Source organism: Lampris incognitus, chromosome 6 (genome assembly GCF_029633865.1).
Source record: "Lampris incognitus isolate fLamInc1 chromosome 6, fLamInc1.hap2, whole genome shotgun sequence".
Lineage (NCBI taxonomy): Eukaryota > Metazoa > Chordata > Actinopteri > Lampriformes > Lampridae > Lampris > Lampris incognitus.
Window position 1 is genome coordinate 49,218,649 of NC_079216.1, and position 58,758 is coordinate 49,277,406.

The following is a 58,758-nucleotide window of genomic DNA, read 5'->3' on the forward strand; positions in this document are numbered from 1 at the left end:
GGGGAGCGATGTGGGCGCTTCGCAAAGCCCCCTCCGTTTCCATAGAAGCATGCACCAGCAATCAAAAATGTGGCTCAGTCATAAAGGGGAATAGCCAAGCAACCAGACTGGGCTATGACAGGAAATAGATTGACATTTTTGGTCAAACACACATTATTACAGTTCTTTCATAAAACCCAGTCCAGGCTATGCTGTGCTGACAAGAGACACGTTTGTAAAACAAAATTACAAACAGACATTTCCTCACACTAAACAGACAGCACCCCATGTTGATTTGTCAGACTGTGATCCAGAAACACTGTGCCACCGTGTCACATCACATAGCCTGCGCCATGTCCCAATAATGTCTTCACTGACCCCAAGCTGCTGAATCTGTGGTTACTGTGGTGTGTACTACTAAGAGAACACATGAGCTATGAACACAGAAATGACAATGCTCGGGGGATGTCAACTAACATCATGTTGACATTAAAACAATTTTGGGGGGGCGGCATTTTAGTCGATTTATTAGACGGGACATTTGAGATACACAGAAAAGACTGAGGCAAGTGAGACGGAGAAGACGCGCAGCAAAGGCACTGAGACTGGATTCACATTGGTCGAGCTATTGCAACTAACTATTGCAACATTGAAAAGCACGAGCATTTTCTTAACGTTTCCCTTACTTCATTCGTACACCGAACTGCATAGGTTAGCCTACATTTTACACAATACCGCTTAACCTTCAATCAAATTCCACTGTCCATCTGTCTCCTGCCACAGAGCGCACCTGTTCTCACTTGACAAATGATAAAGACCTAATCTCTGCTTTATACATCCAAAATGAAGCTTCTGTTTACTGAGCCTGTAATCCGTGATTGTGCATGGTGCACGTTTTGAGACCATTTCTGTTAACCTCGGTGCAGTCTGTGTACTGACTGACATCTCTGCATCTCTATTTGTGATCATGCTAAAAGACCGCTGATAACTAGATCATTTGGCATTTCTATTTATTATTCACAGTGAAGTCTTCTAACCGCATTGCTTGGTAAATTGAGTCCCCTCCTTCCTTGCCTTTCTTCCTGTAACTTCCTAACAATGAAGATTTAGAAAATTCCTGGAATGATACTGTTAACCAGCCCTCTGTATTGCACCACTCCACCTTGGTCGTATCCAAGGTGACTAAAAAAAACTCATCCATCGGGTGGACCTTACATGTATGAATATCCATCAGAAGATGGATATTTGGCTTTTTCCATGTAGATTTGCTGCAGTGTATATCGATATCTCGCAAGATGATCTCAGCCGGAAATTTGGCAATGCCCCCAACGCAAGAAACACCACGGAAAATTCAAACATTTTCTACTATTGCAATCTCCAAACTTTCACATTTCTCTTCACCCTAGGTTTATAAAAAGTGATGAGGTGCTTGGGATAAAAATCTTTGATTGCACCGTTTCTACAACTCACCACGAAAAACGTCCCTCGCTCACACAATCTGGGGGTACTTAGTAGCTCTCGGTGTATGTCAGACAGAAACTATCTGGTTTAGTCAGTCGTGTTTGAACTTTACCTGTGAATGCTGGAAGATGGATAGGAACTAAATGAATCGAACTCTCACACAAACACACACAAACACACACACACACACACACACACACACACACACACACACACACACACACACACATACACACACACACACACACACACACACACACACACACACACACACACACACACACACACACAAGAATCACTGACAGTAAACCATCAGATGGCAGACTGAAAGATCCTCTGCACACCTAACACACCTTGAAAGGGAACTCAGTTAGCGAGGATATGCTGCCCTTATTCCACTTGGTGCGATCGAGATTCATGAGCTGAGGGCCATTTGGTCAAGTTGAACAGCACTGAGAAATCAATGCAGTCTTGCGGCGCAGTGCATCTCAGCGAAGAGTTAACAGATTCACTCTTGCAAGAGGACATTAAAGCCTGGTTCCCAGTGCAGCATCTCGGCTCTAAAAATAGAAACATGCAGCAAAATGGACTGGTGCCATTCACGGTACTGCACACCAAGGCTCTGACATCCAATTACATACATGTTACATTCAGCGGAAAGGTCTGGCTGGATGTAAGGACTCGTCTCACCCGATGGGAGTGTGATTTTTACCTGCCGGATAAATGAATTCCTCAGTCATATTGCACTCCCTGAACATTTGGGTGGGCTACCGAGCATGACAGGATGGCCTAGTGTGTTCTGGTGAATAGGAATACAGAATTTAAATTGCAGATTTTTCCGACCCCCCCCTCCCCCTTTTTTAGACTACTAATCGTTCCCTAGCCTTATGAACATAACTTGCCCTTGCTGAACAGCTCCACTCTTCAAAGGACATTTTAGGGACATAGGCCTCTGTGTAGTCGGTTCAAATCAAATACACCCATATTGGAGGCAACCGGCGACAACTGACTCTTAACGAGCGTCGGTGATAAATCTTAAAAGGTTTCAATCGCGTGTCTACCGCGAATCGACTACATACAACACAAATAGAGCTTTATCAAACGATGCTTGGCGCTGGAGAGATATTCGTGGTGGATGGTCGTCTCGACATAGAAACAGGGCAGATATTGACTAATTTGTTTAAAAAAAATTAGCACCATCATTCATGCCAAAGATTCAAGATTGGGGGGGTGGGGGGGACACCATTTAAAACGCCGTATTGTTATGCTGTGGCTTTGGCGTACACATCCTTACCGTTCTGTGAGGAAACAGAATGCAGCATCAGTGCTCCAAATATCGCAATCGGGAAGGACATCGCTGCGGTCCTTCGCTTGCCAGGTATCATCTTGGAGGATGAAGGATGGAAGATGGAAGATACGCCGGCGGGCCAAGTGCTATAGTGAACGGAACAGCCCCGGACGGGACAATGATGTGGGTCACAACACGAGCCGCCGAGCTAGCACCGCTCCGCTAGGGCAAAACCGGTCGCTGGGTAAACTGGTGGGGTTTAGCTACCTGGGCAGTCTTGCTGTCATGCCGGTGTCCTGACAAATAGAGTTGCCGTTCAGAACGACCTACAAACACGATGTGCGCATGTGTGCGCATGTGCGGTGCGTTTAAAAAACGGGGAGAAAACTATTCGAGGACACGGGCATAATTTTAAACTACCCGGGACTTTCAGTGGGGAGAGTGGTCTTCTGCAGGTAAATTAAATTAAATTAGTTCAGATACAGTTAATATGCTGGGCAAAGGCATTGCTTGAATAGCATTTCAGCCAAAATCGCTTGCTAATCTGTTAAATACAGTGACTGTTTCAGGGTGGAGAGAGCGATCTTCTGCGGGTAAATTAAATTAGATTAAGATATTATCCGAAAATTACATTTTCTGATGGGAAAGTGGCGCAGTTCAGACACAGTTAATATGCCCGGCAAAGACAACGCTGGAATAGCGTTTCAGTCAAAATCGCTTGCTAACCTGCAAAGTACAGAGACGGTAGAAAAACGTCGCAGAATTATGCGCGTCACTTTGTTTATGCAGCAGGTTTACAAGCATGGCAACGAAAAAGTCATATGATAGTGCGCTGTCTGTGGAGATAGAGGAGCTAATATTGAATTATAGATAATGGTTATAGTTGGCTCAAGTTCATGGAAGTTATGCCCCCCCACCCCAAAAAAGAAAAAAAGCCAAATACCTGTCTGCTTGATCTTTTCTGGCACTGACCCGATTCCATTCACCGAACGTGTGTGAGAGACAGAGAGAGAATGCATCTAAGATCTGAATCGTATCAATATTGACATATGAACCCTCAGTTAGAACTTGGTGTCATATAATATGGTGGCTAATTTTCGTGTGCCTATCCATCTGTGTGTATGTCCATACAATTTATCTGACATCACTACTCCATTGTTTTAATCATACTCATATTCCAGTACAGGTGAACATGAGGGAGAGGTATGACCAAGTAAGAAATGTTCTTTCTTTTGGTCAGTATCCAGGGGGATACACCAAAACAGATAGGCAGACATTATTGTAATATGTAGCCAAGTTCAGCGTTTCTGGTCAGTAATACAATTTTTAAAAGTGTTGGAAATTACTTTGAATACATAAAAACAAAACCTAACATAGCTTTTTTTTTCTTGATGCAGATGGGGAACTTTTTAATGGATGGAGGAAGGCTGTGAGGACAAAGGCAGAGTGCAAAACCCTGTTTTGCCAATTCCATAGCAGTCCTATTGGAGGCCATGGATGCTATGTCCTGTTGATTTTACTGGCCAGGAATTTACGGACATTGAGAAATTGGTCAGTAATCAATGTCCAGTTCTCCTGATTAGCTGTTCATCCATTAGTTTTAATAATCAAATGTAACTATTACTACCTCAGTTTTCTTACTCTCATTCCATATCCATTTAGTTTTTCCCTTTAAATTTGTTCACTCTTCTTGTTGGTTACCCTCAACAAACCCACTAATTTTTTTTCTTCATTTTTCTAGGTCAGTGGATGTGATCAGTACCAAAGGGTTGGAAAACTTGTGATTGACATTAAACTGGAAAGTATTAAGGTAAATGAGCAATTTCATTGATGTTACTGTAGAATTTTTAAAATCATAAATCAGGGTTTATAAACATTTTACCCACTGACAAATTGGGCTAACATATAAAATATCTTTCGTCCCCAAATCCTACCAAATCACCACAAACAGGAGTTTATACTGTACATCCAGTTCTGTTTTTGTTAGGTTTCATTGGTGCGGAAATTGCTCGGTATTGACCTGACAGGCCCACTTCCGAAGACATCTGTTAGCCATATTTACATTTTGACAGCCACAGATTATTTTTCCAAGTGGGTGGAAGCATTCCTATTAAAAACTAAAACTGCTAAGGTAGTAGCTAGAAACCTTGTTTCTGTAATTTACAGGCACAGTTGCCCTGTCAGAATTCTGTCTGATCAAGGAAGAGAGTTGGTTAATGAGGTGAGTCTTTGAACAAATACATGCATCAATTCTTATTGTATATGAGGGCTAATATCCAAATTTTGCTCTCCAAACCAAAGCTCTACCTCTCTTAATCAGGGCTGGCAGCAATTTATGTCTAATAATTAATTTCTTCAGGCCTACTATGTATCCTGTGAAATCAGTTATGATGAATGTTGTGATATTAATTAATTCTGTATTGTGCAGCCCTACTTTCACCATTATGTTGTAGTTCTTAATTCTGGACTGTTGACTGGCTGTTTCATAATATAACATTTATTAATTCATTTCAGATTAACAGCTTTCTTTATGACCTGCTGTATATAAAACGGAGTGTGACAGCTGCTTATTCCACAACAAACCCCCCCATGTAATGTTTTATTTCTTCATACTGCAGCTTTCGAATGTGGTTCTTTTTCCCTGTGAATGATGGCCACAGGACATTTGTTGAACAAAGAGAAAAAGATTATGAAAGAAACTGCAAGTGAAAATGTGAACAAATTACAGAAAAAGAAACAACAGGCCTATGCAAAGCACATGCACACAAAAAAAACAAGAATGTAACTTTCCATGTAGGAAATTAAGTCTTGCTTTACAATGCCAGAAAAAGTGGAAGGAAGGAATGGAAGTAGACTTCTCTGGACCATACACTATTCATAATATATCAGCAAAGATGGTGTCACTGACAAACCAGGATGGTCATGTACTGAAAACTACATACAACATAGATAACATAAAACCACACAAGAGAAGCCGCTTAAAGGAAGACACCACAGAAACGACACAACTGCCAGCAGAAATTCTTTGTCAACGGATCATCTTTCAAAATCAAGAGACAAAACGTCAGACCATCAACTTCTAGACCATCATTCATCAAATGGACTCAATCTAAAGAAAGCCATAGAGTTTTGCTTGTTAAACATTTTGCTTGTTGGACATTTTGCAAAGGAAATACAGGCCATTCAGGAAAAGAAAACCGAGGAAGTTGAAAGGCAGAGTGTAATTTGGCATTATATAATGTAACATGGGTGGCACGGTGGCGCAGTGGTTAGCGCGGTTGCCTCACAGCAAGTAGGACCAGGGTTTGAGCCCTGGGGTAGTCTAACCTTGGGGGTCATCCCAGGTCGTCCTCTGTGTGGAGTTTGCATGTTCTCCCTGAGTTTGCGTGGGTTTCCTCCCACAGTCCAAAGACATGTAGGTCAGGTGAATCAGCTGTACTAAATTGTCCCTAGGTGTGTGTGTGTGTGTGTGTGTGTGTGTGTGTGTGTGTGTGTGTGTGGTGGGTGGGGGGGCTGTGATGGCCTGGCAGTCTTTCCAGGGTGTCCCCCTGCCAGCCACTCAATGACTGCTAGGATAGGCTCCAGCATCCCCACAACCCTGAGAGCAGGATAAGCGGTTTGGAAAATGGATGGATGGATAATGGAACATGCTAAAATATGCTCATAAGAACAGTAATTTTTTTGTTATGTTACAGACTAGATTGAGGTGCAAATCATACTTGGAATACTTTTAATACTTAAACCAGTGTTTAGTACAAGATGTAGATTTTTGGGGTTTTAATACGAAAGTCTTCTTTTTTTTCCCCCTAAGTTTTACAATTTTGGTCAGAAGAAGCAGTTACCAGAGTTAAAGCTGTGGTGGGACCATACAAATTATATGATTCATCGTTAAAAACACTCTAAGGGATGAATTGTCTTTCAGATGAGGTAGGACATACAAACATGCTTGGAAAACAAAAGTCATTGTTGAACATCCATCCATCCATCCATCCATTATCCAAAACGCTTATCCTGCTCTCAGGGTCGTGGGGATGCTGGAGCCTATCCCAGCTGTCATTGGGCGGCAGGCAGGGAGACGCGCTGGACAGGCTGCCAGTCCATCACAGGGCCTGAGTGAACGCAGAACAGACCAAAGTCAAGTTAAGTCAATTTTATTTGTATAGCCCAGTATTACAAATAAAATAAAAATTGTTGAACATTGGTTATAAAATTAAATATTAATGTTAAATTGATTCACTGTATTGGATGCAGGTAATTAATAGTTGTCTTCACATCCTTGCAAATGAACAGAAGGTATAAGTGTCAAGTATCATTTTTCTGTGTCTCCTCATTTGTGTACATGAAACTTACTTGCATTAATATCACAAGATCTGTGCAAGATATTTTAGCTTTTGCAAATTCATAGATTAAATAGGTTGACATTTTACTCTTCTACAGGACCACATGTTTGTGTTGTCTCAACATCTCTGTTTAATGGACAGTTTAGATGTGTGAGGAAGGTGAGCGTTTAAAATGAAATGTCATGAGCCACACTTATTTCATTCATAGAAGTAATATTCTGCTACAAACTGTGGCGTAAACCCTTTTCCTTTAAAAATGATCATCCCAAACGGATTTGTGGCTGTGTCCATACAACACCGGGAGGGCATTTGGATACTTGTGGCATGTAAATCTAACAATGGTCATATATTTAACAATATTCCACAGAAATGTGTGACTAAAACAGATAAACTGCAGTGTGTCACACATTGTGAAAATGTCAGAGAAGGCCCCACTTGTTATTAGCCCATTAAGGAATGAGCAGAGAATCTCGAGAAACTGGAGGTATTTATTTAGATGTTTTAGCGGAGTACACACAGGTTCTGTCAGGAAAGTCTTAGGGACTGTCTCTTTAATGTGAAACATTGAGTTATGAAATGCAAAAATATAAATGTTTACCTTGCCTTGCCTTGTACGGACTTAGCTAATGCTAAACCCCGTAAACATACTTACTCCTACAGTTAAACAAAAAACTAAGAACACTAATGTTCTATACTATATTACTAAATGGATATTTTAATTATGTCATCTAACTGTTTCATTTTGCTCACTTTTTTCTAACTAATGTAGGAACTTCTTAAGGATGGGACAGCACCAAGTAAGCAGCACAACATGAGAAACACTGGGGCATGAGCTGCAGGTGGATGGGAGTAGCTGTGGAGTCCTTATTTTAAGTAAGACTACCAATTTAGAAATAATATGTTAGGTTTATGATTATACTGTGTACGGTGTTTACTAAGTCTGGAGTGGTGCCTTTTTCCAGTTTGGGATGAATACCTTCAGTCTGGATCAATCCTTGACATGAAGACTAATCCTGCACCTGTGCAGGCTGCCAGAATACACATTGTCTGCAAGCTCATTGAAAATGGTGATAGGTCCTCAACCTTACAGGATATTTCAACATTATTTGTTTTTGTTTTTTATATATATATATTTTTCTCATACTGTAGATAAGGTTTAATGGGCTTACCAAATTTCATTTATTTTTCAAACAGGCAATGTTGAAGACTACTGCATAGCCTGCAGCATGATCAACCCCGACACAGACAGTGTCAGCATGATACAATATAAATTCTGAAAATTTATAGAAATAATATTTATTGGTGCTTCTAGTAATAGAGGCATAAGATAGGGATCCAGTACTTCATTATAAATGCATTTAAGTCCACTGTTGTATGTAATGTGTCTCACATAAAATTGACAGTATGATGGTAATTTCTGTACTTGTAAATGGTTGATTATATAAAATATTTTGAACTAGTACTCAGTCTTCTATCTTCTATTAAAAAATTTCCGACTACTATTATTCTCCTCAGGTGCAGTGCGACATTTGTCTCCTATGAGCACATCATGACTGTCTGAACTCTGTCCCTACAAATGAAAATGAAAATTACATTTGCTTAAAATGCAAAACAAAAATTGCATTTTATTGATGAAGAGTGTGCTTGTGGGATAAATGATAAAAAAAGAAAGATAAGTGATATGTGTGTGTGTGTGTACATGTGTTGGGTGCTCATTATGAGCTACTCTACTTTCAACCATATTTATAGAGGTTGTAGTCCTTTCTGATAGATATTTCTTACCTGGCAGAACGAGCTACTCTACTTTTAACCACATTTATAGAGGTAGTATTCTGATAGATAATTCCTACGTTTTTTGCTAGGATAGTCCAATGAGAGTGAGAGGCTTAGTTTATCAGACTAGTCTGACAGGATGAGCTACTGGTTGCTCATCCTGAGTGGGTAGCCCAAACTGTCAGAACACCGGCGTATTGGAGAGCCACTTTTATTTATTTATTTTTTTCATTCCAAACTCAAATCCCGCGAGATTTTACACGTCGTCCACACGACGATATAGCCAAATAATATGGATATCGTTCCTCTTTGGTAATCCGCCAGGTGCGGTCCTCACCGCGACTTACTTTAGTGTTCATCAACAACGCGTTCATGCTTAACCAAATGCGAGGCATCGCGTTACGTTTCAAGTCAAATGGTTTACACAAGTAGTAAGCTCTGACCTCGGCAGCCGCTTGGTCTTTAAACGGACTCTTAATCCTATTTCCCTTCGAACCATTAATACTAGCCTCGTCTCACACAAAGACTACAGATACTTTCAATAGGTAGCCTGTACTTTTGTTGCAGTCGTTTAGTTTTCAATATCTATGTTGCATGCTAATTGTTTAGTGGATTAAAAAGAAAAAGAAAAGTACAGGAAAGCTTCACCTACTTTTGACTGCCTACGTTTCATCTTTGGTTCTGGTGAATGTGACATTTTATCACAGCTCATCCTTTAATAAACTTGGGTAAAAACTTTATAATTTTTGTTAATATTTGAAATGGAGGCTGCAGTGGGAACTGATCTTCATGGTTCATATGATTAAAATATTTGACAGATCAGAATACCAAACTCTCATATTATCCTTCATTATTCACACAGTTTGCAGTGTGCTTTTGCTCCAGACTACAAATATTTATTTCTGCATTTTGCAGCACCAGCTGAGCGACACTAGCGTTGGTCTCGTACCATTGTCATGCAATTTATGTACTCTGTCTGGCGGAGCATTGTGCTGCCATCTACTGTACAAAGGTGTGAAGTCCGAGTGGAGAGATAAACCTGTGTTCCACGATTACAATAAATTATAACGTAGTCTCACCAGTGACTAGTGACTATTAAGAGCCCACAGACAGTAGAACAAAGGGGAAATAGATAAAGTCAATATCTGTTTGATAATATCAGTATCTCTTTGATAATGTTCCACCTAGTCTCACAACAGTAAATTTTTGTTTTCTTACAACATTATTCATGGGAGTTGTTTCCAGGATGACTTATTTTGTATAAACACCCTAAAATTTTGCGATCCCCCTTTTCCCTCCAACCTTAACTCCTTTCTCCGGATGCCATGGCTGTCATCCGTACCAAACCAATTGGTTGTGTATGTGCAGACACAAAGGGTACGCCTTCCTTTTATGTAAACCAATGAGAATAGAAATATGGTCCTGTGCCTGCAGGGCAAACCTTCCCACAAAAACTATTACTAATGCATCACTGAAGTCTGAATGTTTATGGAGGTGCACCTTCTCTCTGACTCTTCAGTCACACTTCTCTCTTTTTTGGAGCTTAATTTATTATGGAAAGGAGACAGCAATGGCTCTCAAGACTGAAGACTGAATTTGGAAATAGCCCACTTGTGTCAAACGTGGCTTTTGGCTTCATCCTCATGGGCTTGGAGAAATTAGTGGAGGTAGAATTTGAGTGTCCTTGCAATCCTAGCTGGAATGGTGTGTTTTCATCTGCATTCTTTGTCATTCCTGCCGTTATGGCTTTCATGCTGATGCTGATCATCCAAGGATGTAAATACGACAGAGGGTGTCCAAGAACTATATGTATCTCCAGTTTTGTCCCTCCAATTATGTGGTTGATCCTGCTGTTTTTAGATGGACAATATTTTGCTTGTGCAATGACAGACTGGTGGGGCAGATTTGTTATTGTAGACAAAGCGGCTCCACAGAAATGGTGCGAGCCAACTAATAAGGATTCATTACAAGAACTCATGATTCATTCCCAGGAATTATTTGTTGAGTCTCAGGTGAGGAAACCTGTTATCTTTAAACGAGATTCATTTTTGGCATATGTGTAGAACTGGTATGTGAAAAGAAAGCACTGATATCCTCCAAAACTTTTTTGATATCACAGTTTTGATGACCAGTTGGTTATACGCTATGTCGTGTGCCCAGCGTCACTGAATTCCATTTGTTTATGGTCTATGTCATAGGTTATTGGAATTGCTCTGCTTATATTCATCTGCGTGGGGCTTATGGTGTATGTGATCAAAGAAAGTTGCCAAGAGGAAGAGCAGCTCCCTCAACTCAATAACACTTATGAGATGACGTGAGTGTGCTTGCCATCTATTTTCAAGATCTCAACCAGGAATCCAAGGAGGATGTTAACTGTTATCACATCTTTTGTCTACACAGGGAGGTGCCCCTCTACTGACATCACATGTCTCCTGCAACACTGGTGTGGACTTTCACTTTTAGATTGATGTTCTGTTTGGCGATTTGTAAACCTAGCTTTACATGATCCCCAGTCAAGCTATGGATTTTTTTATTTTATCCCTACTGGACAATTCCTGTTACATTTCTGAACACATTTGCACTGTTCAGATCTTTTGAACTTTATCATTTGGTATAGAGCCAGCATTCTAATTATCTCTGCAAAAGGTTGTTCTGTTTAAAATGCAGCGCTAAACTGTGAAACTCGCTCTCGTCATTTTATAGACCTTTCCAGCATGTTTAAGCATGATTTGAACTCTCAAAACTTTTACTTGTAGGATATTTCTATTGGATGTACCCTTGTTGTTGCACAGTGTACATACCCTTGCAATGGATACAGTATTCATATGTTTTATCTTCACCCTTAGCTCTTCGCTTTACTTTAAGTAAACCACTTCCTTTTTCCAGAACCTCTTTGTTATGTATGAAGTTTCCCCTGTTCTGAAGTTTCTCTAGCAATTCCTTCCTGTTTCTTGAGCTTGCAGGGAAACTAAGAGCCTTTGCTATGTCATGATCTTATTTTATGTGAGTTTTGAAGTGTTAAGCTATTTTGAAATGAGCCTTCTTGCAAACAAAGCAGAAATTTTGCCCTCTTGCTACAGTGGTTGAGTGTTCTGTGTCTAAAGTGTTGTCTGCTGATTCTTTGTTGGCAGATTTTCTATTGATGTCGCTGGTGTCACCTATGATATCCAAGTCCTTGTGTGATTCTTCAGCAGCCAGAAACTTTGAGTTTGCCAATCACTTTATTGGTTCATCTTCTTCTGTATCAGTTTCTGGAACATATTCTGGATCACATTCATCATCTGATTTTTCATCTTCACTGGTTTCAGATTCTTTATGATTAAAACACAAAGAAAAGACAACAAACCCATAAGGCATACATAACCTACTAAGCACTACATGACAATCGACATGAAAAAGATTGCCGTTCTGTGCATACCTTGCTGTTCTGTGCATAGTGCATACCTCATTAAAGCAACTACCAGGAGTTTTTAACTGGTTATAAAACAGTCTCATTTTAATACTGATGCCTCTACATTACCTATATTAGCAAATGTTGCCATCAGAGAAAAGATATTTTAACTTAAAACTGATTGGCTTATCTAGGTTAAGCTGCATTCAACACAGTGAACCACCAGATCCTCCTCTCTACTCTCGAGGGGCTGGGTGTCACAGGCTCTGCACTCTCAATGATTGCATCCTACCTGACGGGTCGCTCCAACCAGGTGACATGGAGAGGGATCTGTGTCGGAGCCTCGCAGACTGACTACGGGTGTTCCACAAGGTTCGGTTCTGGGTCCTCTACTTTTCTCCCTGTACACGACATCCCTGGGTTCTGTTATTCACTTGAATGACTTCTCTTACCATTGTTATGCCGATGACACCCAGCTGATCTTGTCCTTTCCTCCCTCTGACACACAAGTAGAGACACGCATTGCTGCGTGCTTGACTGACATCTCGGAGTGGATGGCGACAGACCACCTGGAGCTCAATCTGGACAAGACAGAGCTGATGTTCCTCCCGGGGAAAGGTTGCCCGCACTGAGACCTGGCCAACGCCATTGACAACACCATGGTGACGCCAACTCGGACTGCGAGGAATCTGGTTGTGATCCTGGATTACCAACTGTCGTTTGCTGCAAACGTTGCATCGGTTGCTCACTCCTGTAGATTTCTCCTCTATAACATCAGGAGGATTCGCCCATTCCTCACCAACGAGATGGCACAGTTGCTCATCAAGGCTCTGGTCATCTCCCGGCTGGACTACGGCAACTCCCTCCTTGCTAGCGCCCGGCGTCGGCCATCAGACCTCTGGAGCTTGTTCAGAAAGCTGCAGCTCGTCTGGTGTCCAACCGCCCTAAGTTCTCCCACACAACTCCCCTTCTCATGTCCCTACACTGGCTCCCAGTAGCTGCTCACATCCAGTTTAAGACTCTGGTGCTAGCATACAGGGCAGTGAAAGGAAAAGCGCCTTCCTATCGTCAGGCCATGTTCAAGCCCTACACCCCCGCCCGACCACTTCGCTCTGCTGCCTCGGGACACCTGGTTGCTCCATCGCTCATAGACCCCTGCTGCCGATCGACCCGGTCATGGCTCTTTTCTGTCCTGGCCCCACAGTGGTGGAATGAACGCCCTACTGATGCCGGGAAAGCGGAGTCGTTGCCCATCTTTCGGCGCAGGTTGAAAACTCACCTCTTCAAGAACTACTACCCTGTTACTTGCTCTTAGCACTTATTGTATTCACTCATTTAGAAAAAAAATCTCTGTCTTGCGCTTTTACTTTAGCACTAGTTTTGCTCTTAGATGCTTGTTTAGAGAGAAGATGTACTTATGACCTCTGATGACTAGTAGTTCTCCTGATTTCCTACGTTAAATGCACCTATTGTAAGTCGCTTTGGATAAAAGCATCGGCTAAATGACTGTAATGTAATGTAAGCTGTTATTCACCACAAAGCAGGTGGGAATCATCTAATGGGCTAGTGCTATTCCTGATTAATAGAAAAAAAGAAAGACGGCATTTCAAAAATATTGTTTACAATTATAAATGTTTGCATTTTCATGATAAATGGTTATAAGCAAAAGTTGTAGAAGTAAGGTTTGGATATCAAGTCCTGCATTTGTTTCTTTGCGTTCAGTACACAAGCCAACAGCATCAGTTTTGTCATTCAAAAAAAAAAAATCTTCAAGTCACTGCTGATAAGAGGTCTATAAAAGTACTTTGACAACATTATTAGAATAGAGTATTTCTAATACTATCATCCATACAAATCTACTAATTTGCTTGTCTTTCAATACTGTCACTATAATATAGACCTGCTACTTTTAGCTGTTGCTGAGAATAAATACTATGTCCTAATTTCCCTCTCACAATGGATGTGATGGGGCCAGGAAAGCGGAAAGTATAAGAAAGATGACTGTTATGATATGAAGACCCAACAAGTATTTTTTAGTACGACCTACATGGCACGGACTACATGCTGTAACAATGTTTGGTGGATGCCCAGTATTGTTCATTGCTTATAATTTTATTATTGCACAATGAGAATAAGACAAATAAAAGAAAAAAGAAGAAAACACACAAAGGTGCAGGAGAGATTAGAGACTACGAAGGGCTAGAAAATAATATAAACAACTGAAAATCATAGGAGCACTTGGAGGTTTTGTCACAATAGGACACATAAACTACCAGCACGTAACACATGTTTTTGCACTGACCAATCTATAGTGACTATATGCTGGGGACATTATGTAATCTGATAAATTCCTTGTGTTAAAAATTGTGGGGCTACACACGGAAGCCCAGTTCACCAAACAACCTCACTCACTTGTCCCTACGTCTAAGAAAAAAACATCAGGCAATGCTGTCATAAATCTCCATAAACTGGGTTGCAAGTGGTTTAGTTGGCTACCAAGTGCCACCTAGCAACCCTTGGCTACCAATTTGCAATGACAATGAGAGTGCCAGCATGAGTATTTCATTAGGGTTATCATGTGGGCACCTTCCACTCTAGATGTTTCATTGAATTAGGCCGATGACATCTCCAGAAGGCTCAATGGTGAGTTCTGGCATCCCAGAACCACTCCCCTCCATACCCACATCTAACACCTTCTATCTACCACTCCTCCTACAAACCAGCACCATACGGGCCTGCCCAGTGACTATCCTCACTGGCACGTTAATGCATGTTCAGTGCCACCAGTTCCAAATGGGCCTCCTAAACGGCTACCAACCATCTCTAACTACCGCAGCCCCTACCGCATGGCTGGATCATGCATCCGTGATCGTGACTGGAAACAAAAAAAGGAAGTTGTCTAAATACGCAGTGCTGTTTCTTTGAGAGGATGTCAGCACGCTGTAATGGGCCTCAGTTATCACATGTAGCCTACATACATCCCAGCTCGGTGTGCGTGCTCAGCTATGTCTCTTGTACAAAGGAATGAAGCAAACAGACAATAGACCCCTTTGCCTACTAGACAATATAGGGCCCTTAGCCTACTCGCTTCCACGTCCGCTGTCTGTCTTTTCTTGGTTGATCACAACATTTTTTCTAATTTGATTATTCTGCTGCTTACTCATTTTGCCCCACCTAATCTTTCTGAAAGTTTGGTAATCATATCAGTAAACATGCAGTTTCATCATAATCAGTGCAACCTAATGAGTTCTCAGACCTTGGATATATTCAGAATAGTTGGGCGACAATCATATTATTATGAAAAATATATCTGTACAAGATACTAGTTTTTTTTCCAAACAATCGGTCCCCCCCTTACTATATAAAGGAAGCTTTGAACTACAGGACTGTAAGTGAGTTTATTGCAACCCCTGCAAGAGGATCTTTATGGGTTATGAACTGCTCCTAAAAAGATGGCATATCAATATATTTTTTTATTGATTTGGAGGTTATTAATGAGTTGTAGTTTACATTTGATAAATCAGTACACTGTGCAACAACTCTCCTCTCACTGCCTGTCCATCCCTCAGAGAGACCGAGCTTTGCAAAACTACATGAGAGGAGCTCTGGTGGCTCGACTTCCAGACAAATCCAACTCCTCTGACTTGAGGGTATGACCATTCTCCCTAGATTGTTACCCTGACCTTAACTACACCAAACCCATATCTAAGCTTAATTGTGAAGTGGGTTGTGTCCACAAGTCTGACACTTAACACTTTTGGTCCTCGAAGGATCTTGGTAGCAGGAGTTGAAGTTAAGAGGAATTGGAGGTGTCTGCGAGTCTGCTGCCAAACTCCTTTGCACTACACAAAAAAGTTGCTGTTTCCTGTTGAACACGTATTCATGACTCTATGCTGTATTCTTTATCAGCCAATAAAATGAAAGTGAGTGTGGCGGGAAAGGATGCAGGCACACCCTCAAATTAGCATATTTGGCTCAGGGTGGGTTAAAAGCGCCCCCCACACACACACACACACACACACAAACACACAAGGGACAGGGAGAGAGCTATAACTGTGGATACATGTAAGTTGTCTCTCATTTTAAGACTTTGTAGACACCTTGCTGTTTTAACTTGCTTGTTTATAATCTCTAGTGTTCTTCATGTCATGTGTTTTTAATAAAATGGCTGTTGAGCCTTCAGCTACCATTATTGTCCATGTCACTGTGCCGGTAGAGCTCCAGTGAGGGCTTTGTTGTGGCAGAACCTTACCACAGCTGTGGCCTGTACAGGGAACTCGGGCATGGGGAAGGAGGCATCGACGTAGCAGTTGGGAGGCCCACCACAAGAAAACCGTTGGCTCAGACAGCAGTGGACTAGGAAAACATTATTCTGCTGTGGACTGGCATCCAATGAGGGAGATGCCGACCAACAGCCAGAACCAGGCACAGCAGCCCTAGGTGCCAAACTAACTCCCTCCCACTGCAGCAGATGCAGCAGCCCAATTGTGTTGTGTCTCACCCAGTGATAAAACCCCATGGTCCAGGTCCACAAGGACTTCCTATGGGGAAGCCTCCACAAGGAGTGGACTGAGTGAGGGGTTATCATGGAGAAAGCTTGTAGCTATGGCAGATTGTTTGAAAATGAAAAGAATTTTAATTGATTTGGTACATGAGTTAATGCCATAGTGGGGTATGTAGAAACATGAAAAGCAAATTGTTGTTTAATGTATTGACAGAATCCGCCTTGGTCGCATTCACTTCTGCAATCAGGGTCTGATGCAACACGAACCCTGAAAGAGCTAAAGGCATTGGCGATTTTAATGCTGACTCAAAAGCCTGGGGAAAACACCGAGGCCTACTTACTTTGATTTGCACCACGGCTAGAAAAATAATTGGGCCTCACCCAAGGCTATAGGGCTATTCATAAGTGGGTTTACTGGATTAAGGCCTTCAGTAGCCCCTGTAAGGTATCATCGTGCTTCACTAATTCTCCTGTATGGTAAAGATAAGGAGAAAAAAGCCATATGAATGACACAAATGTTCACTGGAAACTGAGTTCTAAGTGCTGTTTTGACCTCTGAGACGAAATATATATCAGCCCTCAGATCTTTGGTCTAAAAAAAGCAGCTGATGGGTTACCTACTGCACCTTTCATAGCCAACCAGCACCCAGGTTGATAGGGTTGATAGTCAGTGTTATAAATTTAATGATATTCTACAACAAGCTCATAACAGGCCTTCTCCAGCATTTTCTACGACATCAATACATAAAATGAGACTTTCAAATGTAACTACATTTTTATGAATTCTGCCAGAGAAAAAGCTTAACACTGGAAGTTATCTGTTTCACCTGCGTCCAGAAATAACACAGGGAAGCCCTTATATATGTCCTCATCATCATGGAGTAGGTCCCTACAAAATCTTCTTGCCAAGATTCAAAGTGACATAGAACTCATTCACAATTCACTGAGCTATAGTTACATTTGTAACTCTCATTCTATTCCATTCTTCCTGACCAGAGATAGTACTTTACACTGGATGATGATTACCAAAAAGTCACGAGTCATCAAATACCCAGATCGAGGTTGTCTGTCAGACACCTGCTGCTGCTGCAATAGGAGCATCGTCACTGACCTTGGAAAACTATGAAAAAGAGCACAGTGCAGCACAAAATTTGTTAAGAGGCACATCTCTAAGTGGTGCCCTGGATTGAATCACTCGATGGAATACGCCTTCACAGAAGACTTGCAGTATCAAAGGCAGGCTTCATGAGGGAGCTTGCAGAGCGTGTTGGGGAAACTGGGTTGCAAGGCTGTAAGGTCCCACAGTTTTGTTTCCCACCCTGTCATGCATGGCCTAAAATTGCAGCCACACAGACCTCAAAGTAAAAACTGAGAAGTTGCTATCAAGCAGAGACTGAAAAAAACCCCATTATTACTGATCATGAACAACTCTCAGACTCCTCTTTGGGAGTTGTTGAGAAGCATATGGCATATGTAGTACTGGAATCCAGTGTCCTCCTGGCCAGTTAGCAAGAGTCTCTGGTTGCATTGCTGAAGTCTGTGTAACATTACCATATTAGTAGAATTAGTGGAAAGGTGTGGAGGAGGCGATCTAGCCATGAATGTAACAGTACATCCTGTGCTAATGGGCTCTTTGTCTTCGCTGAGGAGAATAGGAGGCAGTGCACTGTGGTAAACAGGTCCACCATTGCCTGGCCATATCATTTGTACCACAATCCCTAAAGAGAGGTTTCTGGCATCAGAGAACATCCACCATATTTATTTATTTATTTATTGGATATATTTGTTAGTTTAGATATGTGTTAGTTAGTAAGTGTGTTCTTGAAGTTCTTGTAGTTTTTGGATGTGTTTTTGTCTGTGTTGCACTGCTGTGGGCTGGGGAAAATGATATTTCAAAATGAAATGACAAATAAAGTGTTCCTGATTCCTGATATTGTTCAATACCCCATGTAGATGCATGGCCTTGAGGCCTTTCAAAGCAAGGATAGGCCCAAAAGAGTTGTTGTCGTGCCACTCACAACAACTGGGTAGAGTTGGTGCCCCTTTTGGTATACTGACATAGTATACAGCCAATGTGTTGTCAAACCCACATGTCTGTCCCTCAAATATGGTAGAAGTTATCTGAGTGTCCAAGATACACATTTATGTGCTCCCTTTTTTCCTGTGTTCTCCAGAGGCCTCTCACTGTTCTGTGTTGCCAGAGAAGCACAATGTAACCCTATGGCCTTTGTGGCACCTGTCACAGGGCAGCTAAAGCAGCTAAAACAACTTGGATCTACCCTGAGGCAGACCAACTGGCTGCCCTATAAGGTAGAATCATGCTAATGTAGCTAGTGGCACTGAGTTGATTATTGCTAAGCGGTCAACATTGGAGCAAAGGCACTTGGGTAGCAAGACCACTGTCTTGTCAAGATCACAGTTATCTGGAAAATTCAAGCACAAACACTGGTTAGAAAATAGAAGAGACACAGTAGAATGTTGTCATATTTCATCCATTATCTTCCATCCCTCCATTATCTTAACTGCTTGCTTATCCTGCTCTCAGGGTCGCGCGGATGCTGCAGCCTATCCCAGCAGCCATTGGGCGGCAGGCGGGGAGACACCCTGGACAGGCCACAAACCAATAAAATTACACCAGGGAGAACTGAGGGCAGAGGCCTGGCTATACAATATTAGTGTAACTAAGACAAAGAAAGAAACAAAAAACCAAGTCGAGGTGCCCTTTCTGGAGGAATTATTGAATACTGTGTAAGCCGCGGCATTCTCCAGGCAGGGTCAGACATGACACACACCCTGCCTGACCTGGCAGCCTGGCTCCAGATGAAGTCACAAGCTAAGCGCCTCTCAAGCTGAGCTGTGGCACTCTACCAGTGTGATGCACCCAAGAAAGTCAAGAAGGATCAACATGTCACTCATAACAAGGAGAAGACCATGATCATCCTTCTCAATGCTGGGGAATTCACTATCACTCCAGAGCCTGCTCACTCCAAGACCACCTTCAAGTCCAAGCCGTATTGTCCCTTTTGTGACAACAAGGAGCACTTCTTGAATGCCTGTGATGACTTCAAGAAGTTATCTATCAGCCAGGTTGTGAAGTGGATCCAAGAGGGGAAATGTTGCTGGAAATGTGGCTGCAACCACTCCGCTGAAGCATATACTCTGAAGCACCCATGCAAGACCTGCAAAGAGCAGCACCTTACCATTCTGCATGACTCCATCCAGCAGGGTGAAACCAAAGTCCTCATGGTCACTACACCACCCATCAAGGTCTATCTCGACCAGCCCAACCGACTGCAACAGGTGATGTTAAAGGTTGTCGAGGTCATCATTAGGAATGGGGGCCAAGCCTTGGAGACCTATGCCTTGTTGGATGATGGCTCCGAATGAAGTATCATTCTCCCTCAAGCCATGCAGCACCTGAACCTTCTCAGACAGCCAGAGACCCTCCATCAACAGACAGTCCAGCAGAATGTTGAACAGCTCCAGGGCAGCTCCATCTCCTTTGATGTTTCTCCACTGTGCATGCCTTCCCAGAAGTACCGGATCCACCAGGCCTTCACCGCCAAAGGCCTCAGCCAGGCCAAACACTCCTATGCCGTGGCTGCACTACAGAAATGCTACAAGCACCTCCGCAGCCTGCCCTTACCACCAGTCGACCACGCCCAGCCGCTGCTTCTGATTGGTTCAGATATGCCACACTTCCTGATCTCAATACAGCCCATACATGCAGGCCTGCCAGGTGGTCCTGCCGGCATCTGCACCCGACTAGGTTGGTCACTCCAGGGTCCGACGAGCCTTGCCCAGACTATGTCTTCTTCACAGTGCCCCCGCATCTCCACTGTCTCCCCTGCCACTGAGCTCTTCAGGAATGTTGAGTGCCTCTGGCAAGTCGATGCTCTTCCTTACACCAGTAAGAAGGGAGCCACCCACTCCAAGCAGGACCAGCAAGCCGTGGCCATGCTCCAAGCATCCACCACCAGGGTCAAGGCCGATGGAATCCAGCGCTATGCTACCACCCTGCTTTGGCGAGCAAACACTACTCCACTTCATGCTCCAAAGGAAGCTGTGCTGCTGTGCCTCCACAGCATAGAGAGAAGACTTGCCAAGGACCCTTGGCGGGCAGAGTTCTACTGTAATGTGATATGGAAACTGGAGAAGGGTGGTTACGTGGCAAGGATAAAACCTGAAGAAGCTGACCAGTCTACAGAATCCTGGTACATTCCACACCTATATGGTGACCCACAACAGTACCAAGACCTGTCCCTAAACGACCTTCTGCTCCCTGGACCTGCACTCGGGCCTACCCTGCTTGGTGCCCTCATCAGGTTCCGCCAACATGCCGTGGCAGTCAGTGGTGACATCAAAGGCATGTTTCACCAGATCCACCTGCTGCCCACTGACAAGCCAGCGCTACGCTTCCTCTAGAGGAACACAGAGAGAGGGCAGGAGCCGAGCATTTATGAGTGGCAGATACTCCCCTTCGGGACGACATGTAGTCCCTTCTGCGCCATTTATGCCCTCCAGCAACACATCCAAAACCACACAGGGGGCAATCCCATCTTGATAGAGACAGTCGAGCAGTCCTTCTATGTCGACAACTGTTTGCATAGTACACACTCTGCTGAAGAGGCCAAGCGTATCGTCGACGATCTCCACCAACACCTACAGACCGGAGGATTTGAGGTCCGCCAGTGGGCAAGCAATGTGCCCATGGTCATCGAGCACCTCCCGCCTGAGACCCGCTCTGAAAGCAGCAAACTCTGGCTCTCCAAGAACAGTAGCAACCTTCAGGAGCCTACCCTGGCCCTACCCTGGAACTGCCTCGGCGACTCCCGGGGTTATAAGCATCGCCCTGTGGAGACCTCAGCATCCATCATGAGGAACCTCTACCGAGTACTTGCCTGCCAGTATGACCCCCTTGGGTATATCGTACCATTCACCACGAGGGCTAAGGTTCTCATACAAGACCTTTGGAAGGAGGAGGTTGGTTGGGACGACCCGATCCGACCTCAAAGTCTGCTCGACAGATGGTGCACCTGGGAGCAAGAGATTCCTCACCTCATCCACCTGGAGTTCCCCCAAGCCTATGCTCCACCACACACGGACACCGCTACAGCAACAAGAGGCCTCCACATCTTCTGTGATGCGTCTGAGCGCACATACGGCTCTGTTGCCTACATGCAGACCATGGATGACCAACAGCAAGTCCATGTTTCCTTCATGCTCGCTAGGTCTCGGATGGCTCCCAGGAAGCAGCTGTTGATGCCCTGACTTGAGTTGAGTGCTGCCTTAACAGGTGCTCAGCTCGCCGACGTACTCCAAGATGAGCTCACCGTGCCCATCCAGTGGGTTGTCTTGTGGTCGGACTCCAGCACAGTTCTCCACTGGATCAAGCCAGAGTCCTGTAAATACAAAGTCTTCATGGGCCAACGACTTGCGGAAATCCAGAACCTGACTGAGCCTGATAGCTGGAGATATGTGAACTCTGTCACAAACCCAGCAAATGACATCACTCGGGGTCTAACTCTGGAGGAATTAGCCCAACAACATCTACGGCACCAAGGTCCAGAGTTCCTCTACTTACCTGAAGATCAGTGGCCTACTATGCCCTCTGCTCATCCTGAGTCTGATGACAGTGAACTGAAGAAGTCCTCTATAATCTATAATGTAACCATCTCTCCTGGTCCTTGGCTCCCTGCTGTCGAAGACTTCTCTTCATGGAAAGAGCTTGTCCAAACAACAGTCAGGTCCCTTCACGGGGAGGCTGATGCCCAGACCGCAGATCAGTCTTGTGAAGCAGCCAACTACCTCAACACTGAGAAGGTCCTCCTTGAACAGGCCCAGTTGGACTCATTCTCAGATGAGATCAAGGCTCTCAAGTCTGACCGGTAGCTTCCGTTGGACAGTCGCCTGGGCTCTCTATCTCCGGAGTATGACAAGGCTATAGATCTCCTCAGAGTAGGCGGTAGGCTGCGCAGAGCTGAGAACTTGGAGATGGATGCCATTCACCCAATCGTCTTGGATCCGCACCATCCCCTGACAAAGCTGCTCATCCAAGACTATGATCAAACTCTTCTCCACCCTGGGCCTGAGAGGGTACTCACTGATCTCTGACATAAATTATGGGTTCTACGTGGAAAAGAAGCGATCTACAAGCATCAGCACTCCACAAGCATCAGCACTCCTGCCGAGAATGTCAGCTGTGGCGTGCAAAGCCTGACGTGCCCAAGATGGCTGATCTTCTGCCCTCTCGCCTCTGTCTCTACAAGCCCCCGTTCTATTCTGCGGGAGTAGACTGCCTCAGGCCATTCACATCATGATAGGGCGCCGGAATGAGAAGAGATGGGGGATCATGTACAAGTGCACTGTGTGCGCTTGTGCGCTGCATACACCTTGACCTCCTAGAAAGCTTGGACTCCGATGCCTTCCTGATGACTTTGAGACACTTCATCTTATGCCGTGGTACACCTTTCAAGATTCTCAGCGATAACAACACAAACTTTGTCGGAGGAGACAGAGAGCTCCAGGAAGCCTTCGCTGAGATGGCACCCAGATTGAAGGAACAGTTGGCCAAGCAGAAGATCCTGTTCCGCTTCAACCTGCCGAGCGCACCTCACTTCAGTGGCACTTGGGAGAGGGAGGTGAAGTTGGTGAAAATTGCCCTCAAGGTCATCTTGAACGATCAGACAGTGCCCGAGACTGTCCTCTGCACAGTCCTCATCGAAATGGAGGGTATCATGAACGCGAAGCCATTGGGCTACCTCTCCTCAGACGTTGTGGATCTGGATTCCATTACTCCAAACATCCTCATCATGGGATGCCCTGATTTGTCTCTACCTCAAGCGGTGTACGACTCCAGTGACCTCCTTGGGAAACGTTGCTGGAGACACAGTCAAGTGCTGGCTGAACATTTCTGGTCCACCTTCATTCATCACTACTTACCGGGTCTGCAAGAGAGGCAGAAGTGGAGGAAGGATGGCAAGGAACGGTCAGTCGGCCAGGTGGCCCTCATCGTTGAAACGCAGCTTCCTCGCGCACTCTGGCCTGTTGGGAGGGTTACGCAGACGTACCCTGGAGCTGACGGGAGCGTCTGCACCGCAGCCGTGCAGGTGAAGGACAGAACTTACCTGCGCCCTGTGTTCCGGTTGGTGCAGTTCCCGAGAGGACCCCTGAGAGGCTTTCCTGTTTCGTTCAAAAGGTCTAAGTAGACTTTTGGGGGCGGCTGTGTAGGAAAGCCCTTGTTAATAAGATGGGGTTAGTTTGGCTCCCGCTACTATTACTAGTATTGTGTACTTGCTTCAGTTTACTGGTAATGTTACTGGCCCTTTAAGAAATACAGAGACCCTCCCGTTCTAACAGCTTGTCTCAGTCTGTCTGTCTGCTTTACAGTTTGCCTCTTCCATTTCGAGGAAATGTTTACATGACACTTAAAAATCGAATTATTGCGTTAGTCCGACCAAAACCGGACTTTTAAGATGCATGTAAACATGTTAGCTCGACTGAAATCTAAGTTGTAATAGTCGGACTAACACACCCAGATAATGCGATTGGAAGTCGATTTACTTCTGCATGTATACACCTTAGTCGGACTGGAGCTGGTCGAGGCGATCTGCGCACGCGCTAACTTTCCGCGCGCCAAGTCTGACCCGGAAGTCGAACAACGTAAACAGAAGAAGAGGAGGACACAAGAGGAGGAAGCCAGTAACTGCAAACATGGCGAAAACATCGAGAGCTCATTTTTGGACGGATGAAGAGACGGAGTATATGCTTAACACCATAACCAGGAGGGATAAGGTGCATTTCATCTGCGCAAAAAGTAGAGCGTACAACACGTACGCTATGTACAGATTCGCAAAGTTGTCCATCTTTGTGCCAGTTTAGCTCTGGGTTGCTAACTGCTTCTTCGTCTTCTTCGGATGGGTTGCTAACTTCCTAGTTCACTACGACGATTGTTGTGCTCTACGTGTGTGACGTAATAGGTCAACCGGTAATGGCCCAATACAAACAAGCTGAAAGAGTGCATATCGCCACCTATCGTAGCGGAGCCCACATGACTCCCTCAGTAAATCGATTTCCCTCCCGCGCATGTATACTGGGACCAAAGTCAGTAGTCGGACTAATGAACTATAGCTCGACTAAACTGTGCATGTAAACGTGACAGATGTAATAGATTATGTATGTCTTCATTTGTGCCTGTTTCATTCACTGCGACTAACTTGGAAATATGTTTATATAAATCCGTTTTCTGTTGCTGTTTTTTCTCTGCTAGTGAGATGCTGTTAGCTATGCCATGCTGGTTAGCTTAGCTGGGCTAACCAGCCGACGCATATGTTGTGTTATGTTTATGTGTGTGCATGTGGATTATGATCGCTCATGTGTTATTATTGTTTATTAATATAGATGTTATATTGTATTTCACCTTAGACAACCACCTTAGACAACCACCCCGCCTCCGTGATTGTCTAACCGGAGTCACACCGCCATAGTGTTCGCCAGCTCTACTCAGCGAAACTGTAGAGGCCTTAGACCTCTGTTATAACTGGTGTGGTTTCCACACAGTATATCCAGAAAAAGCAGGTTACACACACACAGTATATCAAGCTTCCTTCTCTCCAGAATATCAGCGAGCTCACTCCCTTTACCAGTCTTAGTGCCAATATTCAAAGTTCCGACTCTCCCCTCCACACTCCTACCCCTCCTCCTCTCCACACTCCCTCTCCTTCTCCTTCGCCCAACTTGGCATATTGACTATAGCATAGTTATTACAAAACTGTAATACATATTTAATAAATGCTACAAAACTGTAATAGATTCCCAGTTTGTTTGGGAGAATAACTCGGATGTCTCGTAACTATTCGTCAAAATGTTTTAGACTAAATGGAATCCTTGAGCAACAAATTGCCTTTGCATAAATAGGTTTTTTCAACATCCAGTGACATTCTTGGTAGAAGCAATTTCAACTGTAACTGACGCCAGAGTGGTCAGATACAACAGGCTGTACCCAGGGGGAAAAAGTGAATTAAACACAATGCTAAAGCACCCATTATCGAGCAGTGCTCTTTAATTACAAACCAATGCAAGACTCATAAGTAGGAGTATTCGTTAGGCAGCAACAAACAACAAGCTAAGGTGAAAGCTATAAAAAGGGGGTAAAGTACTCAGTAGTTTCATTCACTAGAGAGCAACAGCAAATCGAATGCTAACCAACCAACGAGCACAGCTAGCATCAGTAGCAAACATGTAAGTGCTCCGGGGCAGTATTACTGGTAAGTGCAAGTGCAAACACTCAGCCCAGCAACAATATGATGTTATGGCACCCGTGAACAGGCCCCTGCTCATCCACTAATTATAAAGTTAATGAAGGTAGGAACAGAACACTTACTAAGGCTAGACTGCTATTAGCGGAGGTGGCAGAAATACCTGTAACCCTCTGCTGACAGTACCATCGAAAGCACTGATCTGACAGTCAGGAAATGTAAGTATTGCTGCAGTTGCCTAATCGCCTTGGAAGGTGAAATCATGGCTCCAGCGTTATGGTTACATTACTACGAGTGAAGCGCAACCGGCTATTTAATAGTTAAATTCGACCCATGTAAACGGATTATCCGCAAGAAGGTAGAGGGGACATACTAAGTGATGACGAGGGAGCTGCTTTATGTCGACCCCCCCAGGTCACAGGTGACTTTAGTGATATAAAATAAACAGTCAACCTGTGCATGTGTGACACGGAGCACTGCCTCTGGTGATAAGAAAGAATGAAACAGAATCAAGGTTGAACGACATTTGCTTTGGTGTTTGTTTGACAGCAAGGGAGGATGCTGTCCTGCCAGCAGTGGCGACCATCTCTCATTGTGTGCTTTGAGTGCTCAAACAACCACTGCAACAACCACGTACCACCATAGATGTCAGTAAATTACACACACACACACACACACACACACACACACACACACACACACACACACACAACCGAGTATTGGGGATTGCAACTTTGATGAAATAATTAAATAATCGACGAGTTAAGAATAATTCCAGAACATGAATCCCATAAATAATATTTTCGGTTTGACGACTACTTCTTCATTCCTAGTCCAATCTATGACCCGTGCCGTATTAAAATATGATGGCATCCCAGCAGACAGCCCGTCCAGCCCTTTGTTGTTGTTCTCACGCTAACCTACGAGATCCATTGACTTAACTGCGCGGTCGCATTCCGCCCCAACTTCCCCTCTCCCCGCGGCCTGGTTTGAGATGAGTGGAAGATGTCGGTGTCGGGGCTGAAGGCCGAATTGAAGTTTCTGGAGTCAATTTTTGACCCGAACCACGAACGATTCAGAATAATAGACTGGAAGCCTGATGAGCTTAGTTGCCAATTTAACGTAACGGGGGAAAAACTGCTTATCATTCACTGCAACATCACGGTAAGGATAGGCCAGCTTCGCACACAAGCTAGCCGTAGTCACAGACTATACACTGAAACGAAAATATCTCACGTAAGGCTTCGTGTTTACATGTTAACGACGTGTGATTGTGTTCTGGGTTTTTATCTCCCGAAGTCAGTTGCCGTCAGTGTTCAAGCGACCCAAACGCAATAAAACAATAAGAAACCAGATTCCGTTTTCCCTTCTAAAAAGTGTATACCCAAGCATCGCTTATTGTAAGTTTTCGCATTTAATCGAAGCGGCGTTAGCTCATGTTAGCTACTTGAAAGTAACGATGGCTGTGTTATCGTTTTCGCTGACCAAAACCGTCTTGGTGTTCATTGCCGTGCTTCTTAAACATAAGTTTACGACACATATGTTTTTAATGGTGAAAGTTGTTTAGCCTCGTCGACCCGCATCTCGTCTACCGTAACGTAAAACTTCATCCTGTGTTGCAATAATGTAGTACTCAAATTATGTAACGCTAGCTAGCTAAGAGCACGTCCAGTTCTCAGCAACTAATAATAATATCCACACATTTAGAGGGAGAATTACACGCTATTCGTCAGTGGGTTTTTTTCTTTTCCAGCAAATAGACTCATCCCATGGCAAGCGTTGTGGTACATTATAGTTAGCTGTGTTTGTAGTGGTCCCACAATCACGACTGTGATAAAGGCATAATTCTTCACGTTGTGGTCCACAAAAAAATGGCATAAGTGGAGTTCTCAATCACAAAAAATATTTAAATAAGCCAGCTAACACTATAAGTACATGGCATAGCTAAATCACAAATGGAAAATGCATCTTGCTGCGATAAGCCGGTTTAATTTAAAGCGTTATGAATCAGCTGTGTTTCCTTCTAAGTCGTCATCTCTAAGTTTGTGCTTTAGGGGGAATGTCGCTGACATTTACATTGAACAAAGCCTGCAGGCAATTTTCTATTTTCTTGCCATACATGGATAAGGAAGCACTGTTGTCATGCCACATTGAGACTCGCCGTAGGTCAACCTGTGAAGGTTCCTCAATGCAACTGAATGCATCTTGAAACTCATCACTTGCCTTCGTCAATGTATTGGACTTTCGCCTGCCCCTTAAAGCTTTGGTGGCACACCTTGCAGCTCATTTGACAATAAAGTGGTGAAGATAGAGAAGAAGTTGTATGGGATACAAGATTTTATCTGGGGGTAGGTTATCCAAGCAGCCTAATGTTTATAGCACTATTAGCTCTCTGCAAAGGGGTCTTAGTTTGATCCGGACCCATTTAACATGTATATTAGGTGAACTGGAGACTCTGTTACCTGTAGTTAGGAGTTGTAGTTTGCCTGGTTCTGAGACTATATGTTGGGCATGGAAAACCATAAGCAAATGAAGAGAATTTTTTTGTTTAGTTTGAATATATGTGTTAGTTTGGATATGTGTGTTCTTGTAGTTTTTGGATGTGTTTTTGTCTTTGTGTTGTACTGCTGGGGGAAACGATATTCCGTTTCTTTTCTTGTACGCAAGTGCATGAAGTGAAATGACAAATCAACTGTTCCTGATTCCTGAATGGATGAATGGATTTACTGTGTGACGTATGATATGCTTTATATGCAAAATTCTTGTGGCTTGAGAGAAAACATGTCAATAAACACAATGTGTTCATGAAGTCAGACTTGCTTCAATCTGTGAATTGTCATGGGCCAAGAAAACAGTCTCCATTTCACCTGACACCCGGGGAAGTGGCCTTTTAATTTGAATATTTGATAAAAGCCTGACGTGTTTGATTAAAATTAAATTAAAAATGCATTAAGCAATAGTTTGGATTTTAACACTGACTCGAGTGACTCCCTGTAATGTGAAAGGGTCGCTTTTACTGCTAATTGCAATGAGAAACAACACCACAGTCTACAGTTGCCCTTAACCAGAGACAGGCTTTGCTTTTACTTTCAGCTCATTGTTGACATTATCTGGCCCAAAGATGGCACCTCTCCCCCTTGCTTTAAAACCATGGATAAGCCGCTCGCGCAACTCACAAGTTGAGAACATGGTCTGTGGTGAAATTGGCAGAGAATAAAGGAAGTTTGTTACACTGTTTTGTAGCATGGAGGCATCTTTGGGCCAAATAATGTAAATGATGAGTTTAAAGTAAAGGCAAAGCCTGCCTCTGGTTTAGGAGAGTTGTAGACTACAGTGCTGATGGGAAATACAAATGATCCTTTCACATTACTGGGGGTCATTTGATTCACTGTTAATATTGTAAATATTGCTTAATGTAGCTTTAAGATTAGTGAACATTTCTGTTTCCAGCAATGGGAAAATAACACCTAAGAACAAAAATGCCTAACAAAAATGAATATCAAGGTGAACATCAGAAATTTTGGCACTGCTGTCGTGTATTGATGAAGTGCCTGAAGGACTGTCAGCTGGTGTTTAGTATCAAAGCTTTAACAGAGGGTCCAGTGGAATGCTTCGCTACTTAGCAGCTAGTGCCAGAGTTTACTTTTGGAAGCCTGCAGCGGGTTAAGAAAACATGCAGATTCAATGGCTAAGTAGTCAGAAATATTTGGTTTGACATTGGACCACAGTGATGGTGTTGTCATTCACAGCTTTGTTAGAAATTTGATAAACTGAACTGTCTAGAGCAGTGGTGTTAAATTATATGCCATTGAAGTCCGTGTGTATGCAGGTTTTCTTTCGATCCCAACACTATACCAGCTGATTTTACCGATTAGTTCTCCTGTCTGGTTGTAGTTGTGTTAATCAGTGAAATCAGCTTTGTGTAGTGTCGGGTTGGAAAGAAAACCTACATACACATGGACCTCCATGACACAACTGTATTCCACTGAATACAGTGTCTAGAGGATCAGCATGTCTGACTTCTTAGATGGTATTTATGGTCAAATGATATGTATCTCTAATAGGAATGGGCATTTCATTTAATATTGATTCCGACAAAACCTCAGTTAACCAACTAGCCTAAAATAATAAAGTGACCAAACTGATGTAATTTATATGGGATTTAGGAGGTTGTGCAAGCACTCCACCCAGTCGCGCTATCCTGCTCGTCCCACTCTGCTATGTTATCACTTGCGCTCAAGGGCATAAAAATCCAATGTGCTGGTTTTCAGCTTTGTTTTTGTTTTTTTTTTGTGAAATTATCACTAGAGTTTGACATCACCAGCACCAACATAAATAAATAAGCAATAATGGCCTGTTTTTAGTTATGTATGTTCAGTGACAGGCTATTGTATAGGCCTTGAAAAGAAGGTTTTATTCCGAATTTTAAAGCCGACATGAGCGAGGTGAGGCATTATTCAGAATGAATATGTGAAATGTATTCAGTTGCAGAAACAATTAGCTATGATATTCAGCTTTAAAAGAAAACAACTGTGACAGTAAATTATTTGTATAGCCTACCATTTATTTAGGAACGATTACAGACTGAAAACAGACTATTTATAGCACGTAGCCCTTAAAATGTTTGTGTTGCATATCGTCGTGCTTCCTGGCGATGTGCCGTTTGAGATTCCATAAGGAATTCTCTCATAACTGACTCACCACATTCTCTTTCAACCTCCTCCTGCTCGATTGTTTTCTTAATCTTACACTTGTAAGAATCCCAATATCTGATTTCATAAAATTAGAATACTTGTTTATTATTTTAACATGTTTATGTTAAAGTAATAAACATGTTTATTATTTTAATCATAAATAACAGTTGTGTTAGTCGCTACTTTTCATTGAAACGTATCTTAAATATGAAAATGACTTTCATTTTAACTACCAGTGCATTTGACACCGTTTAGCTCATTTCTAAAGGTTTAAAGAACTAGTTGGCTAGCCCTGTCCATCTCTAATGTATGATACTCTATTTAGTAGCGTTAAAGACTGAAAAACTAATTTCCTTGTCCAATAACCTTCTTTGTTGCAGGAGTCCTATCCCTCAACACCCCCAATATGGTTTGTTGACTCTGATGACCCCAGTTTGGCTGAAGTATTGGAGCGCTTAGAAGATGTGAGAAAAGGCAGCACATTAGTAAGTTGATGTATATGCAACTTTACCAAGACCTGTTAAGATTTCCTACCATCACTCAGGGTTACGAGTACAGAAACATAATGAAATATTGTGACAGTGCTTTTAATTGCATCAACGGTATTATTTGTGTGGATTTTCACAGCTCCTTCAGCAGTTAAAACGTCTCATATGTGATCTCTGTCGACTTTACAACCTGCCTCAACATCCAGATGTAGAAATGCTGGACCAGCCTCTTCCTGCTGGGCCAATCTGCCAAGAGCGAAAGGTAAGCATTGCAAGCCCAAGTAACATTTCAAGTTGGGCAAGAGTTGGCTTTGTGCCTCACAATGTGCCATTCTCCATAGCATGGCCCAGCAGATGAGGTGACATCTGAGGAAGAAGAGGAGGAAGAAATGGGAGAGGTGCCCATCTATATTATTAATATTTGATGATCCAACCTTTTCATAGCTTATCTAAATGAAATTTATTAGCCATGTAAGTTTGCATATTCAAAGACTGTGGCTTTGTAGGTTCCTGACAGATATACAAGCAAAACATAAAATGTAGCATTATGTGCATATAAACTAACATCATAAGGAAAAGGTTAGTCAAAAAATAAAAATGGAAATAAGTGTTTCCTCTGTATGGTATGTATACAATTAGAGGCTGATGTTATGTACTCATAGGAGGGTATGTATGATAAAAGTAGCACATAAAAGGCAGTGTACATAAGAGGTAATACAAAATTATAAGTAGAATAATACATTTAATTGGAAAGGAGAAAATCAAGAGGGTCTCTTCCATTTTTGTCTCCATTGTGTATGTAATGTTATACCCTGTATCTACATTGTCATTGTGACAGCAGGACATTGAAGACCTGGACCACTATGAAATGAAAGAAGAGGAGCCAGCTGATGGGAAAAAGTCTGAGGATGATGGGATAGAGAAAGAAAATTTGGCCATTTTGGAGAAAATCCGTAAAAACCAGAGACAGGATCACTTGAATGTAAGTGCTCATTCGGTAGGTGCCTTTCCTTGTTGACTTACAGTAACAATGTATTCTTTTATTTGTATGGCCTTTAGGCATCTGTAATTTTGACCAACTTTGTAATGCATGTTGCAGGGTGCAGTCTCTGGCTCAGTGCAAGCCTCAGACCGCCTCATGAAAGAACTCAGGGAGATCTACCGATCACAGAGTTACAAGACAGGTGACCACTAGTGAATATTTTTCCTGCTCAAATTGGGCATCCAAACAAAAAAATAATACTACTTTTACTATTCAAAATGTGATTTTTTTTTTTATTATTTTGCCCTGGGAGAGAGCAACTATCATTGTAGATAACTAACCAAATGAAAGTCTTGTGTTTACCTTAATTCTTTCCAGGTATTTATTCAGTGGAGCTAGTCAATGACAGCCTTTATGAATGGCATGTCAAAATTCGAACGTAAGTTCCGTCTTACATGCACTTGTTCATACATTTTCCATGTTAATTAATATGCCTGTTGTCTTAGGTTTGACTTGTATTTTGGCTGTTTGTTGGTACAGGGTAGACCCAGATAGTCCACTGCATAGCGACTTGCAGGTTCTCAAGGAAAAGGAAGGGGTGGACTACATTCTGCTCAATTTCTCTTATAAAGTGAGTTTTTCTGGCCAATTTTTTGGACTATTTTGTTAAAGAGAAGTTTTGGAACTGAAGATTTCTCTGTTGTTTTGACAGGATAATTTTCCTTTTGATCCACCTTTTGTACGGGTTGTTTCACCTGTGCTCTCCGGAGGGTGAGTGTGTAGCAAACCCTTATCCAGTTTGCTTAAGAAAGGCTCTTGAAATATTCACCCTTATTCATCTAGTGCCGTTTTTCTCTGCCACACAATTTCATGGAGCATTTATGAATTTTTGCCAGAGTTGTACTTGTAGTGCTTTATGGTAGGCTAATCAGTCCCTTGAAAAACAAATTGCTTTAAGGACCATTATTCACGTAGTTAAATATGTTATGTTAAAAGTTTTTGTTTTCTTAATTTTTTTTTAAATAACTAAACCCTAAGGAGGAAGATTAGATTCACTCAGTGGTTTGGCAAATTTATTTGTACCTTGCTTTCTCAGAGTTGAAGATCAGAATAGGTTGGGCAATATGTCAAAATGTTCCTACTGGCGATTGCAGATATATCCCCCCCCCCCCCCTGCGCGTCGGCCATTTTCAGCGAATGCAATCATGGAAGAGCTTGTTACAAAAAAGAATACAAAATCCCCTATTTGGGATTATTTTGGTTTTAAGCTGGGTGCAACCGCAAGCCAAAGAACCTAAATGAAGTAATTTGTCGACTTTGCAAATAAGTACTTCCAGCAAAAGATTCTAGCACTACCGATTTGCTTGAGCATTCATGTGAAAATCTAATTTTACTGAAATATTACAGCCTATGGGCTACTTTTCTTCAATTAAACAAAATAAATCACCTTAAGATCTTTGCTAAGCAATAAGCTGTAAAGACAGGCTGAACAGCTGTCAGGCGCGATTTGGAAGAAAAAAAAAGTCCAATGAAAGATGCTGCCACTGGCAGCCTCCACATGCACAAACAGGTAGGAATATGCTATGCTGTTAAATGATCAGGGTGCACAACTGCACATATAGTTTTTGGTCTAGTTCTCAAATATGATTTATGAGTTGACGTTGCTTTTCAGCACCAATTGGTCGGACAGCAACCACTAAAGACAGCTTAATTATCAATTATTCACTGCCGTTTTGTGAAAGACTCATCGGACATCAGTGCAACAAGAGTGTGCCTATGGCCCAACTCCAACTGCCAGTTCCTATTCGTGCAAATTGCGCTTTACAGGTTAATTATTTACCGATTTGAATTCTTGAGGAGGCATACCATTAAATTAGCAAAATAAAAGGACATAAATCAAGCAAAAAAATCACCCCAAAAAACAGCCACCGATTGGACTCAGCCAGTCACTGATTACCAATATATTCGTCCAACTGCCCAAGCCTAGATCAGAACCCCTTGAAGAGTCTTCGTAGGCTTATAAGTGTATAGTGAACTACTTCAAAGTTGATTTTGTATTGTGTAGAGCAGTGTTTCTCAATCTGGTTCTCAGGTATCACCAGTACTGCCAGGACACTTCTCAATACAGAGTACCCCATGTATGAACTTGCATTCTTCAGCAGAATGTGCTTGGCAAGTTGAATTTAGGAGTAAAAACTCATAAGATCAGACTGCCCAGAATTCTCAAGTTTGAGATGATAGGTACTTGCTGATATTACGCAATACCCGAAGCTAGCAAAAGTCAGAGCAAAATTTACAAATTGGTATTAGTTTTCCAAAAAGGGAAAATATTTGAAATCTAGACTTTTGATTTCTTGCCACAAATTTTCTTGCAAGTGAATTTGGTGAAGAAACAGTTGTAGAACAGAAATTATAATAACTTAGTTATGGGCATTGCTTGTCTCTGCCATTGCTGTTAACATCTAAGTGAATATAGGGATCTTGTGTATCTTAAGTCTGCCAAGTCACCAACTGATGCACCCTCGATTAAGTGGGCGAATTAAGGGCACATTCAGGCATTTTAAGTGTTCTTAGCTGAATGCAAACTTGTGTTTTGGGACAGTACTTGGGGATGCAATAGATGATGTTACTTGAGGACGGACACAAGTACAGACAAGTACACTTATTGAGAAGTACAACTTGTATCCTATTCAGCCAAGTAGTTAAATACATTCACCTGTTGTTTCAGGTGTAACACCTCCCTGAATGGAGGCTGGAATATCTGGAACAACAGGTGAATTTAAAAAACTACCTAGTAGAATAGAAAACCAGCAGTACAGGTGGTACCCTAAGACCAGATGGAGAACCAGTGGTTTAGATTTGGAGTATGTAATTCAGTGATGATTGGTCAAATATCCTTGTGACTGGAAAGTAAAATTGTTTTATACACAGAAAAAAAAATCTTGAATTATATTTACACAAAGGATCCAAAATAAACGCATTGTAAATTACTTTGACATACAGGGACTGAACTCTAGAAATTAATTTTTTCAAGTAAACATCCATACCTACTTTATTTGAACACTTTCCCAAAAATAATGAATGCTTAGTGATAACATTCCGTATTGTCCTTTTAAGTTATGTTCTAGGAGGAGGGGCTTTATGCATGGAGCTTCTCACAAAACAGGTATGAAATTAAATTTGATGGAACTCAATGACACAGGTTTATTTACTAAAATTGTGCAAGAAGTGGAATAATCTATTTGGATTTTTTTCCCCCCAGGGCTGGAGCAGTGCCTATTCCATAGAATCTGTTATAATGCAGATTAATGCTACCCTAGTCAAAGGAAAAGCCAGGGTGCAGTTTGGAGCCAATAAGGTAACCACATGTCAACATGCATTAGAGAGTACAGGTTTTCTTTTTTATGTAGAAATAAGTGACAGAATAGTAATAGTCTGTGTGAAAACGCATATGCAGAGCTGAACGTTAACTGTTTTTGCACATAGCACTGGCGCTACAGAGGTTGATAGTTTTGTAGGACAAGCCACTAAATTGTAGCACAAGTATAAAACATCTGTTACCATCTCTAAAAACAACTACAAGTAATGTAGTTCATTACTTAAACAGCTATGTGACAATCATGTTGCATACAGGGCACACAAACCTTAACAAGGAATATTTTCAGACAAACATTGTCTTTATTTGCTCATAACGGTAAATTGCAGGGACATAACTGTATACAAAACATCAATATTACACTTCAAATTAGCAGTGAAAATCTCAGTAAATTTATGTCAACACATATGTAGTGTGTGTGTGTGTGTGTGTTTTAGGGGTCGACCGATACAGTTATTTCAGGGCTGATACCGCTTATTAGTAATCAAGGAGACAGATAGCCGATATTTCCAACGATATACATTTGCATGAAAATGAAAATAAAATCTTGATGTCGAAATTTAGAATAACACAAACTCCAACACAAAATTTAATTGAAATGCCTTTAAACATATGTTTAATTAAAATAGAACATTTCATTATCTTAAAACAAAAGGTGCAGGGAGCTTCCAGCAGCAATAAATAACATTGTAATCTTATCAGTTTTTTTTGCTAGTCAGCTGGCTAAATTATGGATCAACAAATAAACATGTTGACGTTCGCTATTGCATTCAAGTTAGCTCTATGAGACTCAGCATTATCGTTATTATGACCATCGGCTACCTGTCTAGCTAAAATAGAAGGAAGGAAATGGAAGGAAGTCTGTCTGTATGCATGTATGGATGTCTGTCCTAGGATTGCCACCTTCTGTGTGGAGAAATAAGGGACCCCCCCCCCCACACACACACACACACACAAGCTCCCTGCCCCCTGCTGCAAGTCCGAAATTCCCCCTCTGATGATGTAATTATTATTATTTATTTTTTGGGGGGGAATCCAATACGTCAATACACACAGTTTGAAGTGCTATATTGCGAAACAAAATAATTAAAGCGCTTAGAATTACAAGTGTAACAGGGCGTCCGGGTGGCGTGGCAGTCTATTCCATTGCCTACCAACATAGAGACCGCCGGTTCGAATCCCCGTGTTACCTCAGGCTTGGTTGGACAACCCTACAGACACAATTGGCCGTGTCTGCGGGTGGGAAGCCAGATGTGGGTATGTGTCCTGGTCGCTGCACTAGTGCCTCCTCTGGTCGGTCGGGTCGCCTGTTTGGGAGGGAGGGGACTGGGGGAAATGGCATGATCGTCACCCTGGCGAAACTCCTCACTGTCAGGTGAAAAGAAGCGGCTGGTGACTCATGTGTCGGAGGAGGCATATGGTAGTCTGCAGCCCTCGCCAGATCAGCAGAGGGGGTAGAGCAGCGGCTGGGACAGCTCAGAAGAGTGGGGTAATTGGCCAAGTGTAATTGGGGAGAAAAAGGGGGGAAAATAAAAAAAATACTTACAACTGTAACAAAAATATTTCTGTTATACTTTGGATTTGTAATAACTGATTGGTTTGACACAAGACTGAAAGATCACAAACATAACATTGTGTACATCCCAAACAAATGGAAACTATCAGTAACTGCAAGCAACTGAGGGTACTATTTTTAACTGTACAAGGCAACCACTGAGTTAGGCCTAATGGCAACAATGATGCTGACACTGACGTGCAATCTCACAACACGCAGAGCTTGTCGGTCTGTAGCCCACCACTGAAATTAAACTTCTCCACTCCCCCTGGCGGCCTGTCCAGGGTGTCTCCCTGCCTGCCGCCCGATGGCTGCTGGGAAGGGCTCCAGCATCCCCGCGACCCTGAGCAGGATAAGCGGTTTGGATAATGGATAGATGGATAATTTTCCTTGATGTTATTCTTATCACTTTGAAGACCTAGTGTATATATGAAACGATGTGTACGAAAACACGGGACAAATCGTGTCCCTTATTGATTCAATATGAGACGCGGCATTTTATTTTCCAATACAGGAGGACCCCGTATTTTAGGGACGGGATTATCTCGACAACCATTCATCTAATCGACTTCACACTTGGCGGGTGTATTGCTGAGGACCGAAGGAAGTGCAGTGTTGAGTGTGAAATTGTTTGGCTGAGCAGTTCTCAAGAAAGCTGCAAGCAGTACAGTTTTCAGTGAAGTTAGTCGTAATGAATTCTGCTTCTTCACTTCCCGTGGAGTCAACGAGCAGAAACACAAACAGCACCACTCTGCCATTGCAACCCAGATTGTGGTCGGAGGGGAGAACTACAGCCATATTCCTTCGAGTATTAAGTTTGAAGTTTGGATGAACGGGCACTGCACTAGTACTACTACTACTACTACTTTCAGCTGCTCCCGTTAGGGGTCGCCACAGCGGATCAGCCGTTTCCATCTCTTCCGGTCCTCTGCATCTTCCTCTGTCACGGTAGCCACCTGCATGTCCTCCCTCACCACATCCATAAACCACCTCTTTGGCTTTCCTCTTTTCCTCTTCCCTGACAGCTCCATATTCAGCATGCTTCCCCCAATATACCCAGCATCTCTCCTCCACACATGTCCAAGCCATTTCAATCTTGCCTCTCTTGCTTTGTCTCCAAACCGTCCAACCTGAGCTTCAACACTGCCACCTCCAGCTCCACCTCGTCTTTTCGTCAGTGCCACAGTCTCCAACCCATACACCATAGCTCGTCTCACTACCATCTTGTAAACCTTCCCTTTAACTCTTGCAGTTACCCTTCTGTTGCAAATCCCTCCTGACACTCTTCACCCACTCTACTCTTCCTGCACTCTCTTCTTCACCTCTCTTCCACACGCCCCGTTACTTTGAACAGTTGACCCCAAGTATTTAAACTCACACGCCTTTGTCACCTCTAATCCTTGCATCCCCACTGCAGCCATCGCTGTCCTCCCTCTTCTTCACGCATATGTATTCTGTCTTGCTCCTACTGACTTTTATTCCTCTTCTCTCCAGTGCATGCCTCCACCTCTCCAGGCTCTCCTCAACCTGCACCCTAATCTCGCTACAGAGCACAAATGTCATCCGCGAACATCATAGTCCACAGACACTCCTTCCTGATCTCTTCCATCAACCTGTCCATCACCATTGCAAACAAGAAAGGGCTCAGAGCTGATCCTTGATGTAATCCCATCTCCACTTTGAACCCATCTGTCATTCCAACTGCACACCTCACCACTGTCACACTGCCCTCGTACAGGTCCTGCACCACTCTTACATACTTATTTGCCATTCCCAACTTCCTCATACCATGCAGTACCACACCTCCTCTCTCAGCACTCTGTCATATGCTTTCTATAAATCCACAAAGACACAATGTAATGCCTTCTGACCTTCTCTATACTTCTCTGTCAACATTCTCATAGCAAACATCACATCTGTAGTGCTCTTTCATGGCATGAAACCATACTGCTGCTTGCTAATCATCATTTCTCCTCTTAACCAAGCTTCCACTACTCTTCCATATCTTTATGCTGTGGTTGATCAACTTTATACCTCTGTAGTTGCTACAGCTCTGCACATCACTCTTATTCTTGAAAATCGGTACTAGTATGCTTCTTCTCCACTTCTCAGGCATCCTCTCACTTACCAAGACTGTGTTAAACAATCTAGTTAAAAACTCCACTGCCATCTCTCGTAAACACCTCCATGCCTCCACAGGTATGACACCTGGACAAACTGCCTTTCCACTCTTCATCCTCTTCATAGCTGCCCTCACTTCCTCCTTGCTAGTCCACCGCACTTCCTGATTTACTAACCCCACATCATCCAACCTTCTCTCTCTCATTTTCTTCATTCGTCAGCTCCTCAAAGTATTCCTTCCACCCTCTCAACACACTCTTTTTGCTTGTCAGCACATTTCCATCTCTATCCTTGATTGCCCTAACCTGCACATCCTTCCCAGCTCAGTCGATGGCTTTCTCCTTGCAACCCTGCTATGCACACCATTGTTGTTCAGTGTTCTCCTGATGATGGACTCATGAACATTAACATTAGCCAATGTGAGAGAGGCCTTTAGTTGCTTAGAAGTTACCCTGGGTTCCTTTGTGACCTGGCCGACTATTACACGCCTTGCTCTTGGAGTGATCTTTGATGGTCGACCACTCCTGGCGAGGGTAACAGTGGTCTTGAATTTCCTCTGTTTGTACACAATCTGTCTGACTTGTGGATTGGTGGAGTCCAAACTTTGTAGAGATGGTTTTGTAACCTTTTCCAGCCTGTTGAGCATCAGCAACGCTTTTTCTGAGGTCCTCAGAAATGTACTTTGTTCTTGCCATGATACACTTCCACAAACATGTGTTGTGAAGATCAGACTTTGATAGATCCCTGTTCTTTAAATAAAACAGGACGCCCACTCACACCTGATTGTCATCCCATTGATTGAAAACACCTGGCTCTAATATTTTCCTCAATAAATAAATGACCAAGTATAATACTTGTGTGTCATTTATTTAATTGGGTTCTCTTTATCGACTTTTAGGACTTGTGTGAAAATCTGATGACGTTTTAGGTCATATTTATGCAGAAATATAGAAAATTCTAAAGGGTTCACAAACTTTCAGGCACCACTGTACCTTCTGAGCTGTCTCCTTCACTATTTCTGCCGTGGTTGCCCAGCCATCCGGCAACTCTTCACTACCACCCAGTGCCTGTCTTAACTTCTCCCACACAACAGTCTTCCTTCTTCAACTTCTACCATTTGATCCTCAGATCTGCCTTCACTCTCTTCCACTTCTTGGTCTCAAAAGTCATCCTACAGACCAACATCCGATGCTGTCTAGCTACATTCTCCCGTTACCACCTTACAGTCTCCAATCCCTTTCAGATTGCGCCTCCTACATGAGATATAGTCTGCCTGTGTGCACTTTCCTCCACTCATATACGTCACCCTGTGTTCCTCCCTCTTCTTGAAATATGTATTCACCACAGCCATTTCCATCCTTTTCACAAAATCCACCACCATCTATCCTTCCACATTCCTCTCCTTGACACCATACCTCCCATCACCTCTGTTCCCTTTGCCAACATGCCCATTGAAGTCTACTCCAATCACCACTCTCTCTTCTTTGGGTACACTCTCCACCACTTCATCCAACTCACTCCAGAATTCTTCTTTCTCTTCCGTCTCACACCCAACTTGCAGGGCATATGTGCTGATGACATTCATAATCACCCCTTCGATTTCCAGCTTCATACTCAGCACTCTATCTGACACTCCTTTCACCTCCAACACACTCTTGACATATTCTTCCTTCAGAATTACCCTTACCTCATTTCTCCTCCCATCAGTACCATGGTAGAAGAGTTTGAACCCCCCTTCTATGCTCCTGGCCTTACTCCCCTTCTACTTGGTCTCTTGCACACACAGTATATCTAGCTTCCTTCTCTCCATCATATCAGCCAGCTGTGTCCCTTGACCATAGTGCCAACATTCAAAGTTCCGACTCTCACATCCACACCCCTACCCTTCCTCCTCTCCCGCTGCCTCTGGACATGCCTTCCTCCTCTCCTTCTCCTTCACCCACAACAGTACTGTGGTGGTCCTTAGAGCCTGGGTCTCGACCGATCCAGTATGGAAATCTTATTTATGATCTACACATTTGATTTCGCAAAAGTTTTATGCCGGATGCCCTCCCTGACACAATTCTCCCCATTTATCAGGGCTTGGGACCAGCCCTAAGAATGCACTGGCTTGTGCATCGTCAGTGGCTGGGTTGAACGGGCACTACACTAGTAACATGTAAAAACACCCACCCATACAGGCGAGTAATATAACGTTTGCAATATGGTAGCTAAAATAAGTTACAGTTGCACTGGCACCAATGTCACTCAAAGTTAAAGCTATCATTACGTAAATGAACTATTATATCATCATAGTTAACTGTATATCACTGCAACAAAGTGGGCATTTTCAGTGGTATAACTGGGAAAACTGAGCATGCTATTCATCATAGAAATAGATCATAAAATTGTGGTGTTTTTGCAACTTCAGCGTAGATGATTGGGATGTCTGTTGCAACTTCGGCAATGTCTGCTGCCTTAAATTCGAAACAGCTCTGCTGGCTCACCAGAGCTGCTCCAGTCTGTAAATGTGTTTTGAATGGATGAATGAATGATTTATTTCAGTTATACATTTGTGTTCATATGCGATAGACAGAAAAGGAAAAAAAATAAAAAACATCATTGTACATATTTACGTCAGTCCATTTCACACAACAAAACTCAATCAATCAATAACCGAAAAAGGAATAGGTTGAAGCCCATGGCTTATTGTTGCCTATCCTATACAGTCCTTAAGTTAACCTAGAATATCAGAGTTACAAAAGGAGAAAAAAAGAAAAATGTATACTAAGTTTTAATCCTTAATTATTTTACATTTAAAGATTTTCTGAAACTCAACAGCGAGCTACACAATTTCAACTCATCATTAAGACCATTCCATAGCTTGTTTTGATAGGCTATTACTTGTGACGTGTAACCAATCAGATAGTGCTGTGGGTGGGACATTGCTCGAGACCGCAGAGTGGTGACTACCGACAGAGAGGCGGCTGCATCAGTGCCAAAGTAGCGCATTTTTGAATTAATTTGTTTTATAGGCAATCAGATTTTAAAAAAATAGCGATTTCAATAATCGTGAATATGCTGAATATTTTTGGACCTCTATTGTGTGTGCGTGCGTATATGTGTGCATATGTGTGCATGCATGCGTGCACATGTCAGATCTAGCATGTCTGCTGGCCACTTGTTCCTATTTGGCCTAGAGTTGGGACAGATCTGAGCCAATATCGGTATCAGGTGCCGATACTGACGTAATTCACTCATCGGATATCGGACTGACGTTACCAATCCACAGCCAATCAAGATTCCATAGAGTGATGTTTTATGAATTATGAATGTATAATAATGTAATTTTAAGCCCATAGCCAAAATGGTATATACAAGTTCAGGTAATAATAATAATAAACTTTATTTGTATAGCGCCTTTCATACATAAAATGCAGCTCGAAGTGCTTTACATTAAAAACAAGGGAAACAATAAAACTCAACAACAATACAGATAAAATAAGTTAAAAGTAATAAAACACAGACCTAGGCAAAAAACATAAAACAAAGCAAGAAATAAAACCACAGTACAAGATAAAAAATAAGAGTAAAAGAAATAAAATGAAATTAATTAAAAGCAAGAGCATAAAAATGGATCTTGAGCTGATTCTTAAAACTATCTATGGATATTGCTTCTCTTATTTATTGGGGGAGTCCATTCCAAGCCGTTGTTGCATAAAAACCAAATGCTGCTTTGCTATACTTTTTGTAGTTCATTTTAAGGACAGTGAGCAGGCCAGCATCAGAGGATCTAAGAGAGCGGCTCGGAACATAATCAGATAAGCAGTCAGATACGTAGGTATGAGGGTGCTAAACCATGAAGTGTTTTGAGTGCAGGGACGTGGGACACAAGTGCTTCGCTTGCTTGCATAGAGAGTGGGAAGCGGAGGATGTGGAAGCCATCAGCCGGGGGGGGACACGAGACCGATGGCCACAGGGAAAAAAGTGAAACCCCACAAAATGTAAACCTGGAGTCTCCTAAACTCCATAGGATTCGGATCAAGATAAAATGGCCATACATGATTTAGTAACTGTATCAGTGTGCGTGGAGTTAGTGGCACTGCTACGTGCGTAACCTTCCAGCAGCTGCTGCAGCTGAGCCCGGGCAGGAGGCGCAGAGTGACAGGGAGGAGGTGGCAGCAGACACGCCTGTTACCTAGAGCCAAGAGAAGGAGAATGATGATAAAATTGAGTATGAGTTGGTCTCAGACAGCATGGGAACAGATTCCTAGCAACCAACCAATGAGCTGTACACTTTGGAGGAAATCGATGTTTTTTTGGATGAAAGTTTTGGCAAGTCTGTCAAATTAATTGATTATTTTCTGGACAAAACTAAATTACTCAAAACTGTCACAGCACTGCAAAACCTTTGTAGGGTTTGATTTATTAGATGAAAGAAGTTATCATTTAAGAAAGCATGTCACCACCTTAAGAAAAAAAGCACCTGTTCACAAGAAAGGGAAGAACACTGAAAGACAAAAAACTAGCAAATGAATCACAGGGTGTTAATATTTTCTTTCTAGCCATCCCATTTGTTTTTCTGATTTTCATCTTTCTTTTCCCCATGCAGCGTTCAAGTTTGGGATCTTTAAACATTAATGGAGGGAGAGATAGGCAGATGAGAGTGGAATTTTTTGGTTTTTGCACTCAGAAACACACACAGACATGGGTGGGGATTGGAACTGCACTACAGACTTCACACTGAACAGGCCAAGTGAAAAATCCCATTCACAATTTCCATCACTTAATCCAAGTTATTTGAATAAATTGATGCTTGGAGGATAAAAATTTTAAAAACCAGACAGTACACATGGGTAAAGGTTTCAGGGAACAGGGTAAGTGCTGCTAGGCTAGACGGGTTGTATATCACCAGACACCTTAACTCCATGTTAGTCAGGAGCAACATATTTCCAGTTGGTTTTACAGATAACTTAGTCAATGATGTTTTAGGTCTTTCACCAGCCCCTCCCAAAAAATATATCCGGAAAGTATTCACACCCCTTCACTTTCCCATTTTGTTATGTTACAGCCTTATTCCAAAATGGATTAAATTCCTTTTTTTTCTCATCAATCTACATACAATACCCCATAATGACAAAGCAAAAAAGGTTTTGTAGAAATTTTTGCAAATTTACTAAAAATAAAAAACTGAAATATTGCATGTACATAAGTATTCACACCCTGTGTGGAGGAGAGATGCTGGGTATATTGGGAGAGGGATGCTGAATATGGAGCTGCCAGGGAAGAGGAAAAGAGGAAGGCCAAAGAGGAGGTTTGTGGATGTGGTGAGGAAGGACATGCAGGTGGCTGTTGTGAAAGAGGAAGACGCAGAAGACAGGGAGAAATGGAAACTGATGATCCACTGTGGCGACCCCTAATGGGAGCAGCTGAAAATAGTAGTATTAGTAGTAGTTAATAAGAACTGCTTTGTGGTTTATTACAGCCTCATGTAACCTTACACATAACAACAACAACAATAATCAAGAAAAAAGAGCTCTGGAATCGATTTCGGCAAATATACATATTTAGGTATCGAGCCTCCTGGCCCTTAGAAGAGGATGTCCATTTTGCTGCTACCTGGCCAGGGTGGAATTCCTCCAATGACAGCCTTCTGTACTGATGTGGATTAAGTCTTCAGCAGTGGAGACATCGAGGTTGCTGCGGGTAGTATTTTTAATGCAGTTTTGTGATGAAAATCCATGCTCACACTGAGCGGAGCACTTTCGAGGAATTGTGGGAATTGGTGTTGGATGTATGGAGTCTATGCAGCCGGGGACATGATTTTTAATTGTACAATAGACTACTACTACTACTACTACTACTACTTTTGGCTGCTTCCGTTAGGGGTAGCCACAGCAGATCATCTGTTTCTATTTCTTCCTGTCCTCTGCATCTTCCTCTGTCATGCCAGCCACCTGCATGTCCTCCCTCACCACATCCATAAACCTCTTCTTTGGCCTTCCTCTTTTCTTCTTCCCTGGCAGCTCCATATTCAGCATCCTTCTCCCAATATACCCAGCATCTCTCCTCCACAAATGTCCAAGCCATCTCAATCTTGCCTCTCTTGCTTTGTCTCCAAACCGTCCAACCTAAGCGGTCCCTCTAATATAATTGTTCCTAATCCTGTCCTTCTTCGTCACTCCCAACAAAAATGTTCGCATCTTCAACTCTGCCACCTCCAGCTCCGCCTCCTGTCTTTTTGTCAGTGCCACTGTCTCCAAACCATATAACATAGCTGGTCTTACAACCTTCTTGTAAACCGTCCCTTTAACTCTCGCTGGTACCCTTCTGTCGCAAATCACTCCTGACACTCTTCTCCACCCACTCCACCCTGCCTGCACTCTCTTCTTCACCTCTCTTCTGCACTCCCTGTTACTTTGTACAGTTGACCCCAAGTATTTAAACTCATACACCTTCATCACCTCTGCTCCCTCACCATTCCACTGTCCTCCCTCTCATTCACGCATAGCAGAGTTGTGACCAAGTCATTGTTATGCAAGTCATAAGTAAGTCTCAAGTCTTAACCTTCAAGTCTCAAGTCAAGTCCCAAGTCATTAAGGGCAAGTCTCAAGTCAAGTCCCAAGTCACCGAGCTCAGGTCAAGTCAAGTCACAAGTCCCTAATTTCATGTGTCAAGTCATCAAGTCTCAAATGTAGTGTGTTTTATACCAATTTAACACATTTTTTTTAAATTCAGGTAATATTAAATTGTTTCATTACAATAGTACATAAATAAACCACAGATAATGTTAGAAATAATTATTTTATTGTGTTAAAATTTGGACAACAGTTGGATTTTGCTTTACGTCTAAGAAATAATAAAAGGCACACTCTAAATCACAAATGAGCGCACAACTCTTAATAACAATACAAAACATATTGATCATTCCAATACACAATAAACAAACACTCTCTCTGTTTGTCTAGTTCGACCTACAATTCATTGCACTTGCAAAATATCAAGTTGGCTAGGGCTTTATCGCCTCCCTCCAAAGCCACTCCTCCAAAACACGCACTGCCTGACTAGCCTACTGCTGGAGGTAGATAGGTTGACAGGCAGGTAGGCCATCCAATCATTTTAACCGGACACCTTAAAATGATTGGATGGGTTTATAACGGTCCTGCGACTTCCACAGATTACTCTTTTTATTTTTTTAATTTAGTTTCAGGGCATTTTATTTATTGATTGCTGTCGGGATGTAAAGAGAATTGCAAAAAATATAACAAAAAGTGCTTCTGAAAAAAATCGCCTTCCCTACCTTTAATTATTTGACTCCTTAGATTAGTAGAATCAGGGGTGCTGTTGGTGTAATTCAATAAATACATGGGCTGTGTGTGACGAAAGGCGCACCCTGCTTATGTACGCGTATTAAGTACCGATGTACGTGACGATGTGTACTTAATAAGCATACATTAAAATATATAGGGGTGCGTTTTTGGTCACAGCCATGGAGGTTTTAGAACCACTGGACTAGACACAAGGGAGTATTTCACAAAGCTGGCTAACTGAGTATACCTGACATCTGCGCAAAGTAAACCCTGGAAACCTTTCAGATCTGGAACATGGATTGAAGTAAAAAGAGCTGATCCGGGGCTCACTCTGCGCAGAAGTGAGGCTTACTTAGTTAGCCAGCTTTGTGAAATAACCTACTACCCCATGGCTCTAATCTAAGCCTATGCTTAGTAGGCTATGTTTCATATTGGGTGCAGTGCACTGTGTGTCATGCTCTGAGCATTATTTCAATTGCCATTGTGCCATTCAAAAAGTGTTGTAATATAGGAAATTATAGGTATTAATTTTGGTTTCATGAAACAAGTAAATGTATTTATAAATGTTTATAATTCAATGGAGAAAAATCTTTCCAAAGACAGTATATAACTAGATTAATTTGAATCATGGAGATACTTTCATATTTTTTATTTGTTTATTTGACAGGGACAATGCACAATAACTATATTGCACCAGAATTAGCTATAAGCTAATTTGCATCTGTAGTCCCTCGGCAGGAGTCGTCGGTAGCACATAATTCGGAGCATCGAGTCTAAATGCTCAATTAAAAACAGTGTAAACATAATCACGATTGAATACCACTAGTTCAGTGCCCGTTCGGAATGGGCTGATTTTCTCGAGAACCGCATTATATTACCCATATTTAAAACTATATCATATTGTATTATAGTATGATACGTGAAACCATGTACTGAAACAGTGTTTGATAGGCTAATTATCAGGGGGCAACAGGGGGTATGCTAACTCATTCCAGTGACTGCTACATCGCCCAGACATCGTTTGCCCACTGGGCCAACATAATTGAATATTCGCTGTTAGGTGTTCTGAAACAGAACAGTACGTTCAATTTTATTGTTGAGATGAGATTGAGACGATGTTTGGGCGATATAGCCTGGCGTATTCCTAACGGGCAGATTGTGTCTGTGTGTGTGTCTGACCACTCACACGCTACTGTACCTGTAGCCTAGAAAACAAACTTACTTCTCTTTGTAGCTTTTCAGATGCCGCACAAAGTGTGACATTGTTGAAATCCCATCCGATAACTTTGCTGCACATGTTTTACAAACAGCAGTCCTTTTCTTCCCAACAACTTCGAAGTTCTTATAGCTGTAAATAATTATTTTTGGAATCGTTCCAGCAGCTGCACTTGCCATGATTGAAAACTGTGCGCTCATGTTGAATAGAGCTGACATTAGTTTTTGAGTAGCATGATGGTACCTCCAATTAGATTTGAGTATTTTTGTTTTCCCGCCCATCTAAACGTTTGATTGGCCCTACGCGATGCCTGTGCGTAGGTAACTGTGTGCGCGCTGGAAATGAAGAATGATTACAAAATAAAATACGAGAGAGGTGCATCCCGCATAAACATTGAGAAAACACTCAAACAGTTCTCTCGAGTCATCCAGCTCAAGTCCAAGTCCAAGTCATAGATGTCAAGTCTCAAGTCAAGTCTCAAGTAATTTTCATTTTGGCAAGTCAAGTCGCAAGTCATCAAATTTGTGACCCGAGTCGCACTCGAGTCCAAGTCATGTGACTCGAGTCCACAACTCTGACGCATAGGTATTCCATCTTGCTCCTACTGACTCACATTCCTCTTCTCTCCAGTGCTTCCCTCCACCTCTCCAGGCTCTCCTCAACCTTGTACAATAGACAACTACCAATTCAATTTCAATTCAGTTCAGTTTAATTCAATTCAATTTATTGTCATTAAAAACAATGTGCAGGCACATGTTAAAAATGAAATAAGGACTGTGGCTTTGCCAAACAGTGCAAGACCGGCTCTGTCTCTCATGCAAAACTGTATCGCACTGGTGCTACTGTGGTAAATTCATTCATCGCACAGACCAATTTTTTTTTCATAGCACGTGTGACATCCATGTCGCTGTGTACAGCCCTGATATGTACATTTTGCTATAATTACAGTGGGATTTTTGAGCATAACATTTTGCAATAACATGACCTGACTTTTCTTTCAGAACCAGTACAATCTTGCCAGAGCACAGCAGTCATACAAATCCCTCGTGCAGATTCACGAAAAGAATGGTAAGTAAACATTTCTAAATGATGGGTTCTTGTTAGATACAGTGCATCCGGAAAGTATTCACACCCCTTCACTTCTCCCACATTTTGTTATATTACAGCCTTATTCCAAAATGGATTAAATTGCTTTTTTTTTCTCATCAATCTACACACAATAACCCATGACGACAAAGTGAAAAGGGTTTTGTAGAAATTTTTGCAAATTTATTAAAAATAAAAAACTGAAATATTGCATGTACATAAGTATTCACACCCTTTGCTATGACACTCACATTTGAGCTCAGGTTCATCCTGTTTCCACTGATCATCCTTGAGATGTTGCTACATCTTGATTGGAGTCCACCCGTAGTAAATGCAATTGATTGGACATGATTTGGAAAGGCACACACCTGTCTATATAAGGTCCCACTGTTGACAGTGCATGTCAGAGCAGAAACGAAGCCATGAAGTCAAAGGAATTGTCTGTGGACCTCCGAGACAGGATTGTATCGAGGCACAGATCTGGGGAAGGGTACAAAAAAATTTCTACAGCTTTGAAGGTCCCGAAAAGCACAATGGTCTCCATCATTCATAAATGGAAGAAGTATGGATCCACCAGGACTCTTCCTAGAGCTGGCCGCCCAGCTAAACTGAGCAATCGGGGGAGAAGGGCCTTAGTCAGGGAGGTGACCAAGAACCCGATGGTCACTCTGACAGAGCTCCAGCGTTCCTCTGTGGAGATGGGAGAACCTTCCAGAAGGACAACCATCTCTGCAGCACTCCACCAATCAGGCCTTTATGGTAGAGTGGCCAGACGGAAACCTCTGCTCAGTAAAAGGCACATGACAGCCCGCTTGGAGTTGGCCAGAAAGCACCTAAAGGACTCTCAGACCATGAGAAACAAGATTCTCTGGTCTGATGAAACCAAGATTGAACTCTTGGCCTGAATGCCAAATGTCACATCTGGAGGAAACCAGGCACCTCTCATCACCTTGCTAATACCATCCCTACAGTGAAGCACGGTGGTGGCAGCATCATGCTGTGGGGATGTTTTTCAGCGGCAGGAACTGGGAGACTAGTCAGGATCGAAGGAAAGATGAATGGAGCAAAGTACAGAGAGATCCTTGATGAAAACCTGCTCCAGAGTGCTCAGGACCTCAGACTGGGGCAAAGGTTTACCTTTCATCATGACAACGACCCTAAGCACACAGCCAAGACAATGAAGGAGTGGCTTCGGGACAAGTCTGTGAATGTCCTTGAGTGGCCCAGCCAGAGCCCGGACTTGAACCCCATTGAACATATCTGGAAAGACCTGAAAATAGCTGTGCAGCGACACTCCCCATCTAACCTTACAGAGCTTGAGAGGATCTGCAGAGAAGAATGGGAGAAATACCCCAAATATAGGTGTCCCAAGCCCTCTAGCTTCATACCCAAGAAGACTTGAGGCTGTAATCGCTGCCAAGGGTGCCACAACCAAGCACTGAGTAAAGGGTGTGAATACTTATGTACATGCAATATTTCAGTTTTTTATTTTCAAAAATGTGCAAAAAAATGTACAAAACCTTTTTCGCTTTGTCATTATGGGGTATTGTATGTAGATTGATGAGGGGAAAAAAAGGAATTTAATCCATTTTGGAATAAGGCTGTAACATAACAAAATGTGGGGAAAGTGAAGGGGTGTGAATACTTTCCGGATGCACTGTGTTATCTCGCTGTTATAGATCACTGCCACGGGTGCCCTCTTTTTGTTTTGTTTTTTACAGGCTGGTACACACCTCCAAAAGAGGATGGATAAGGAACTACAACCACTGTGCACTGGGAACATGTGTCTTTGGGTCAAAATATCTTGTTTTCTTTGGAATATTTTTCCACCCCTGACTATTTGGGAATATATCATCTTTTCTTGTGGAAACCAACTGGCAAATTCTTCATCTCGTTGGCTCAATAGACAAGTATTTCGTCTCTCGATCATGGGCAAGACTTAACTCCAGTATCACTTTGCTTCTCCCCTCAAAGTTTGCAGAGGAGAATGATGTGTGTGGGGGGTTCAGCTGTCCTCTTTCAATATGCTCATTTGTCCTTAAAAACCTTTCCACCCTATTAAAATGAGGAAGTGCTTTTTTCCTTTAGCTGCTTTGACAAAGTGGGCTTGTCAAACTATAACTTCCGCCTCCTAAACGGGAACCTTTCTAACACCAGTTAAAGCTGCCCAGAAGAAAAGCTCTGTTTTAGAGCAAACTCCCAAACTCTCATGGCCATAATGTATAATTTTAACAGAATGCTCTGGTGGTCAAATTTTAAGACGAAGGATGTTGAAGCTTTTGAAGTGGAGTTTCATCATAAAACATTTTTACTGACGGCACTCTTTTCTTTTTTCTTTATTGAAAATTCACTGGTTTGCAGTGCAGATATTGTTGAAGAAATAATAATAATAATAATAATAAAAAAAGACTTTTCTGGTTTGATAAACATCCCAGATCAGCAATTAGTCAGTTTCATTAAAAAGAAGTCAAGTCAATTTTATTTGTATAGCCCATTATCCCCAACAAATTTGCCTCAGTGGGCTTTAAGAAGTGTGTGTTTAAACGAAGAGAGCCTAATTACCCTGCATACCCTACCCCTGGTGTAGCTTCTTAAAGTAACAAATGTACTTGAGTTTAACAAAATGAAAATGTAATGGTGCAGCACTGAGATCAGTGGCAGGTAGGTAATAAATAGACCTGAGCTGAATACATACATCAGGACTAGTGGGCAAAGACCATGTTAGAATGTGTAGTTTGCATAGGTTATCTAAAAAAAAAATTATCACAACAGAAAAGCATGTATTATGGCATCTGTTGGGTTATGCTCAACAGATAATTGATACGCAGTTGAAGGCACTGGCGCTAGTTCATGGCACAAGGCGAGCTAAAATATGGCCAATACTTTTTTGCTAATTTCCGGATGTGCTGTGCTGGCAGTAATTGGGTACAATGGAGGTGCAGTTGTAAAAGGGGTGAATTAGAGAGAATAAATCATCAGTAGTTAGTGATGGGGGCTGTCTTCAATTATGGCCAATCAAATCAGCTCCTCTCATTTCCTTTAAAAACAGCGTGTGCTCTCTGTCATCAATCAGTCAATCAACTTGCATTTTATATAGCGCTTTTCTAGCTGCAATGGTGAACTGTCAGTTTCGTAATGGACGGCGAAAGTCCAGACCAGCTAAGGCAGAAAAGCTCCTCCCAGGAGGAAACTAATGTCATTGTTCGGGAGGTGCCGAGTCACCAAGTGTGCATACAACAGATTAACACCAACTCCAATGTGATATGAGACAACACACAAACATGATTATTTGACAGGCTACTGTTGAACGTGTCTTCATTCTCACCAGCGTCTTCCTCTCTTTCCTGCACATTCTATGAACACAGCAGGAGACCTTAAAAAGTTGTGATCATGGATCAGTTAGCCTAGGCTATCAGTTCATTCTTTCAGATTGAATGAGGTTAATTGAACTATTGAAATTCCTGTCACCATGTTGTTTTCCGTGCATAATGATGTACGTTGACCGTTTTATGTTGGAAGACAATGTTTTGTGATTAAAAGTGTTTAGGATAGTAGTCATCAATTATTCAGAAAATAGGCCAGTATAACATCTACAAAAATCACACACGCAACTTTTGCGTGAGTCTATGCTTAGTGCACCTTGGCTTAAAGCCTGGAAACTACCGCAGCACCTGTGTCTGCACTAAGAATTGGCCTGACCAGGCAGAGGTGCAGGTGTAAGATTTGGTTTTATTTGACACCAATCTAGCATTGTGCCACCTGATTTTGATTGATGCACCCTCTGCTGTGCCTCCACAGCCATTTCGGGGCAAATGATAGCATGGCGAGTCCAGAAATTAGCAAACACGCCCAGACGAGAGAAAAACCACCTTGTGTCCAACAAAATTGTCAGTACGCCTGCGTTAGCGCTACCGCTGACCTTGTGCTGCTCGGAAACTAAAGCCCCTTATGTGCTCAAAGTTGATAACCACCTTTTTGTTCAGGGGCCTTCTCGTGACTGCTTTTGTATCCCCTTTTTGGAATATGCGTAGATTTTTCCGACAGAAATCACTCTGTTTGACAGAACCCTGCTAAGATGGGCTTCCAAAGAAGAATTCAATGTTTTGGTTGCTAGATTTTCATTCTACCCATTCTTGCACCAAATTTGTGTGCAATATTTTTTGTAAAAATATTGCTTGTAGTGTTTTACCTCTGCTGTAGTTAATCCTTCCAGTGTCCCAGTAAACGATTACTTTGTTACATTACATGCAGTTGTATTCACCCCATGCCATCCATGTCCTCATATACTCTGCTGTCTAATTTGTTAAGCCTCTTCAGCCAGGAAGTAAATCGAATGGACTTAGTTTGCTACCTTTTATATATCAAGGGGTATGTTTTGGTTTCTGTATTGGTGTGTAATAAGGATTAGGCCTACTCTGAAACTTAGAATGCCCAAGAGACATTAAGATTAACCTTCACCATGCAATATGGTAAAACATCAGTGCTATTGTTCCCCAAGACAAACACTGTATATCCACCTATGGGATCTTTTGCAATTCTTTTCTTAACACTGTCTGCAAAAGTAGTTTTGAAAGACAACTCAGGTAAACAAACCATAATTTGGAGGGGAACATGTACATAAAAATGTGTATTTTATGAACGTTATGATGCTCTGTAACCTCAGTTTAGACTTTTATCCACTCAAAGAACTGAAACATCTGTAATGAGCTTTATAATTTAAAGCTTGACACACCGACTTAAGTTTCCAATAATATATTTCACTGTCAGGGGAGGGCAATTACAGAGCATTTCTAATGAAAGATCAGACCTGCATAGTATTGTATTGACATGATTTCTACTCCATGCAATGGCTCATCCAACCCATTGTTGTATTTTGTCTTCATCCTTTAAATTGGTAAGGGATATATGTTTTTCACAGTCTGGGAGGTCCAAAAAATCTCCTGATTCTTAATGTTTTTGCACAAATGGCGATAATGTGCCTAGAGAGGTCAATACAAAAACAAATAAGATGTGAACTAAATATTTTTAAATTTGGGGGGGGTCTATTTCTCAACACACCAGTCTACATCCTATTGTTACACCTCAGAATCATGGCGGTTCAGAGATAATGAGGGCAAAGAAGGAAGGATGGTGAGGTGATTTTACAAGAAAGTGTCCTCAGCTCCAACTCCTCACTGAAGAATCCCTTTCGGGTCATTGACAACAACCCATAAGAGTCTTTATACACCTTTCTAATGCTTGACTCCAAATGCCAAAACTCTGGTCAGAGGGGATACTAAAAAGATCATTCACATGTAATAGTCATGCCATGATGAGTAGATTTGCACGCTTCTTTTTAACTGAACAGTGTATTGAAAAGGTTCGTCTATCTCAATTGTGAATTCATTTTCTGGCACCAGTGTATGGTTGGCAGATTATCAAGTTTGGCGCCGTCGGCATGCTCTGGTTTTGATTTTCCATTTTTCATTAAAAGAAATTTTGACCATGTACAGTAATTTGTAAACTTGCATCAAGTTTATGAATAAAGAATTTTAAAGTTATTGTTTAAGTTTTTCTCTCTCCCCCCCCCATGATGTTCTGGACAAAGAAAAAAAAATGGTTGACTATATGTCAAATGGCTTGGGTGTCAGTTTGTGATCAGAATTGCTGATCCTTGGCATAGGTTACACAGATAAAAGGTATAGCTCTGGTTGTAAAACAGAGTGGGCGTGTTTGACTCATTCAAAATGGATTTTGTCATTCAACTGCATGTTTTTTTTCCACTCACGTAAAGTCTGCACCCTACCTTTGACATTCAAACTCACAGTAGTTGAACACTGATCCACTCCAGTTAGGATGAGAACATCTATAAAGTAGTTGTCAAGTCAAGTCAATTTTATTTGTATAGCCCAATATCACAAATTATTATTTCATATTAAAATATATTGTTAGGAATGAATAACAGTGACAGGAGACTGTTTGACAGGCACTCCTGAAAGCCCAGGTTGAGAGCAGCTGACAGTCCTGCATCCTCTGAGTAATCTATTCATTGTACACCAGTGCATTTCCTTTTATGAATAAATACATTTACAATAGTGTTGTTAACATGAGCTTTAGGCCAGCATGTGCCAAGATGATTTTAAAACAAGTCCACTGGCTAAATGCAAATTTTCACTTGACTAATTTACACAATAAATTGGGCCCATCAATCTCTTACAGCCTTCATTTTTCAGATGCTTTTGTTTTCCCTGCCTTGTTAAGATTAGTTCTCAAACTTTTATTACAGTCTGCTCACTTGTTTTAGGCAAGGACCCTGGATAAGATGCAGGCTGATCAGCACATGCCAACAGCAGGATAATCACCTGAGAGTTTATTCACAAAATATTCCTTTTTTAAAAAAAAAAAAAAAACACTTTCTCTCCAATTGTAACCGGCCAATTACGCCACTCTTTCGAGCTGTCCCGGTCGCTGCTCCACCCCCTATGCCAATCCGGGGGGGGGAACAGCAGACTACCACATGCCTCCTCCAATATATGTAGAGTCACCAGCCACTTCTTTTCACCTGACAGTGAGGAGTTTCACCAGGGGGACATAGCGTGTGGGAGAATCACACTAGTTCCCCCTCCCCCCTAAACAGGCGCCCTGACCGACCAGAGGAGGCGCTAGTGCAGCGACCAGGACACATACCAACATCCAGCTTCCCACCCGCAGACACGGCCAATTGTGTCTAGGGATGCCTTACCAAGCTGGCAGTAACACGGGGATTCAAACCGCTGATCTCCGTGTTGGTAGGGAACAGAATAGACCGCTACGCCACTCGGACCCATATTTCATTTTGAGGAAAAATAATTGTGCCACATGAAATTCATGTCCTACCTCTTCCCAACGATGAACTGAAACGGTCCTGTTTGCAGTACATGGAAGCCCAGCATGCTGCAAATGTGAGAAACTCCCTGACAAATCTTGACAATGAGATGCAACAAGAACTGTTTAATATCCATTAGGGTACGACCAAATAATACAAAAGTAATACACAAAAATGTATTCCTCTTTTACTTCACTTGTCTTGGAGACACAGCCTCCTCAAACTTTGATATCCAACTAATTAGAACATGTCCCTATTGAATGTGTTCATCCACAGCGATGAATGTCTTCAATTTATTATATATATATATATATATATATATATATATATATATATATATTATAGTACATGATGATACATATCAAACAACAGTACATGAGGGAACTATAGGAAATTGGGTTAGTGGTGAGAAATGGCTTTCAAAGGCTTTCATACAGCATGAAAATTTCTACAACCTGAATCACGGACAGCAACTGTCCAGTGTTCTGCAAACGCTGCCTCACCTGCAAAACACTGCATGAAAACTGTACAGTTGTAACTTTCAATAACCACATATACTGTGCTTTAGGTACACACGGCACAGTTTGGATCGATTCAAAATTCACCAAGACCGCACTTTACTTCCTTACAACATACAAATGACAAGATTTTTTTCTTTTACTTCAGGCATATTATGCACCTATATAGACCCTGTCAACTTAATTTTCTGCATTTAGCTACATGAGCACACATATGGTGAGGTTGATGGGAGTATATGTGTGTGTATGTATATATATATATATATATATATATATATATATATACATATAATGATGCACTTTTGCTGGTGGAAATGTTATCTGATTGTAATGTGACATTTGTGGTGACCAACTCAAAAACAGGCCTCTCAATACATTATATTAAAGTTTATGTTATGGTTGTTTACAAGTTCATTTTGTTAGAATGTGACCATATATAGATAATTACTGCATATCTATATAAAATGCCTTTAAAAGAAAATCGAGCCCACTTGTATCGTGGATGTGTTTGTATCGCCCCAGTTACATGTGTATCTCATGGTGAGTTAGATTAACGTTGAAAAGTTCCCTCAGTATAAACTTTGAAATAAAAAAATAATAATAAAAAATAAATAAAAATGTATCACCAATATCCATGGAAATACACAAATAACATGTTTCAAACTCATCCATTCATAGCTAAAAGACACGTCTTTACAAAAGAACAACCGAAAACCAAAAAGAAAAACAGCCTATTGAACAGCACACCATTACAGTCAGACAAGACAATGCACAGGTTTGGAAATAACAAGCATTCAGATACACGTCTTCACATCTGTTTTGAGTCTAATACTGCAATATTGTAATTACCATCTATCAGTTGAAGAATTGTTCATAGTTGACTCATTGGTCAAGTAACACGAGGCAACAAAAAGGTTTCACTGCAATGAAATAAATATCACATTGTCTTAGGGCGAGACAAACTAGTTTCCATTTTCAGTTCATAAAAGAAATAACTTGATTGAATTAGTATTCTATTTTCTTTATAAATACAATATTACATCTACTCATGGAATAACATAAGCACCCACATAAAGAGACATTGAGGCCCAAAATCCAGAGCTCCAGGAACACACATCCATTTAATAATTTACATGTAAATGTAAGGGTTAGTGGGAGAATTTACCAATGGGACATAACATCCATTACTTAATACAATTCTATCACCAGCCATCCAACTCATTTTAATTTCCTGCTGCCACTCCCAACACAAGTAATTTGCTGCTCCTCAGCTTCTTTCTTTTTTTAACGCATTGTCTGACGAACCGCAAACTTGGATACCGTGTGCGCTTCACGTTAAGATGGCCAACTTCCCTTTTAGCGGTGACCTTGGTGATCCACATGCAAGCTCAGAACACACAACTGACACGACGATGGAAAACAAAACATCGCCACTGGTTAACGACTGTATTGAAATGACGGCCTGCTATTAAACTTGTCTAGTAGGAATGACGTTTGACGTGACTCCACAGGTCGGATCTTCAACTTAACTCTCACAGCGGAGGACGCGATGCCAAGTTACATGCCGAGGTTTTTTAAGTTGTCACAGGGCAACTTTTCATCAGTAGTACAAAACTCATTCATCCAGATGAACTACTTATCTACAATCGGATTGTTATAAAGATTATAAATTATTCATTTTGGGGGCTATTTTTCCCCTAATTGGGATGTTTTATGAGATAATGATCAAAAATTTCTATTGATCTTGACATTCACTTAATACTCCGCCTTATGTTTTGCATTTTGTTGTATATTGTCTCGTATATTATATTGTATACTGTATTATCTATATTTTCTCATGTCTGCTGTTGTGTGCTTTTTGTGAGCTCTTAAGCATCACCTGGCATTGCGTACCAAATCAAGTTGTAATTGTACAACGACAATAAAGGTAATCTGTTTTACCCATATAACCTCTACCCATATAACATATACCCTAAAAGAATAATGGAAATTCTCAGTGACATCTGGACATTAACTTAGCTCCATCGCGTTTTAAAGGAATTGTCATTGGCTATTGTTTACGTGCCATTACAACACCTTCCATTTTCCTTGTTACTATTTTGAAATTCTGATAAAAGAACAAGGTTTTGAGCATCCTACTCCATTTCTAAACAGAAACGAAAAGTTTACACACAGGGTAGCACATCATTAAAGTTTAATCTCTTAAAGTCCGATAATGAAGGGCTGATGAACTCATAAACCCTTATATGTTTTAGACTTGACCTTGAAAAAAGGTGATTCTACCAGGGGTTTTTTTTTATACTGTGATTTTGCCTTTTTCAGTGTTAGTTGTATCCAACATTCAGAGAAAGTACCTCTGGATATACTGTACACTAATTTAGCGTAGACTCAGAAACCGTCTTAAATCAACCAATTCAAAACTAAGTATAAATCATTATTTTAACAACGGTGACTTCCTAAAAAGCCATCATATGTCAGTGAAAGTTGTTTGTTAAGTGTGAGATATAGAGGTTGAGATGATGATTACATACATGCACCGAGTCAGCCTGTGATCAGCCTTGCCGGATGATGAGCCATGAGGAAGTGGTGTTAGCTA

The 58,758-nt window shown here is 41.9% G+C and overlaps 2 protein-coding genes across 5 annotated transcripts in view; one reads left to right on the forward strand and one right to left on the reverse strand.

Moving 5' to 3' along the window:
* The window catches only part of LOC130114375 (neuroplastin-like), a 13,651-nt gene extending 10,826 nt beyond the window's left edge, over positions 1 to 2,825 (reverse strand). The window contains exon 1 of the mRNA XM_056282239.1: positions 2,735 to 2,825. Coding sequence (XP_056138214.1) covers positions 2,735 to 2,825 — 91 coding nt within the window. The remainder of the gene's footprint in view (positions 1 to 2,734) is intronic.
* A 24,152-nt stretch (positions 2,826 to 26,977) lies between these two features.
* On the forward strand, positions 26,978 to 54,331 carry LOC130113785 (ubiquitin-conjugating enzyme E2 Q2-like). Of its 4 annotated transcripts, none has more exons than XM_056281411.1 (13): positions 26,978 to 27,157; positions 31,068 to 31,172; positions 31,315 to 31,437; positions 31,517 to 31,573; positions 32,014 to 32,172; positions 32,275 to 32,359; positions 32,536 to 32,596; positions 32,698 to 32,788; positions 32,870 to 32,928; positions 35,275 to 35,323; positions 35,420 to 35,515; positions 48,716 to 48,782; positions 50,522 to 54,331. In XM_056281411.1, the coding sequence occupies exons 1-13, from the start codon at positions 26,999 to 27,001 to the stop codon at positions 50,551 to 50,553; spliced, it is 1,143 nt and encodes a 380-aa protein (XP_056137386.1). In that variant the 5' UTR covers positions 26,978 to 26,998; the 3' UTR covers positions 50,554 to 54,331. The 4 variants fall into 4 exon arrangements, with proteins under 4 accessions (XP_056137386.1, XP_056137388.1, XP_056137387.1 ...); XM_056281413.1 differs by having other exon boundaries at positions 32,014 to 32,157; XM_056281412.1 differs by having other exon boundaries at positions 32,017 to 32,172.
* Positions 54,332 to 58,758: the final 4,427 nt, after the last annotated feature.

What these genes read in the sequence shown, in the direction of transcription:
- LOC130113785 (XM_056281411.1), top strand. Translation starts at nt 26,999, where the DNA reads ATGTCGGTGTCGGGGCTGAAGGCCGAATTGAAGTTTCTGGAGTCAATT. An exon ending in CAATCTGCCAAGAGCGAAAG is followed by an intron (nt 31,438 to 31,516) that starts GTAAGCATTGCA and finishes CATTCTCCATAG; the next exon opens with CATGGCCCAGCAGATGAGGT. An exon ending in TGCAGTTTGGAGCCAATAAG is followed by an intron (nt 35,516 to 48,715) that starts GTAACCACATGT and finishes CTTTTCTTTCAG; the next exon opens with AACCAGTACAATCTTGCCAG.